The sequence below is a fragment of the Equus quagga genome, chromosome 21 (genome assembly GCF_021613505.1).
Source record: "Equus quagga isolate Etosha38 chromosome 21, UCLA_HA_Equagga_1.0, whole genome shotgun sequence".
NCBI classification, from domain to species: domain Eukaryota; kingdom Metazoa; phylum Chordata; class Mammalia; order Perissodactyla; family Equidae; genus Equus; species Equus quagga.
Genome location: NC_060287.1, coordinates 35,062,655 through 35,134,743, shown reverse-complemented (window position 1 = coordinate 35,134,743; position 72,089 = coordinate 35,062,655). Strand labels below are relative to the sequence as shown.

At 44.7% G+C, this 72,089-nt stretch overlaps 1 protein-coding gene across 4 annotated transcripts; it reads right to left on the bottom strand.

Annotated features, from left to right (window-relative positions):
* Nucleotides 1–24,505: 24,505 nt before the first annotated feature.
* On the bottom strand, nucleotides 24,506–65,662 carry LOC124231282 (immunoglobulin superfamily member 5-like). Of its 4 annotated transcripts, none has more exons than XM_046647970.1 (9): nucleotides 65,440–65,662; nucleotides 61,883–61,961; nucleotides 54,404–54,721; nucleotides 49,314–49,613; nucleotides 41,038–41,178; nucleotides 36,276–36,300; nucleotides 32,937–33,049; nucleotides 31,619–31,692; nucleotides 24,506–25,093 (listed from the first exon to the last, which is right to left on the bottom strand). In XM_046647970.1, exons 2-9 carry the CDS (start codon nucleotides 61,938–61,940, stop codon nucleotides 24,998–25,000), a joined length of 1,125 nt encoding a protein of 374 aa, XP_046503926.1. In that variant the 5' UTR covers nucleotides 61,941–61,961; nucleotides 65,440–65,662; the 3' UTR covers nucleotides 24,506–24,997. The 4 variants fall into 4 exon arrangements, with proteins under 4 accessions (XP_046503926.1, XP_046503928.1, XP_046503927.1 ...); XM_046647972.1 differs by having other exon boundaries at nucleotides 32,949–33,049; nucleotides 65,440–65,661; XM_046647971.1 differs by lacking the exon at nucleotides 65,440–65,662 and adding an exon at nucleotides 65,130–65,217.
* Nucleotides 65,663–72,089: the final 6,427 nt, after the last annotated feature.

Genomic DNA, 72,089 nt, shown 5'->3' with positions numbered 1-72,089 from the left:
TATCCTACAGATATAATCACAAACACATGAAATGACATAGATCTAAAGTTGTTTGTTGCACCATTATTTACAATAAAATATTGGGAGCCACCTAAATGGCCCTCATGAGAGGAGCAACTAAATAAATTATCTTTCCAAGCATACAATGCAAAATTCTGCAAGTGTAAGAATGAATCAAGATGCTCTTTATATACTCATATGGAAAGTTTTCCAAGATAAATAATTGGGTGAAAAAAGCAAGGTGTAAAACAAAGAGTGTAGCATGCTATGATTTGTTTAACAATGGGCAAAGCATATGTCTTTGAATTTTGCTTGTATCTACACAAAATTCTTCTGGAAGAATATACAAGAAACTGATAAAAAATGGTGCCTACGAAGAGGAGAAAGGAGGGCAGCGGAAGGAGGGAGGGTTTTCCTGCATCCCCTGTTAGATTCTCGGTTTGAGAACCGTGTGAATACACTGTCTGTTCATACAGATTGCTAGAAACTACTTTGTAAAATAAAAATAAGCTGTTTCAACAACAAAAATAAAGCAATTACGGGGAATTTTTACTTACACTGAGTTTCTGATGATGGCCAATTATTTAGAGGCCCTGTATGAGTTTCCTGGAGCTGCCGTAACAAATTACCACAAACTAGGTGGTTTATACAAACAGAGATTTATTTGCTCACAGTCCTGGAGGTCAGGCTTCTGAAGTCAAAGTAATAGCAGGGCCATGCTGTCTCTGAAGACTAGTGGAGAACCCTTGCTTGTCTCTTCCAGCTTCTCGTGGTGCCCGGCAATCCTTGGTGCTCCCCGGCTTGTAGCTGCACCACTCCAATCTCTGCCTCTGTGTTCACATGGTTCTCCCTGTGTGTCCGTGTATGTGTCTAAATTTCCCCTTTTGTAAGGACATAGTCATATGTCTTCAAGTCAGAGACTCAGATCCCTAGCCACCTTCTTCCGTTCACTCATTCATTCAGCACGGCCAAGAGCTGTTCCAGCCAGCAGCGCACAAAACAGCAACACACGAGACATACTTTTAGGGGCCCTCAGGAAGCTTATTTTCTAGTGACAGAGACAGACAATAAACTAGCAAAGGAATGAGTCCATAATACCCATTTCAAATACTTACAAATGCTATCAAGAATAATACAGCAGGTGGAGGAATAGAGGTGACAGGAGTGTGACACGGGACAATCATAAATACAGCCAACAGCGTGGTCCTGCCCATAGAGGTTCCATGTTAGCATAGACCTAAATGAAACCTGGTGAATAGCTGGGAAAAGAGCAAGAATTTGAGGGAAAAGTACTGCAAGGAAAAATCAGTGAGGTAGGGATGAGCTTGGGATATTTGAGAAATTGCAAAAAGACAAGTGTGGCTGGAGCAAAATGAGAAAGAAGGAGTGTGGGAGAATTCAAGATCATAAAGTTACACAGGTGTCAGATGTGTAGAGACCTGTGGGCCATAATAAAATATCTGGATTTTATCTAAAGATGTCAGGGAGCTGTTGGAGGAGAATGGTATGCTCTGATTTATATTTTGTGGAGTAGAAGCAATTGGGAGACTGTTGCCAGTGAGAGAGGATGGCACCTCTGATGGGGTGATGGTGTTGGAGGTTGTATTGGTTTTCTATTGCTGCATGACAAGTTACCACAAACCTGGTGCCTTAAAACAGCTCTACTCTATTACCTTATGTTTCTATAGGTCAGAAGTCCAGAACAGTCTCGTGAGGCTAAAATTGAGGTGTTGACGGGTTGCAATCCTCTCTGGGGGCTCTAGTGAAGAGCCTGTTTCCCATTCATTTGAGTTGTCAAAATTCAGCTCCTTGTGGCTACAGGACCAACATCTCTGTTTTATTGCAGGCTGTAAATTGTGGGCTGTTCCCAGCTTCTAGAGGCTACCACGTTCCTTGACTCGTAGCCTCTTTTCTTAATCTTCCAAGTCAGCAGTAGCAGTTATGCCCTTCTCATGTCATATTTCTCTGACCCACATTTCTGCCTTCCTCTTCCACTTTTAAGGATTCCTGTGATTAGACTGGGTCACCCAGATAATGTAGGAGAATCTCCCATCCAAGGTCTGTAACCTTAATGGCATCTGCACAGTTGCTGTTACCATGTAAGGTGATGTTCACAGGTCTGAGGATTACAGCACGGACATTTTGGGGGCCATTATTCTGCCAACCACAGAGTTGGTGACAATAGGTGGATTCCAGATGTATTTGGAGGATATTGCCACAAGACAATGGATGAAAGATGTGAAGACGAGAACCAGAGCCATGTGATCTGACTATGGAGTGGCATCACTTACCAATGTGGGAAGCAATGAGTTTAGGAAGAAATCTAGTACTGATATGTAGATTTGAGGTGTCTATTCAACGTCCAAGTGAGATGCCAAGTAATAAACTGGATAACAAGTCTGGAGTTTGGGAAGAGGTCAAGGATGAATACAAAAATGTGGAACTATCAGCTTATGCATGGTTTTTAAAGCCATGACACTGAGTGAAATAGGAAACCAGCTAGGGAGAGATTGTAGATAGAGAAAAGAACCAAAAACTCATTCTATAACAAACAAACATTTAGAGGTCACAAGAAGAGGAGGATCCCAAAAACTAAACAAACAAAAAACAGAAAGAGAAGTTAGTGAAGTAGGAGGGGGAGAATGGAGAGCTTCATAGAAACCAAATGAGAGATTTCAAGAAGGAGGAAGCAATCAGCTGTACCAAATGCCACCAATGGGTCAAGAAAGATGACCAGTGAGAAGCGTCCTTTGGATTTGACAAGATGGCGGTGATTGCTGACTTTGACTGATGTGATCTTAATGTGGAGGATAAAAGCTTGACTGGAATTAGGGGGGTGAGAGAGTGGGAACTGTGATTTGGGGCAACTCTTTGAGGAGATTTGCTACAGAGAATAGCAAACTGAGTTGGTGACTGGAGGGGAATGAGAAATTAATAAGGACAATGTTTTCACATGGGAGATAGTACAGCATGTTTGCTGATGGGAATGATCAAGGAGAGAAGGAAAAATTGATGATGCATGGAAGCCACCTGGGATAGCCAGAGGAAACAGGATCCAGGGCACACTGAAGGGGCTGGGCATAGACACAGCAAGTGCTTTATTACAAGAGAAAAGGCAGACGGCATGAGTAGGACAGAGTCTGCCTGGCTGGCAATTTTGTGGGGAAAATATAAGGTAGTTCTCTTTTGATCGTTCAGTGAAATAAATTAAGACTATCAATGGGGAATGATTATCACTCAGCCAATATTTACTCCCTTCCCCACCATCTCTGTCTGAGGGGTAGACCTTCCCACCACATTGATGTGGGATCGGGCCTTGTGACTTAGTTTGGCCGACAGAGTTCGAGTAAATGTGAGGTGAACAGAGAATTGAAACAACCTGGCTCAGCTGGGCCTGATCTCTTTGCTTCTGCCATTGCCATGGTGTCCCTGGCCACCAACTGGTACCAGAGTAACATGAGACACATGGAGCAAGCAATCCTGGCTGATCCATAGACCTGTAAGCATGATCACGAATTCTTATTGCTGTATGCCACTGGGAGTTGTACTTGTTTGTTACACAGCAAAGACTAACTGATACAGAAGGGTGTTCACCATTTCAAAGACAGAGGAGAAAGGATGAAATAGTTATCTCTGGGTGTGAGAGAAAGAACTGATCATAGAAAGTAACAGAATAGCTGGGCAGGGCTGAGGAACCACATGATGTTGTGTCGTGAGTTCCAAGTGGGAACAGCCAGCACTGCTGGCACTTGTTTCTGGCCATATTATGTTGCCTGGAAGCAGATGTGAAATAGTCAGAAAATTTACTTTAGTGAAGGCTGGAGTTTTGTCAAGCAAAGTCAACAGTGGCAGAGGAGCTGAGGGTGTTTGCACGGGAGCAATTATATTTAAGGACCATGAACTCTAAACTGGGTGAAAAAGGAGTAATGATCACTGAAAAAGAAGGACTAATAAATGGATGGTTCCAATGTAGACCGAGTACTGTGGAGGCAGAAGGACTGGAGTAAGTGAAGATAAGAAGTGGGGAGTCTGAGAGGAATATGTTCAGAATTAAAATTTTGGAGGTCAAAAAAATGACCAAAGGAGCGGGTGGATTAGAGAAAAACTTGCGTGTGAGCAGGGAGGAAATGAAGAAATAGAGAAGCTCAAGCATGGTGGTTTGACATGAGTGTTGACTCACCAAGAATACGAGAGCAGTGTTGAAGACGATGTCGTTTGGTATTTCTCGTATTCAGTGGAAAGTGGGCATGAATTTCCAGAGCAAAGACAGATTAATTATTAATTACGTATAATAACAGGCCCTTTCCCCCACACCTCAATTCTTGCCCCTGGAGCGATGCGATGAGAGCTACACCGGCTGTCACCCCACACATACCACGGCCTGCAAATCAAACTATGATTATACAGGGTGGTTTGCATATTAGCCCTCCTTCTCTTCTGAAAAAGGGAAATAAAACTTATCTCCTCTCAAAGAAAATCCAGAGTTGGACAGTAATGAAAGCAGTAAAAACAGACTTTATTTAGAACTATTGCGATAGGGGAAAAGAGATCTCGGTATAGAACCGGGATCCACTCAGAGTACGGCACGGACAAGTGGGAGTTCATAGCCAAGGAGCAGGGTGGGGGTCAGCGGATAAAAAGTTACTAAAAGGAAACACGAGGGTGAGGGAGATTCTTGCTAAACCAACTGAACGGGATTCTTGCTGAAGACAGAAGAGGGTGATCAGACATCACCAGGAGGATGACGGAGGATGAGGAACCTGATCAGATAACGAGGGTGATCAGATGGTGAGAGTGGGGGATTCTGGTTAAACTGACTTCGCAGGGTTCTGGCTAAAACTAGATTTTACGAGGAGGTACATAGATGGTCCCAGGAAAAGGGTCAGGAGCCTGACTAAAGTTTGGTCAAGCAAAGAATCTTTGTCTCTCCTAAGTTTACATAAATTCTCCTTAGAAAGGATCCTGGGTTCTTACCCTTTGGAATGTAAATAAATGACTCTAAGAGGAAGAGAAGATTCATGTCTCCAGCTTTGGGACCCAGGGATGTGCCCATGGCCCCAGGTCTCATTCCCACCTTGAAATGCAAATACACACTTCCAGGGCGGGAAATCTGGAAAGTTCCTCACTCTCTAATCACCCTTTAACTTCCAAGGCTTGTTCTTTTAGCCCAGGTCCCAAGTTTCAATAAAATTTGCTCAGAAAGCCCTAACTGTGCAGAAACATAAAAATATTTTCTCTACAGTTCCCCAGATAATAAAAATGAACTGAGTGTTCAAACCTTCAATAATGAGGGGAAGTGACCGGTAGATGAGCTGAGAACCGTGACAACTAAGTGTGGGATGACTAATTGTATGTGTCAACTTGACTGAGCCACAGAGCACCCAGACATTTGGTCAGACAATATTCCGAGTGCGTCTGTGAGGACGTTTGTGGGTGAGGTTAACGTTTGAATCAGCAGACTGAGCAAAGCAGATGGTCCTCCCCAGTGCGGGTGGGCCTCGTCAAATCTGTTGAAGGCCTGAATAGAATGAAAGGCTGAATAAGAAAGAATTCTCTCTCTGCCTTACTGTCTTTAAGTTGAGACATCGGTCTCCTGCCTTCAGACTCAGACTCTGGCTGGATCTCACACCGTCAGCTCTCTTGGGTCTCCAGCTTGCCGACTGCAGATCTTGGACGTCTCAGCCTCCATAATCACATGAGCCAACTCCTTCTAGTGAATATATATAATATATAAGTATTATGAATACATATAAAATATATAGGATATATATGATAATACAATAATACATCCTATCATAAGATATATACATATATCTTATTAATTTTGTTTCTCTGGAAAACCCAAACTAATACATGTGATAATGGCTGTTCCTCAAAAGGACAGAATTTTTGAGGACAGTGAGAAGAAAATGATCAGGAAAAGGCTGTGAGAAGCAGAAAGGATGCCTACCCCACCTCCCAGCCCTGTGCTCCGTGGGCAATGGGTCAGGAAACAACCACCACTCGAGAGGACTACAGCATCCTCAGGGGAGAGCAGACCACCTTCTGAGAAAGGGGGGAATTTTCTGGGAAAATATTCAAGGTATAGAGGATTTTCCTGATGACAGACTTGATTCCAGAAGATACAGGGGAAGGTTTTGAGTGGGAAGAAGGGGTGGGAAATTGAGTCTTATTAAGGGATATAAAGAACCTTATGGGGCACAGATCAGGAGAGGAAAAGCCATCTGAAAGGCGTGGCGTTCTGGTGGAGACTCACGTGAAGAGAGATGTGCACACAGAGTGATGAGATCATTCCTGACAGTCTTTTAGGAAAAAGCGAGTGAGCATCTCTGATGACGTCCTCAGGCAATGGATGGAGGTAGGTGGCTGGGGAAGGGGAGATCTTGCCAGGATGGCTGTGTCCTGTGTGCCCCTCCCTCTTAAATGTTGCAATGAGACGTGTGAGAGAGAGGCAGTGTCCCCTGCAGAAATCACTGGCTGTGCTGACGGGACTCTTACCAGGAGACCAGGCCGACTCTGCTCAAGTCACCAGCGACGGGCTTTTATGAGTAAGATTATGGGAGGTGAACTCAGCACTTTGGTTACATAATGGGAGATGATTCAGGTCAGAATTCTGTAAGGAGAATCTGGCCACCCAAAAACTCTCTCTCAGAAGATCTTCAGTAACCCATCACCTGTGAGTTACAGAAGACCCAGCCCAAGGGGAGGTCCTTTGTGATATTGCCCACCTTCTCCATTGGGGTTCAACCCTATTCCTCATTGAAATCTTTAGTGTTCCTCACTAGCCCACTGTCTGCTGCTTGAGCTTCCCTTGGGCTAAGCTCTGACCCTGGCAACGTTTCTTCCTCTTCCTGCCACCTCTCTCCCCTTAGAGCTCTTCCCTCCCTTCACAAGTGAATCAATATGAACTCCACCGCCTCACTGAATTTGGCCAGCCTTCCCTGGGCTTCTTCCCTTTCCACACCATCTCTCTTTACTCATTCATTCTACATCATTAAGAGCCCACCCTCTGACAACAACTCTTTTCAAATTGCCTAAAGTATGTGTTCTTCTCTGGAAAATGTATTCCATGTGCTATTGGTCACAGTTCCATCTCCAAATCATCTTGAGGGTCCCAGTCTACCCATCCTTGACCCCTTCTCTTATCATTTTCTCTTCCTAAATTTGAGCAATCCTTGAAATCCATTTCTTCCAAGGAACTTACTACTATATGAAAACAACAGCAAAATCTCCCAGGCCACTCTCCCCAAAGTAAACATGAATGCTCACAACCATACTCACTCACTACTACCTTGCTACTTAGTGATGAGGCTAGTAGCTCACTTTTTCTTTTTCTTTTTTTGCTGAGGAAGATTTGCCCTGAGCTAACATCTGTACCAATCTTCCTCTATTTTGTATGTGGGACACTGCCACAGCATGGCCTGATGAACGTACGTCCATGCCCAGGATCCAAACCCATGAACCCCGGGCCACCAAAGCAGAGCCCACAAACTTAACCACTATGCCCCTGGGCTGACCCGATAGTTCACTTTTCAAAATATTCATCTAAATGTTTACATGGTTGACTTTACATTATTTAGTCTCTCATCTCAGCAGTGTATTCTATACATCAAGCTTTTAAGAAAGTATAAATACACCTTTATATTTTGTAGTGTCACCTTCTGACAGATGTTATTATCTTTATCTTAATGATGAAACAAAAAGTCAAGAGTACGTTGGTGCTGTCCTAATACATGGAAAACTGGAGCCAATGCGGTCACCACTATTCACCATTGGTCTTTGAAGGTAGCAGTTGTGCATTTTCCAGAGAACAGATCTAAACTTTGCATTTTGCAGGTCGCTACTGCACCCACCCACATTTGCCCTGAACAGATATAGGAGCTTAAAGCATGTTACACTCATTGCTTTTAAGTCTAGTTACTCCAACAGGCCTTGAAGGAACCATTTGCATATCAGTGCCGTGGAAGGATGCTCATCAATACCCCCGGGCTTCTTCATTAATCTGCTTCCTTATAATTATCATAATCAAAGAGCAGCTGCAAATACTGCACAATTTCTCAGCAGTTTGCCAATAAAGCAGAAAGACTTAGAGGATTCAACTCTTGGTGCCAGAAGTTGTGTTAAGCACAGCTGGCATTTTTCATGTCCTCCTCTTCTACTCCTCCCATGGTCTCTGCTTGTTTGGTGGTGGAGTCAAATAGGAAAAGGAAAAGCAAGATGAAGCTCACTGAGGGAGAGGCCTCTGATGCCCTGAGTCCTTGCTCCTTGACCCACTGTCCACAGTGCAGAGTTCAGGGTGAGCACAGACTCATCTTGCAGTTTACAGCATCCCACCTCAGGTAGCCACCTTGAGTCTTTCCCTGTTTGTGGTCCAAGTTCTTCTCAGCAGCTGGGAGGGAGGAAGAGGTCAATGTCCGCAGTCAATGGGAATGGGGCAGGTGAGCAAAGGCTGCAGCCTCCTGTCCTTCAGATGGATCTTTCTGGGGGCATCCATATGCCTCACAGGAACACCCTGGGGCTGGAGCCCTCATTGTCACAGCAGCAAGCCCTATTGTCTCTACATACTATATTGATAACATCCATGCCCAGATATTGGCTTTTCCTCCCTCCCTTCCTCACTGCTTCCTACTTCCTGCTATCACCTTCTTTGGTGGGGAATGAGACTCGAACTAAAATGCTCCCCTTCATCGATTTTGCTACATTTGTAGTGAGGAACTAACTGAATTATGAACCAATTATAATAAGTGACAATTTTGGATCTTCCGAAAAGTTTCCTAATACCTCAAAAAGTCCTGGCCTATACTTTGGCTGCAATACAGCCAAAGAAATGTAAAGTAGGCAAACCTGAAAAGCAACGAAGATGCTTCTCTCTTTCAGGTAATATTAGCTCATGTGAGAACCCAGACGCAAATCCACTGGGATATCCTCGTAAGCAACAATCAACCTTAAAACAACACCCTGACAAAACCAGTGACTTGAAAACTCTGTGTGGACAGTTATTCTTTGTGTCCTAAGGAACCTTGAAAAATCAATAAATGTTTATTGACTGACTCTGAAGCTTCAATTGAAGATGCAAAATAAAGGTCCTGAAGCAAATTTGGCCCTCCAACCATGTGATACTTCTGCAGTCCCAGAGAAGCTGTATCCCAGAGTGAATCAAGGGTTTATCTTGGAAGTTGGGTCACTCAACAATGGTAAGTCTCTCCTCAGCTATTCATTTTCAATTTTTATATAAGTTTCACTCACAGTATTTGCTGACTCACACGACAGAAAAATGTTTTATTGAAGTTTCCCTCTTTATTTTGCAAACTAACACAAATCATGTCATAGCAACAAATATTTAAATAACACCCCTTCTGTATTAAGATACATAAAAATATACTTCAGAAAAATATTTACATTAAAATATTTATGGGGTTTAGGCATGAATTTCTAGAATTCTGGGGATTTTGGTTTGGGCGGTTGGTGTTTTTTTGTTTTTGTTTTGGTTGTTTTTATTATGTGTGTGTTTCCTGGTACATAAAAGGAATGATCTAAAAAAAAGAAAGAGAGAAAGAAAGCAATGTCAGAATTAGGGGACTGCTTTGTTATTGACAAGCTTAAATTTACAAAATCCATGATTTACAATTATGGGATATCAGTGCTAGGATCTGACACATATCTTCATAAATTATTTAAATGAGGGACTATATTTGAATATCTTAAGTTTATAGATGACAGAAAATCAATTCAGAGGGCTAGGCACAGAAAACCTTAAGTAAACAGCCAGAAGAAAAGCAGGTGACTTTTCACATAAGCAAGGACACTACAGATTAGCAATGCATGTGTACAAAATGGGTGTAATAGTCTGCTCAGGCTGCCACACAAAATATTGCAAACTGGGGGGTTTAAACTGTAGAATCTATTTTCTCACAGTTCTGGAGGCTGGAAGTCCAAGATCAAGGTGCCGGGAAATTCAATTCCTAGTGAGGTCTCGTCCTGGCTTGCAGAAGGCTGCCTTCTCACTGTATCCTCGCCGGGCCCTTCCTCTGTGGGTGCACACTCGGAGAGAGCTCTATGGCGTCCCCTCCTCCTTTTATAGGGGCACCAATCCCATCAGATTAGGGCTCCACTCTTATGGCCTCATTTAACACAATTATGAGGCAATTATTCCTCCCTAAGGCAGCACATCCAAAAATCATCACGTTTCGGATTAGGGCTTTAACGTGTGGATTTTTGGGATGACACAATTGATCCCAGGACAGAGGTCACGCCCTTTGATGCAATAATTTCTCTTTTTAGAATCTATCCTAAAAGAACATTCCAAACTACAGAAAAACGTGCATACAGAAATTTCCTTGCAGAAAAAAAAGGAATTAACCATAAAATGTGCAACCAGAAGAGAGGACATAAGTATAGAATGAAAAATCTGCTCAAAGAAATATTATGGAGCCATTCAACATGGCAGCTACAAAGACTGTGCAGCAATAGGGGAAACACTTATAGCATAATGACAGGACATTTTTTTTAAAGTAGGGGGGTTGAGTAGATCTAAGTGGGGATGAACTGGGTTTGGGCTTTGTTTTAGTTATAGTTACCATTATGAACTGAATTGTTTTCCCTCAAAATTTGTATGTTGAGCCCTAACCCAGTGTATTTGGAGATACAGCCTTTAAAGAGGTCATTAAGGTTAAACGAGGTCTTAAGGGTGGACTCTAACCAATCTGACTGCTCTTATAAGAAGAGGGAGTCACCAGGGACACGCAGAGAGGAAAGGCCATGTGAGGACATCGAGAGAAGACGGCCATCTGCCAGCCAAGGAGAATCTGCTGACACCCGGATCTTGGACTTTCTGCCTCCAGAACTGTGAAAAAATAAATTTCTGTTAAAAAAAAAACCCCAAATTTATAGAAAAAGAGATCAGACTCATGATTAACAGAGATGGAGGATGGAGGGGAGGAAGAACAGGAAGATGGTCAAAAGGTACAAACTTCCAGTTGTAAGATAAATAAATACTAGGAATGCAATATGCTAACACTGTGTATAATATATGGTAACGTTGTTAAGTAAATCCTAGGAGTTCTCATCACAGGGAGAAAATGTTTTCCTTTTTTCTTTTCTTCTTCCTTTTCTTCCTATTCTATCTGTGTGTGAAGATGGATGTTAGCTGAACCTATTGTGCTGATCACTTTACAATATAGTAAATCAAACCATCATGCTGTACCCCTTAGACTTATACAGTGATGTATGTCAATTGTTTCTCAATAAAACTGGAAAAAATTCAAAAAAAAAAAAAGAATTCTAATTGTTCCACATCTTTGTCAACACTTGGAATTGTCAATTCTTTTAAGTTTAGCCATTGGTGAGGAATTTGTGGGTTTAACTTGCATTTACCTAATAAATAATGATGCTGAGCACATTTTCACATCCTTATTGGCCATTTTCATATCCTTTTTGTGAACTACCTATTTAAGTCACTTTTAACCAATTTTTTATTGAATTATGTGTCTTATTGATTGAACAGTTCTTTTATATTCTGGATACATTCTAATATACAGGCATACCTCATTTTATTGTGCTTCACTTTATTATATTTCCCAGATATTGCATTTTTTTACCAATTGAAGGTTTGTGGCAACCCTGCATCGAGCAAGTCTGTTGGCACCATTTTTCCAACAGCATTTGCTCACTTTGTGTCTCTTTGTCACATTCTGGTAATTCTCACAATATTTCAAACTTTTTCATTGCTTTTATATTCATTAGGTTGGTCTGTGATCAATGATCTTTGATGTTACTATTGTAATTGTTTGGGGGTGCTACAAACCACTCCCAGATAAGACAGCCAACTTAATTGATAGATGTATGTGTTCTGGCTGCTCCACCAGGCAGCTGTTAGCTCATTTTTCTCCCTCTCCTCAGGCCTCCCTATTCTCTGAGACACAATATTAAAATTAGGCCAATTAATAACCCTGCAATGGCCGCTAAGTCTTCAAGTGAAAGGAAAAGTCATACATCTCTCACTTTCAATCAAGAGCTAAAAATGATTAAGCTTAGTGAAGAGGCATGTTGAAAGATAAGACAAGGCCAAAAGCTAGGCCTCTTGAGCCAAACAGTTAACTATATTGTGAATGCAAAGGAAAAGTTCTTGAAGGAAATTAAAAGTGCTACTCCGGTGAACACACGAATGACAAGAAAATGAAACAGCCCTATTGCTGATATGGAGAAAGTCTTAGTGGTCTGGATAGAAGATCAAACCAGTCACCACATTCCCTTAAGCCAGAGCCCAGTCCAAAGCAAGGCCCTAACTCTCTTCAATTCCATGAAGGCTGAGAGAGGTGAGGAAGCTGCAGAAGAAAAGCCTGAAGCAAGCAGAGGTTGGTTCATGAGGTTTAGGGAAAGGAGTCCTTTCCATAATATACAGGCACAAGACAAAGCAGCAAGTGCTGATGTAGAAGCTTCGGCAAGTTATTCAGAAGATCTGGCTAAGATCATTAACGAAGGCAGCTGCACTGAACAACAGATTTTCAATGTACACAAAACAGCCTTATATTGAAAGAAGATGCCATCTAGGACTTTCATAGCTGGAGAGGAGAAGTCAATGCCCAGCTTCAAAGCTTCAAAGGACAGGCTGACTCTCTTGTTAGGGACTAACGCCACTATTAACTTTAAATAGAAGCCAATGCTCATTTACCATTCTGAAAATCCTAGAACCCTTAAGAATTATGCTAAAGCTACTCTGCCTGTGCTCTGTAAATGGAACGACAAAGCCTGGACAACAGCACGTTTGTTTACCACATCGTTTACTGAATATTTTAAGCCCACTGTTGAGACCTACTGCTCAGAAAAAGAGATTCCTTTCAAAATATGACTGCTCATTGACAAGGCACCTGGTCACCCAGGAGCTCTGATGGAGGTGTACAAGATTAATGTTGTTTGCACACCTGGTAACACAGAGTCCATTCTGCAGCCCATGGATCCAGGAGTCATTTCAACTTTCAAGTCTTATTATTTAAGAAATACATTTCACAAGGCTATCGCTGCCATAGATAGTGACTCATCTGATGGATCTGGGCAAAGCAAATTGAAAAGCTTCTGGAAAAGATTCACCATTCTAGGTGCTGCCATTAAGAACATTTTTGATTCACGGGAAAGGTCGAAATATCAACATTAACAGGAGTTTGAAAGACGTTGATTCCAACCCTCATGGATGACTTTGAGGGGTTCTGGACTTCAGTGGAGGAAGTAACGGCAGATGTGGTGGAGACAGCAAGAGAACTAGAATTAGAAGTGGAGCCTGGAGATGTGACTCAGTTGCTGTAGTCTCATAATAAAACTTTAATGGATGAGGAGTTGCTTCTTATGGATGAGCAAAGAAACTGGTTTCTTGAGATGGAATCTACTCCTGGTGAAGATGCTGCGAAGATTGTTGAAATGACAACAAAGGATTTAGAATATGACATAAACTTGGGTGCTAAAGCAGAGGCAGGGTTTGAGAGGACTGACTCCAATTTTGAAAGAAGTTCTACTGTGGGGAAAATGCTAACGAACAGCATCGCATGCTACAGAGATATTGTTTGTGAAAGACAGAATCAATCAATGTGGCAAACTGCATTGTTGTCTTATTTTAAGAAATTGCCAGAGCCACCCCACCTTCAGCAACCACCACCCTGATCAGTCAGCAGCCGTCAACATCGAGGCAAGACCCTCCACCCGCAAAAATTATGACTCATTGAAGGCTCAGATGATGGTTACCATTTCTTAGCAATAAAGTACTTTTTAATTAAGGTGTGTACATTTTTTTAGACATAATGCAATTGCACACTTAAAAGACTACAGTATAGTGTGAACATAACTTTTATACGCACTAGGAAACCAAAAAATTCTTGTGACTTGCTTCATTGGAATATTCTTTTTATTGAGGTGGTTTGGAACTGAACCCACAATATCTCTCAGGTAAACCTGTATGTAGCTCGTGTTTTAATTCTCTAAAAAGTGTTCTTTTATCTCTAGTTCTTAATTTTAATGAAGTCAAATTTATCCAAATTTTTTTTATGGTTAATGTTTTCTGAGTTCTATTGAAGTAATCTTTACCTATTCCTCATGTTACTGAAAGTTCAGTCCAAATAAGGAGAAAGGAGTCTTGAGTGGAAAGAAAAGGCTTTATTTTCTTTGCCAGACAGAGGGAACAAAGCAATGGCTAGTGCCTTAAGAATTGCTAGGTACCTGTTAGGAAGCGGGTAGAGGTTTTTAAAGTGTGGGAATGTGGCTGTTTGTAGAGAGGGGAGCATGTAACCTCGTTGGCTGACATTTTCCCACCAGTCTGCATTTGGCCTTGTGGGGCTATTTGCAGGGGGAGATAAGACAATCCACTGATGGGTGTCCTTGGCTGTTGGTCTCCATGGTGGACTCTGGCGCCAGGAAGCTGAGTAGTTGGCCCTGAGAAGCTTCAGTGTCTTGATATTCTCTGGACATTAGGTTCCTTGTAATAGACTTCAAGGACCTGTGACTAGTATAGGGCCAGCGTGAGGCCATCTGGGCTTTTAACCATTTATAACTTCTATTTGGTTGTAAAGCTCAGGGGATAAGAGGTTGAAGATACAAATATTTACATATGAGTGCAACTAAAGAAGCAGGGAACAGGGATGTCTGCTTTTGGTTGTAACCCCATATACGCTGAGTTCAACATAAGGGAATAGATATCAGGGCCAGTATTAATTAAGAGCCTGTGACACTAAGGTCACAGAGACTTTTGCCCCTATGTTTTCTCTTAAAAGCTTTGTATCTTTCAAAGATAGGACCATGGTCTGTCTGGGATGATAAAGATGGCCCAAATTCTTTGCTGAATCTCTTATTGAGAGGCCAAGTCTATATCCCACCCCTGTGAATCTGGGCTGCCCTTAGTGGCTTACATGACCAATAGAAGGTGCCACACACGTCGTTCTGAGACTTCTGAGGCTAATTATAAAAAACCTTGCAGCTTCCATCTTGGCGTCTTGGAACACTCTCTGGGAGCTCTGAGCTGCCACATTATAGGTCTGATTATTTGAGACCATCATGCTGGAGAAGCCAAGTATATGCTCTGATTGACAGCCTCAGCTGAGACTAGATTTCCAGCCATCCCCACCAAGGGGCCAGATGTAAGAGTAAAGTCATTATGGTCCCTCCGGACCATCCCATCCACTAGCTGACCACCAACACCTTATGGAGCAGAAGAGTTACCCACATGAGTCCTATGCAGATTCCTGGCACACGAAATTGACATACAATAAAAGGACTGCTGTTTTAAAACAAAATAACCATAAATTTCTGTTGTTTTAAGCCATCCAGTTTTATGGCACTTTGTTACGGCAGCCTGAGCAGACCAAAACAGTTACCTTCCTCACACCAAAGGCTGGCATGCTCTGCCAATGTTTAGTGCTCAGGGCAGGGGTTGGAGTGTGGAAAGGTTTTCCTCCATGTTCATGCACCACCCTCAGCTTTCGCCCATCCCTGTACGCCAGCCTTTCTGAGCTTCTCTGAGCTCCAAGCTCTTGCTCCTTCCCCTGTATCAGCCTGCTGTTTGTTACTCGGTTCTTGCTGGGCCGGTGAGAGGATGTGATGGGCAACTCTGTGGACCAGCCCAGAATCAGTCTCAGATGGTCCTGTGTGCTTGGGACTTCAGGGTGCAACTTTTTGAGCATCTTCCCCATGAAGGCCAAAGGGCTCTATATCTGTAGCGAGTCTCACACAAGAGTGTTTCCTACCCTCCCCCAATCCTGACGATGTTGGTGTCGGATTCTGGACCCACGGCTTTCTCCATCCATCTCCTAGATGCAGGGTTTATTTTCTCTCCTTCCCTCAGCAACAATGGTCTGTACCTGTACCTTGGAGGCTACAAATCTCACTGCCGCCTTTCCCAGCAGCTAAGGCTGTCGCTCTGAGTGAAGGATCAGGCATTAGGGAGGGAGTTTTTGCTTTTTCCCCCTACACCCACTCCCTGCTCACTCGGCCCCTGCAGTGGTGCCTTGTCCTGTTCTGCAGATCTGCACCACCAACAAGGCTCTCCAGCCTCCCACTCCCATCTTTCGGGGAAGCCCCTAGGGGAGGTCCTTAGAAAAGAGTCTGTGCACAAGTGTGACTGCCCTTGGGTCTGGTGCACCCAGGGTCTCTGCTGCCATGCTGGTCCCCAGTAGGCCTGTAGCAATTAGTAAAGTCTAGCTGTTGTCCTTGAAACACTTTTACAGCAGCCGAGAGTTGCCCTTGCGTCCTGTGCATTGCTTGTGTCTTGCCTTTTCTTGGGGGAGAGACTCCGCCTTCTTGGATTTCAGGTTCCTCGATTGCGCCATGATCTCGGCTCTCTGACTTTCTGATGGGTTCAGGAAAAGCTATGATTTTGTAGTCTACCTGGCTTTTTCTCCTTAAAGTCTGAGTGACGTTCTTTCCACCTTTCTACACCCTGGACAGAAGTGGAACCCAAGTCCAACTTTGAGAGGCAACTTAGCCACATGGAAATGCTGCATAAAGCACCTGCAGAAATGTATTTTGTAAGCAAGACAATGTCACACACAGCACTATAATTACCCTGAAGTTCTGATGTCACTGATAATTCTCCATCGCATAAAAAATTTTCAATATGTAAATATTCAGTTAAGAGGAATGACAGCTGGAAAAAGAAGAAATCGATACTTAAATGTGTTAATTTGGGGATTCCTCTCTTTTCCCTGTGCCAACCCTCCTTTAGAAGTCAAATATGACACTTGAATGGGGGAAATACAGGGATATTCTAAAGCTAAGAAGACATTCACAGGCAGGTAGTCTAAAGGTGAAACTGAGAACAAGTGAGTTAAAACTTTCTCTGGGTTAAAGCACAAAAGAGAGAGAGAGAAATTTGACATAAGTTCTGCAAACTGCAGCTGTACGTGCACATACTCAGCTACTAAAACTAACCAGGTCTTTCTTATATGAGTGAATTGTTTTTCCCAGACAGTCAAGGAAAAAAGAGATTCAAACTCACAAGGCCAAACGCAGGCTGAAGATGACCCCAGAGACTTAAGGTAAACTTCATGAGAAGGTGTCAGGCAGCAAGGCCACTTGCTCCCCCTCCCGTACCTAAAACCCCAGATGAAAAACCCCTACCTTTTTCCCTTCAAGGAAGTGGATTTAAGTTGTTTACTCCCATCTCCTCATCTGGCTGCCTTTCGATAATAAACCTCTTTCCTTGCTATAAGACTGACATTTTGGTGACTAGCTTTGCTGTGTGTCAGAGAAATGAACCTATGTTTGTATTCAGCAACAAAGGCTCTTAACCTTTCAAATGCAACACTATTTTTAATAATAATTATTTTGCAACACCTAATTTACTATTCTGAAATTAAATTCATACATAACTTACTGATTTCTATGTAAATTTCAAGACAAAAACTCCAACTTAATCCCCTATACGTGGTATAAAGGAAATACAGAAGGGAAGTCATTTATAAGATAGCAATTGTAATGCTCAGCAGGACTCCACTGGAAGACATATGAAGGAGTCCACTGTATCTACAGCTGCAGCTACACTTAGAATCACGAGGAATGCAACAGCTATGAATCCATGTGGACCCCTGTGTGTCATATTAGCAACTCAGATACTACAAGTGGCAATGCTATCAGTGATGCAGTTTTCCAAAAGGGTAAACCACTCTTGAAGAAGCTCCGACAAAAACCTACTTTAATCTTCCCTTGCTTTGCAAGCTAGTTGCATTCATGGAAAATTCAGTGTATCTTACATACATGACGTACATATTTTATGTTTTTATTTATTGTGAAATATTTATAGTGAAAAATAGGCTCAGATAAATAGATTTATCACTTACATAAATGTCTGATGGGACATTTGAAAGTTTCTCAGGCTTTTCCCAAGCATTGGAGAACGTCTAGGAACCTGTCCTCAACTGAAGGTCACCGGCACCTGTCCATATTTAAGAAATTCAAGCGCTTACCCACACACCCACTGGAAGAAGAGCCATTACCACTGAGCGTATGGCTCAGATGTGTCAGATGACTTGCCCAAGGTCACACAGCAAGTCAGCAGCAAGCCCAGTTGCTCCTTTCCAGGCTCTTTCCTCTGCATCATGCTTCTGGGGGGCCTCTAGACTCCAAAGAGGGAAAATGAAACTCTACAATGACACCTGACCAAAGAAATCATGGTGATTATCTTAGAGGGATGTCCTTCAGCCACAGGTGGGTATTTGTGTCCCCTCAGCTTGAGAGGCTGTGGCACTGGGTGAGCCAACGAGTGGAAAGTGGCGCTAATGTGCATTAATCAATGGCCCTTGACAGCCTGGAGATTCTGAAAACAATGTGAATGAATGCCTAAAAGCAACATCAATTTTCACGTCCCCTGGCTGCTTTTGGAATAAATCATTCACCCTACGAGTATTTATTGACCACACGGGACGTGCCTGCCCTGGTCAAAGTAGAATGAGGGCCACAGGGCAAACAAGGTGAACACAGAGCCCACCCACCTTCACAGAATTTAATGAGAAAGTAGGCATTCAGTAATTAATCATACAAGCAATTGAGTCATTGGTTTTAAGCACATTGAAGGGCAAGCATAAGATAGCATATTAATATAGTCAAGGCACTAACCCAACAGGGAGGATGTCAGAGTCCCATCCAGGAAGAAGCATGTTCCAAGCAATACAGAAAAAGGGACTCATTGTAGGAATTCACCTCACACAGTCATAGGAGATGCTGGGAAGAAAAGGCCCGGAAGGGGAGCAGGAGAGGATCAGAAGAGTCACCAACCAGGGCCAGTAAAGGGAAGCTGACGAGAAGTCCACGGTGAGCTGCTGCCTCTGTATCTGGGATTGGCCTGCAGCCACTGCCGTCAGCCAGAAGGGTTAGACATGACGTGCGAGTCAGCAGAGACACAAACCTGACATGGGAGGAAAAACTGAGCACCCTGCCTTTCTCTCAGCTCACCTAACCCAATGACTCAGGCAGCCTGCAGAAGCTGGCACCCTTCCCCAAGAGCTGCTCACGCCGCCGCTCAGGAGCCACGGAAGCAGAGGGAGAAGGTCCTGGGCGAGCTGGAGGAGCTGCAGCCCCCACGGCTGCCCAGGATAGTGAGGTGAGCAGGCAGATCAGCCTCAGCATGTGCGAGCTTCAAGGGCATCTGGTCCACCACACCCATCCTTCTGAGCCTAAAGTCACCGGCCTTCACATCTACCTTCCAAATCTTGGACATATTTCTCTGTGGCCAGCTCCCACCCAGAACCACAGAAGGAAGAGAACTTAATTGACATAGTACAAAACCATCCAGATGGCTTCATCAAGGAGGATCTGAAGGATCAGCTGTAGCTGGACAAAGTGAAGAGGGAGGAGGTGAGTGTTCCAAGCAGAAAGACCAGCATGTGCAAAGGGCCTGAGGTGGACAGGACCACTGATCCCAGCAGAACTTCCTGCACTGTGGTGACTGGAGCATGATTTGTGGAGAGCAGTGAATGGCGAGGAAAGGCTAAGGGTAGACCCTGCAGGGCCTCACAGGCCACGATAGGATTTTAGATTTTATCCTAAGAGTGGTAGAGACCCAGGAGAAGATGTCACCCAGCACAGAGAGTAAACAGAGTACCAGCTTCAGAGTCAGAAAGACCTGAGGTCAGAAGACACGCATGTCACTCTGTGACTGTAGGTTTGAACCACTTTGCTCATGGTTCAATGGAGACAAAAGAGCACCACGGGATGAAGTGAGGATTAAGAGAAATAATCCAAGAAAGAGCCTGTGTGCTGGAGACCGGGGTTGGCACACTTTTTCCACAAAAGGCCAGACAGTAAAGATTTTAGGCTTTGTGGGCCATACACTCTCTGTCCCAACTGCCCGACTCTGCCATTGTGGTGCGGAAGCAGCCACAGACAATCCGTAAATGTAAATAAGTACTGGCTTGGTTCCAACCAACCTTTACCTGTGGACACTGAAATTTGAATTTCATATGATTTCACATGTCATGAAATAGCATTCCATTTTTATTTTCAGCCATTTAAAAAAGTAAAAACCTTCTTAGTTCATGGGCCACGTAAAAATAAGCAGCAGGCTGGATGTGGCTCATGGGCTGTGTTTACTGACCCCTGTGATAGACACGAAACAATTGTCTCTCCCCTTCGCTTGTTCTTTATACACACACACACACACACACACAGAAGCACACACACAAATATGCACACATATGTACATCCCATCCACGCACACACAAACACACACAAACACAAACACACACACACACATCCCACACACACAAGCACAGCACACACACACACACACACATATGTGCCACACAGTTGTGAGGGCAGAAGGCACAACTGCGTTTTTCAGTCACCTGCTTCTGCCATATGACAAGCCTTCGGGCTGACTGCAACTCACCTAATCCAGTCCAATTTGCACTTTCTGAGGAAAAAAAAAAAAGAAAACAAGATCAACTGTAATTTTTAAAATTAGTTTTTTATTTAGACAATAATTTCCTATTATTTGAACTACCTCAGACTTTATTAGCCATGATATTGAAACATAATATTACCAATTGCTTCCAAATTAAGTTATGCTATGAAATATCATCCATTCTTAAGCTTTCTGAAGAGCAATATAATCAATACATTCTGTGCTACATTTTCCCCATAGACTTTACTGGAATCTTATAAATTTTCTGCTTTGTCAACCCAATATGATCATAAGGCCAGGCGTGAATCTCTCAGTCCGAAGCCGTTGACTGGGCAATAAATCTCACAAGTCTTTTCAACAGTCCCCAGGTTCAGCATCTCATTGTATTTTTAGAAAGAACGTGGCTCACTCAGCAGAAAAGGGAAGACAACTATGGGGTCGCTTGCAGCTCAGCACCCAGCCTGCGGCCTCAGACCCAGCATTTCATCCAGATCCAGGCTGTCAGGCTGGAGCGCCAGCTTCATAAATGCTGGAGACGAGTCTCAGCAGAGGCCGTAGCCCATGGCATGATTTACAGGCTGTGCTAGGTGAGAATTAAATATTTACCATCTGCAGAGAGGCGAACGCAGCTCCCTCCCAGGGCTGCGGGGATGAGACGCCTGCACGCATTCGGATGGAGCAGCCTCGGTTCTAACAGCTGGGCCGTGTCGGATGAGGATGGGACAGGTGCGTGCGTGTGCGTGAACATCTCTACATAGCTAGGCACCAGAAGGGACTTAGGGGTCCACCATCCAATCCCTTTGTTCTACTGATGTGGCACCGAAGATGCGACCTATTCAAGTTCAATACAGCCAAATGCCTTTCTTTCCACTGGCATCCTCTTTGGGTAAATGGATTCATCCTTAAAGAAAGGAAAAGCAGAACACAACGAGGCAAAGCATCTTTCCCCATGACTTTATAAACACACTCCCATTCCTTGAGTTCTGTTTCCTAAATGTTGCCTGGTCCTCCTGGCTGGTAGATTCTGCCTGCCCCTCCACATCCATGACTTCAGTGGGCTCCCTGGACCTCTGGCTCCGGTCGGGCTTGGTCAACAGGAGACATGAGCAGGAGAGTGAGAGGATGGAGGGTTTCTCACCTGACTCTCTCCCCGTGGGGTTTCCATGGCTTGGCTGTGTCCCTCTACCTAAGGCCCAGCACTGTTGGGGGCCCTCTGCCTACAGATCTAGCCACTCTCCCTTCCCCATCATCCCTATGGATGGTAACAGCTCCTCAGGCCCACTAGTCCTGCCCCAGGCCTGCTAGGCCACCCATCTATTCCATTCTCCTTCCCCCTGAACCCTTCCTTACTGTCTTGCCTCTCGCCTACTTCTCTCCTCTCTGAAGTCCAAGTTCTCAGCTGTTCCTCAGAGAGGAACATCCGCCCTCTTTACACAGGATGGAGTGTTCTTCCCCAGTGACACCAAAAGCCCTTAAACGGCGGGTCCAGATGTTGACACAGCGCCTCCTGTATGCTCGGCAGCACTCATTCACCTCTTAGGTCATCAAACTCCTAGGAACTGGCAGCCCAAATGTAAGCCTTCTCACTGTTTTCCAAGGTCAAGACAGCACAGCGCAGAGGAAGTGCTTCTGTCGGAGCTCTCCAACTATCTTCAGTGTATTGACATTACCACTTCAGTGCTGCTCTAAGTGAACCATGGAAGATCGTTGACTTCATGGGCTTGGAACCTGACAGAGTAACCAAGGTGAAAGCCCCCTGCGACGATGGGCAGATGTGGTTTCCCTGGCTAGGATTTTATGACACAACGCTTTGAGAGAGATTTGTTTAGAGAAATCTGTGGCCTCATAGCCGTTCATTAGCAGAGAGCCGCATCTATCGTTCTGAGAAACACCCTTGGCCATGATGTTTTGCTGTGATGGACTCCTCTCCCTTCATCCCCCCGAGCCTGCTTCAGCTCTCTGCATTGCAGAAGAGAGAGGTGAATTTACCACATCAGCAAAACGCCATTTTCAGTTGAAAGCTGCCTTGGGGTTTGCAGGATTCCTAAATAGAAATTGGCGAGTGCACAGACCTAACGCTGAGAGAAAACACGGGTTGCGCGATTGTGTAAAAGAGACCTCGTGGACACGTCAAGGTCATTTCCGATTAGCTAACTCCAGGTCAGCACTGTCCAAGAGAACTTTCTGCAACAGTGAAAGCTGTCATCTGCACTGTCCAACACAGCAGCCACTAGCCACACGTGGCTGGTGAGTACTTGACAAGAGGCTAGTGGGAGTGAGGAAATGAGTCTTACATTTTATTGAATTTCCAATAGTATACATGGAAATAGCCACATGTGGCCGTGGTATTGGACAGTGCAGCTCCAGACAGTTCTCTTCAAATAACTTAACTACTTCTTGTGAAATAAAACCTGGCCACGGATCCCTTGGAGAAAAGTTACTCCTAGAATAAGCTACTGTAAGAACCTGTTCCTTAATGACACAGGGAAATTCGCCAGAGTCTGATAAATAAAAAATATTTTAAGGGTGATTCAACAAGCACATAGTAAGTTGGCGAAATTTCTATGACGATCATTTCGCATTGTTCTCCAGAGTTCAAAACTTAAAGTTCAAGTATATTCTTCATGAGACCCCCCGCCCCGGCTCCTAAAATAATCACATAAATATGATTCTTACAGCAGGCAGATGGCAAATATGATACTTCAACATACAGTCTTTCTCAATATTGACCTGTCTGGTATCAAAATTTACCAAACGCCTACAGAATGCTAGGTTCTGTAAAGTTTGCATCAATGACATGACATTTGCCTTGTTTCTAGATCTGGGGTCTGCGGTAGTTTAAGGAGAGCAAACTATTAAGTGAGGAGAATGGAGTTTACTCATTGAACAGCTCTGCCCAAAGGGTCTCACGTACCTTCTTGCTTTTCTCCTTGACTTGTACTCATGCAAGGACGGTGGCAGGAGAGAGAATCACACTGGCAGGGAGTAAAGAAGTTATTGTACTAAACAAGAGTCTCATTTTTAAATAGTCAAATTGGCAATTTTTTACATATAAAGGACTCTTTGGAAAGCAATATTCACGGGTTTTTGAAATTCTGCATTTTTAGTCCTTCTCCAAAGGAAAGAGGCAGCCAACTCCCTCATAATAGGAACACAGCCCTAGAAGACATGACTTTTTTTTTTTCAGAGTCCTCTAAGCAGTGGTGATATTCAAAGAATATGACAAGCTGTAAGGCACGAACACCACCCAATCAGAGTAGACATTGGATGGCATCGACCAATCAGAATAGAAATGCTATATGGGCGTCAGCCAATCAGAACAGAAACCTGCCCCGGCCCCATGCTCTGCCAGCAAATACCCCTTGTTAGTTGCTGATTCATAGGAGGGGGTTCAGGGTAAGAACTGAACGTGATTTAAGATCATAAAAATATTTTATAAATCATGGTAGTCTATAGACTTATCTCCCATTTATTGGATTAGCAAGCAGGAGTGCTGAGTGATGAGAAACATCGTCACAATGAATTTGCATCTTCTACCTAGCAACTTTAAGGAATTCACTAAATTCTTAACATTTTGAAAGTCAAATTCTACTTTGGCAATAGCATGGTTGGGCATGGGGAGCTCAGAGCAGTTGCTAATTACTAACCATCGTATAAGTCTATTCTAACCAGCTCAGAGCTCAGCCAAAGAATAGCCATGCCTCTAGGTTAATATGGAGCGATGGGGTGGGCAGTGAAACACACTGAGAATATCTCCATGAGAAAAAACTTTTTTTTTTTTTGCGGAAGTCTCCTGTTTTGCTTCTTGGACAATGTTTGATTTCTAAACACTGTGATTCTTTAAACTACCGTCTGAACAGTAAAGAGTTAAAAAAAAAAAGGCAATACAAGTGTCTTGGTGTTTTCTCTTTTATTTATTAAAGAACACATTACCCATCTCCAGGTTTTTCATGGCGTTTGTGGCGTGTGAGGGCGGTCCCCTCCAAAGCGTGATCCACATCTAACTCATTTGAGGACATGAGAGCAAGACGGACAAGGGAACAGAAAAAAAGGAATAACTTCATGTGAATATCCAATAATGAGATATTTTGCAAGGTATACATCAACTTTGGGATTTAATCATATTTTTAACCTATGAGTTCTGATTTTCCAGGCAATTTTAGACGTCTGATTGATCCTAATTTTTATCCTCTTTTTCCACTGACAATACGCAATAATGCCCACATATTAAACATACATAAATATCATCTTCATATGATTTAAGATAATAAAGACATTTTAAAAGTCCTGGTTGGTTACAGACTTATCTACCATTTATTGGATTAGAAGCCGGAGTGTTGAATGATGAGGAACATTATCATGACGAATGGGCAGCTTTTACTGAGCCGCTTTGGGGAATTCACTGAAATCTTGAAACATTTTAAAAGTCAAATTCTCCTCTGGAAGCTGGGAAAATAGATTCCTTCTCTCACTATAAAAAATCCGTTCTGAGGATTCCAATATCACTTCTTCCAGGTGGTGCTGGTGAAGCTGGAGCACGGCATCGGGACAGAGAAGAAGGATGACTTGGTCGTGATGGAGGTTGTCAGCCAAGGGCGACATGGAGCCCAAGGGGCATCTGTCCTATACCAAAGTCACATTCCTGACCTTCCGAGGGCTGGCCATGATAAAGGAAACCTGTGGACGACTTGTTGGGCCCTGTTGACGGTCATCAGGTCCCTGGTAACAAAGGGAAAGAGATCGATTTAGTGGGTTGAGATCCATATAAAAGACTCACTTGAGAAGGAAGCTCCACTCCTCAGATAAGATAAAGGGAGGGTGCAGAAAAGAATAAAAGTGTTAATGCAGGCCCTGCCTTTATTTCACTATTTTCACTAACACACACTCTGGAAGTTTGCAAGTTCAGGGCCTAAAGAACCATCTACTTCAAAGAATCCAATGGTTGTTTGCATGAAGGCAAATTACTGCAAGGATTCACTGGTTTGTTTTTCAATTATCTTACGGAATTCTAGCTTTTGTATGAAAGTAGAAAATATTTCTAACCTTCTTTAAATAACACACATTCCTGCTAAAAGAAAGGGGCAAAATTTAGAACTGACTCCATGTAGATCGCCTTTTGGTATCCTCGGACCATGCATGTTGCTGGCTCCCATCAGGGAGGCAAGGAGTCTTTGCCACTCTCGTTCTGAAATGTCCTCCCAAGCAAACCGCTTACTCCTCCAGACAGGCCAATGCCTGTGTCAGAGTATTGCCCTACTTAAATATATACAACATGCTTTCCTGCCAGTCCTGAGAATGCCAGCTCAGGTTCCAGGGCATGGTAGCTGCATTTAACATCTTAAATAATGCAACCAGGCACCATAAATTATTTACATTGCAATGGAATGGCAGTGAGTCTTGAGGATAGAAACTCTCTGGCTCGTGGTCTCGGCTTGTTGACTCCCCATCACACCAGGAGAACTGGAGAGCTGACGGGGCTACCTCAGCAACGTGCTTTACGAATTGTGCTTCCGCTGGGGCTATACCTGACATTTTGGGTCTTGTTTTTGCTTTTTGTTGTCATTGTTGGGTTGCACAAAGGCATTGCTATTTTCTAAATTTATCAGGAGTTTATTTCTGTTGATCTCAATAGGGGAGCAATTAGTGGGGAGGTCTTGATCCAGGTTTTGAGTTGTTCATCTGCTCACCCCCCAAAACTGACAGACTCAGGAGGAAAGAGAGAGTTGCCTAAAATAACCAGAAAAATTGACTGACAGTGAGTCCAGGCCCGGAAAGAGGAGAGGAAAAGGAGGGATCTTTGTTTTAAATATTCATCAAGATGCAAAATATTTGTAAACCCTGCGGCTTTGTGTAAAAATAAAAGACACTTGCCTGTCTCATTAACTGATTGCAATTTTTACTAAAAATCTCCAATTTTACTTATTGGTTTTGTCCTAATGTGTTTCACAGACAGTTACACCCGAGTTAACCGTACTTCATCAACAGAAACCCTTGTCTGGAAAATAACGTCAGCATGATATATCCTAACTGTTGATTCATCCAGAATAGAAATAACGAGAGAAGAAAAGTGTCATGTTTTGGTATATGTCAGACTTGAAAATCAGTCTCTATTTCCTCCTTCTGATCCTTCCTACAATTCAATACATGATCTGGGGTCTCCACAGCCTGACATACCATTTCTTTCCTTCATATCGAATGCGGTGTGCCTTAAGACCCATCTAAAACTCCAGAGGTGTAAAAAAGTCTTCCTCAACTATGGTGCCACTTGCATTGTGGCGCATCTCAGTCTCAAGACTCTTCCATTTGACATTCATCACTGCCCCCCACAAGAATCTCAAAGTCTTCTCAGTGTTGTGGGGCCACGCAATACAAGCCATTCTAAATGCACGGTTTTAAGAAAGCCCCTAAACTTTCTGTCAGAGATGATTTTCCCTTGGAAACAACACTATTCACATCTGTGATGTTTTCACACTGGGCCACAAAAACGTTTTCTTCAAAGCAGATCATCTGCGGAACATAGCAAAAATATCCATTCTTTGGCCCTATCTCCCAGAGATTATGATCCAGAAAGTCTAGAAGAGGCTCAAGAGTTTGCATTTTAACAAGCACCTGGAGAGCTTCTGGTCTACCGCTATAACGAGAAGGACTGCTAAACCAGCAGGGTCCCAAGATATTCACATTTGTAGGTGATAGATGCATCTCCACGTGCATCAGGCTTTCTTTGGGAGCCAGGATACAGGAAACACATCCCCATTTCTGCCAGCTGGTGGCGGGAACAAGGATTGCCCCATCTCTCAGCCTCTAGTGAAGAGTTCCAAGTTCAGGTAAGACCCCAGCAGAGAGTGGGCTGAGAGGTGGGGATGAGCAAGGGAGCGGGCTCCAGGCAGCCACTAGGCGCCTCTTCTCATGGTATCTAACCTAGCATCACCCAACGGACCTGACCTGCATCAGCCATCGGCCCCCTTGTAGCTTCTGCCCACGGTGGCTGGCCTTCTGTGGGGCAAACCTCCAGCACACAGCCTGTCCCTGATGACACCATCCCTGAGACGAGCCCTCACGCCTTCTGAAGTTTTCTAAGAACTGTCAGCACTGAAAGCATCAGGAGATAATTAGAGATTTGAAAAAAGAGCTTCCCCATGACATCTCATCTTGATCTTCCCCATGGCAGTGGGGGCCTCTGGCATTCTGGACCTTAACTGAAAGGATGTGGAAGGAGCAAGAGTTATGGGGGGCTGCTGCAGAGGCAAAGGCCATTTTCTATTCCTTCCTAAAAGTATCAAAATTCCAGCTTCCTGTGTTAGTAACTATTGAGTGTGGGATGTAATTAAATTCATGCTTGGTGATGCACGATGAAGACATGGCGTATAGAGCTCACTACAGCCTGGAGGTGTAGACACAGATGTGTAGAACCCTGAGTGGGACTGGAAGTCGTGGCATTGAAGGCGAGGGTGAGAGGAACCCAGAAACGCTGCCTGCTCCTCAGAGCCTGTGCTCAGCCCTGAGCTGGCTGTGGTCACATGCTCCAAGGCTCGGTGTCTGCAGCACTCTCCTCTACTTGTAGCGGAGGCCACATAATTCCAGCAAGAGCCCAGGCACCATCACCCCCTGGGAGGAGCTCCCTCTCCTCCCCAGTGTAGTTAGCACAGGTATCATGAATGGCTTTGGACTCTGAGCAAATCATAATTATTGGGTGGTGTGAAATTTCAAAGTAGGCAAGGTGATCTTTGGCAATGTCCCACTCGCCCTTCCAGCAACCCCCTTTTCTGTCTTGCTATAAGATAGCCAATAACCCTTGAACCCAGTTGTGTGTCAGAACCACCTCCAGTTGTCTAAAACACCGAGGTGCTCAGGCTGCCTCCTGAGCCAGGAGGTCAATAGGTGGAGACCAGGAATCTTGGCATCGCAAGGCCACCTCGATGATTCCCGTGTGCAGCCTCTGGCCCTTCAGACCTCCCCTGTCTTGGATCAAGGAGACCCTTGAAGGAAACCAAAGTGCCCAAGACCATAAAGGAGGGAAACGGCAACTTGACATGGAATTATTTACCTTTTTTCAAGAACCCAAAAGAAACTGTTATTTTTATGTTGCAGACTCACGTATACCAGTTTGATAATATTTCTTGTCATGATTGGATTGTGATTATCAGCAAAGGAACTGTGTCTACATGCATACAGGCTCCTTGTATCGCCTTGCTGTGACAACGTAACACTGAGCGTTTAATGAGCGCCTAGGAATGCTGTGCTAGACTGTGCATAGTCAATGGTCATCCATTGGATCTTCTGAAAATGCTGAGGGCAAATAAGGCCACCAGGTTGAGCGGATGAGAAGGCCAGCATGGGGAAAGTACAAACACAGGGACTCGACAGTTGCTGCCCTGTTGACAAAACCAAGATGGCCCTGCTCTGAGACCTATTAACACAGAGCAGAAGCTTCCATTGCTGCCATACAGGCTGTGTCTCCACAGACAGGACATGCTTCTGACCCACCCGGTCCCACAGCGATGGGGATTGGGAAGTGCTGTTGCTGGAGGCTGCCTCACAGCTTGAGCTCTCTCAGCTTAATCTACAGGCTTTTCAGGACCGAAGCCCAGTGCAGATTCTCTGCAAAATAGTGTAATCTGTAGTCAACAACCCTGAACTCTAACAAGCCAGCTTTCCGGGAGGAGTCCCACTGGGCCAGTGGTGGAAACACCTCACAGCAGCACAGGTGGCTCTGTGACAAATTGGAGTCACAGTGAGGCACGTGGCGAGGAGGCCAGGATGAAAGGACAAATGAAGGGGTTCTGAATAGCTCTCAGCTGCCTCTCCTGGGCCCTTTAGGGAGCAAGGCTCAACGCAGAATGGAGAAGGTTTATGAAAAAAGAAAGCACAGATTGCATTGCCCTTGCACCGTGGCCTAATGAGTTCTGAGGAAGGTCCTCACGGCCTGCACAGCAGGAACACGGCCACATAGGCCAGGCAAGGCTGCAGGCCTGGCCTTGGGGAGTTCTAAAAGGAAGCTGTGTGCTAAGAGTCGCCTTGACCTGATTCCACAAGCTCTGGCTCAGCCACCTGGCAGCTCTCAAGTGGCCAGTTGACCACATGCAGGACTGCATCCTCTTTGGGCCAAGGACACAGAAGGGAGCCATCATGCTCCTAGGCCTGGCCCTTTCCGCTCCAGCCCATCTTGCTCCCTCCTTCCTTTGCCTCATGGGAAGCACAGCTTGTGTCCAGGTTCTCCAAAAGGGCATCCTGGAAACAGTGCCTTGGCTGGTACCTGCAAAGGCACCCTTCGGTTAATGATCAAAGATGGACCTCTTCAGAACTGTGCTTGTTCTAAGTTCCTCCACTCTAAGTAGAAAAATCCTGCTATTGAATAAACCCTCACCAGTTTTTAGCCCAGGCAAAAGCATCTTTCCTGGCATCCTGATTTGTTTCTTAAGGACCCTGATGCACTGCTCTCCTGGGAGCCTTACAAACACTTTAGGAAACACAGGTGTGTGTGACCAGCCCCAGGACTCAGCACCGCGATGGCCAATTTCCACCAATAGATTATTTAGCTGGTTGCATGTTTAAGTAGCAGACAGTTCTTAAATTTCCCTCCCTATGTACTTTCAAAACAACACTTGAAGCTTTCAGAAGCATCCACTCCCAGCTCTGAAATGTCATTCTCCATTCCTGTGTCCAAACGCACTGAGAGTTCCCCTTTTCCCTCGTTGATTCTTCCAGGGCAATCATCTGACATGACCCTCTTCTGAATCTCGTCCCCACCTGCTCCATCACCCCACCCCAGACCTGATCATTGTGGCTTGTCTAATGGAAAGACGCGCGACAGAAAAAGGTAACCACAGAAAGGCCACAGAAATAATGGTTGGCTTGAATGTGTTCTTGGGGTGACCATGTTTGGCGCTGAGTGGGCAAGGACCCTTCATTAGCCTGTGGCCCCCACTCAGGTCTAGTCATGGGGGTTCCAGACAAGAAACATCCTTCCCAGCCCAGCAATTACTCCCTTTCACCCCCACCTCTTAGTTAAGAGGCCAGACTTTCAAAAGGGAACCTATTGCATCTCTACAGCCATCCCTCCCAGTGCCAAATTAAATGCATTAAAAGATACGCATAGCAAAAGAGCAGCGTTGATGGGTAGACGTTTACCTCTCCATTTTCCTGACATCCAGCCTGAGGAAAGCAGCTTGAACTGGTAGCAGGAGCTCACCATTTGTCACTCAGGCCCATCTTCTTTTGTGCCGCAGACCCTTATCTGTCTGCCTGCCTGGCTACCTGGGTTGCACTAACAGCATCACTTAGGTCCTCTCAATGATACACGGTTGAGCATCCATCAAAGCTCCCCATTCCCCAAAGACCTGGGAGGCACACATCACCAGGAAGAGGTATGTGTTGAGCTGAATCCCAACTGCATGGGGGAATATTACAGCCTGGAGCTGCCTGGAAACTCAAGTGAATATCTATGCCAACAAGAGTGATGGGGCTGCGAAGGCACGCTCTCCAGAGCAGCACGTCCATCATGCTAATAGCGACTCCCAGGCAGAACAAAGCCAAGACCGTCTGACCCAGCGTGGTGTCAGAAATGCAATCTGTGAGCTTGGCGTTTCCAAAGGCTACCAGTGGAGACCATCCGTACTTATCGCAGACACTATTGCAGAATCGCATCGAAGTACTTCTCCTTTGAAATTGCAATTATACAGGTCAGAAAACGGTGCCCGTTATATATTTTTTGCATAATATGACTTTGCATCTAAAGAATCGTGTTTTCTGCATGTAAACTCTAATTCATTTATGTATGAAAACCAACGCTGATTCTGTATCAGAAAATTAACATACTGTGTCCTCATGGCTCCTAATCGGCTCTTTTCTTTGAGTTAATGCCCCTTGGAAGGACAGTGCCCATCAAAATTTGGCCAAGAACTGACAACATCTACAACTCATGCCTCTCCTTGGACTCCAGACTTGTACATCCAGCTGCACACTCAACATCTCTATGTAGACGTCTAACCGATGAATCAAGATCTACAAGGCCCCAGGTAAACGTCTCATCTTTCCCCCCAAAACTAGCTACAAAGGGCAAGAGATACCACATGTCCCTGCCCCGTTCCCCCCAAGCTGAGCGGTTGACGTGGAGGTGAGCAAAGGTCACGTGCTTCCATCATGAACATTAAAAAAAAAAAGCACTGTTTTATAAGCACTGATGACAATGCAAGAGTTTCTAAATGGCAGAAAAAGTCCAAAAAGAGGAAAAATGGTCTAAATCACCTGATAAGGTTGCCTACTGCTGCGGTGTTCTGGAACACTGGGTTCAGAGGACCTCGGAGGGACAGAAGCACTCTCTGCAACAGAAGAATGATTTTAGAGCAAGAAGTGTCAAAACCCAAACTTGAACAATTCTGTTTATAAAGAAATCCATTTGCTTTTGTGTGGTACCCCTGGTATGAAATAATCCTTAACCATAAACAGACATTTTTTAAAGTTCCCTTGAAGTTGCATATCTTTAGAACTTTCTGATGAAATAAAAATATGCAAACAAACTCAAAATCAATTCCTTGCCTGACACAATAGTCTCATCCAGAGACAAGGATGAATTCCTAGCTTTCATGGCTGATCTGGGAAAACAAACACAGGGCCAGTGGGGGAAAAACAAGGCAGCAAGGTTTGGCTTGGGCCATGATTTTGGTCAAGGTATGGGATTAATTGCTCAAAATCCTAATGAATAAAATATTCACTCACAGGAAATTTTGCAAGAAGCTGTGATCAGATCATCCAAGGAAACAACCAATGCTTTGTGGAATTTTTTTAAATCTGAAGCACACAGATTGGACGTACATTGAAGACATCCATAATAAAATGGGAAGAATGGGGCAGGGGAGAATACAATCAGAATCTTAGTGAAAATCAGTTGTCCAGGCCTCTCAGGAGGAGTTGATTAATCAAAAATCTTTTGTGGGATTTATTTTGCCGGGTAGCCAGGTCTCCCTCCCCCACTGCTAAGGAGTAATTTGCACAGCCTTCCTCTCTGATCTGCCCTACAAAGGATCTCGGTTCAAATCCTGCTCCTGCCTCTTCCTAGTGTGAGTGCCTTCAGAGACGCTCGCCCGTGATGACTGCATCCTCTAAAAGCAAGACATTTAGGGGCTACAAAAGGCTGTTCAAAATTGAGCTTAGTCTTTCAACATTCTCCAACACCCTTTAAAGTGGAATAAGAACAGATTTCCTGCTGAGCGTCAGTTTTAATTGAAGTTTGGGGTAAGCTACCCTCAACATACTAAAATGCCTCTTCACACACTTTAAGGTAGAAGCTTTGAAAGAATGAGAAAGCCTGAAAAAAAAAAAAACTCAGAACTTTATTTTTTAAAACTCTTAGATGTCCACCTCACTGTATTTTAAACTTTAGACAATTATGTGGATTTTTACTGTTAATCTACTGCTAGAATATTTCTGGAGTTTCTCCTTCTTCTAAAAATTACCCGAAAAATAATGACCACTCATGGCTAAGTCATCTGCCTTGTGACGCTGCTGTTGGATTGGCCAGCCCCTCTCTGGACACTCTCCTTTCCAGGTCTTTCCACTGCCCCACCTGTCCACTCACTCGTAGTCCTTGGTTCATCAGAACTGTATCCATGGTTTTCATTTCCACTTTTTAACTTTGTCTGAAGAGTTTCTTTGTTTGTCTTTACAGTTGCAGATTTCCTAGAATTAGACAATTTTAAAAGCCAGACGTTAATTGGCCATGGATGCTGGGTTCACATGTTGAACTTACCACAAGGCCAAAGCTCAGTCGCTGGCCTGTGGGGAGTGGAGAGCATCAGGATGGACACTCACAGCTCTGAGCACAGCTGCGTAGACAGCCTGCATGCTCACACACTCCCATTATGGGGAGACAGGCAACTTCATCACGATAGGCCCATGGAACTCAACTCTCAGAAACCAGTGACCAAATAAAGCAGGGTTGGCAAACGATGACCCATAGGCCAAATCCGGCCCACCACTTGTTTTTGTAAATAAAGTTTTATTGGAGCACAGCCACATCTGTCTGCTTCCATATTGTCTATGGCTGCTTTCATGGTACAGCAGCAAAGTTGAGTAGTTGTAACAGATAGCGTTTGGTCCACAAAACCGAAAATATCTACTATCTGGGCTTTTATAGAAAAAGTATGCCCAACCTCTGAAATAAAGCAAAAATTGGTGTAGGGTAAGGAAGTTTGGCATTGAATATCAAAAGATTTAAAAATATTTATTCTTGACCACTAAGATTTTATTATAGGGAAATAATCAAGGATATGTGCAAAGATTTACTTGAAAGAATGTTCATTCATGAGGTATTTATAACAGCAAAAACTGCAAACAATCCAGGCGCCGAACCATAGAGGACTAGTAAAATAAATGATGATACATCTCACCTATAAAAATTATTATAGATGAGAACTCTCATGCACTGCTCGTGGAAGCATACACCTGCTGGTACACCTACTTTGGGAAACTGTGTGGCAGTATCATCTAAAGCTGAACACATACCTCTCCTCTGACCCAGCTTTCACAGTAGATATATACGAAATGGAATACAAGACAGGAAGGAGTGCATGGGTATATGTCACCAAAAGACACCCACAAGAATGCTTAGTGCAGTAATATTCATAATGGCCCCAACCTGAAAACTATCCAAATGCCCACTGAAAGAAAAATGGAAAAATAAATTGCATACATGCCCAGAACATAGTCTTATATAATAATAAACAATCTACATTGACATTCAGCAACGTGGATCAGTCTCACAGCGTGAAGCTCAAGAAGGCAGATGTGAGTGAGTGCACACAATATGACTCCATTTATGTCAAGTTTACATGAATCTGTTCTCTGGGGCTCTGCAGACAGACGTCAGAAAACATGACCTTTGAGGCAGGGGAAGGCAATGATTTGACGGAGGCCTGAGGAGGGTTTGGGGTGCTGGGGGTGTTCCAACTCTGCACATCGGCCGTCGAGGTCCAGATACATATGTTTTGTGAAAACTGTTCAAACTCACCTTCATATCGTGTACTTTTCTGTATTTATGTCACACTTCAATAAGATACTTTATGAAGCAAATGAAATAAAAGTGTTGTGGGCAACTATTTGTTAACAGAAACAACCTTCGGAATAGCGTCAAGAGAGAAGAACAAGCTATAGAACAATGTTTATTATGTTGCAAATTTCACAAAACGCATGTGAGTGTGTATCTATGTGCATCTATGTGAACACATGTGGGTAAGTATACACATACTCAGATGACAATGATTACTTCTGGACAATAGAATTATGGGTGATTTTAAAACCATTTGGTTTACCTATCTTTATTTTTAATCTTTTCTATAATAAACATGCACTGATTCTACAGGGAAAAGTATATATGTTCTTCCAATGCAGAATTCTGTGGGCAGCTGGAGTCAGCACGGTCGGCTCAGTGGGAGGAGAAGCAAGTGGGATACGGGAGTCCCAGTGAGTCACTCCGTCTTTCCTCCCCGGGCCTAAGTGTGAGAGCTGCATGTGGACAAGAGCACAGGCCCTGAGCAGGACTGCCTGGGTCACCTTCTGGCCTGCCCACTCTCTAGACGGACAAGCTGAGCTCCTGATCTAACATCTCTGTGCCCTGCAGTTTCCTCCTCTACAAACCCAAGACATCACGGTGAGGATGAAGTGAGAGAACAACCCTCCCAGGTGCACGACAGCCCCTGGCACACATATTAAGCACTCAGCATATGCCAGCTGTCATTGTTGCTACCATTGTCATGATTATTATTGCTGCCCTTGTTATTATTATTCTCCCCCGTTGCCCTGAGTAGCTGTTGATCACTGTGCTGTGTTTTGAAATCACCTAAGATCCCAGAGAAGGGAAATGCAAGCTGTTACACTGTCGTCAATGCTGAACAGAAGAATGCAGAATGCCATCCTGCCAGTGACAGCAATCAAGAGAGATGCTGGAGTCGTGACCAGGCTCAGCTCTCCTTCCTCTCCTCTGGCCTCCCGTCAGGCCCCCGAGGAGATGCATTTTCAGATTCCTGCTCTGTGGTGTCCTCAGGGAGAGCACGGCCACCACTCTCAAAACCAAGTTATCACCAGGGAGTGCCCGACCAGGTCGGAGGAAGAAAGGACCGTATCCGTCATGCGATGATTACACACGTCTTCATTCACCACATGTAGCCGAAAGATATTTTAAAAGCCCAGCATTTCAAAAATTAAAAGTATCAAATAAAATACTGAAAACCCCATGTGGTTTTGTTATACACCCCCAACAAAACCACTGCTGTCTAAAAACCCCTGCTCTTAGAGCACTCATGATTATGGAAACATTGCAGACGTTTAAACTGGTTATGGTATTATTGTAAGTCCCTGACAGAGTTACCTTAAAAGTGCTTGCAGCTACTTCTGGACAGCTGTGGGGATGGCAGGAATTTTTCTGTCCCCTCCCCCATCAGTGGTACAAGCAGTGAAAACTACTAATTTGTCCGCCTGGTCATTTCATGTGCCTCAAGCCATCCAGCTCTCCTCACTGTCCACCGCCACCCCAGAAATTCCAGCAGGACCTCTGCCTGGTTCTTTCACGTCCTTGAAAATGTGCTCAAGTCCCTAGCCTTGACTCAAAGCAGGAGGGCCAACAGTCATGGCGCAGAGTGTCCTCTTGTGGAAAGAGATGCAAATGCCAGACACCAAGTAGAAAATCCATTTTCTTAAGTGAGTGGTTGGCAGTAATAGCCCACCTACTCCGTTCCACAATTAATGCTGTCCTGTGAGTCTGTGACTGGCATACGTGTTTTTCACAGTGATCCACTTGCAGTACCTAATTCTGAGTAACGGAATCCTAAAGTCCCACAGGTTGGGAGCGGGGAGGGAGTTTGTTTATTTATTTTTGTTTTCAGAAAAATTGATGTGATTTCAAGCTTACCTTACTTCACTGTGATAACTAGATCCTGCAAAAAAAAAAAAAAAAACACATTAGCAAAATCAAGATAGTTATTCTGAAAGCAAAAATCTCATAGATTATTATAGACCCCCTGATTTTAATACTGACATTACTGAATATTTGTGATCCACTGAGTATTATGAAGTTCCCCAACATGCAGTTATCAAATGACTTTCAAGCATAAGGAAAGTAGGATCCACTATCAACTATCATAGATATAAATAAGCCCTAGGTACCTGAAATATGGTAGGCCCCTAATAAGCACTTACTAGCATTGCATTTGATTAGCTAAATTATAAATACTCCATTCACCACCAAGAGGTGCTCTGCATCCCCAGTCTTCGCTGACATTCACTCACTACTTACCCTGCGACAGCACCCAGCCAGCACTGTGCAGTATTATTTCATTTAATCATTACAACAACCCAAGAGGTAAGCATTACACTAGTGTTGCTATATTTTTAACAGACTAGACATTGTTACACAAGCAGAACCATATTTTTAACAGATAAAGAATTCTACTGCTGACGCACTATGGTTCTTTAATTCTAAGATACATTTTCAATCACTATGTATCAATGGTACCAATCTATACAGTTGCGTCCACCCCCAAAAGCTGTCATTAAATTGCTAACGTTTTTACTCAATGGATTCTTGGACTAGAGGAAATGTGGAATTTGAAAATAGGGACTAACAGAGCCACACACCAGTCCCCCACCATGCGTCTCAGAAGTCAGTGTTCTTTGTAACTTTGCCTTCCTGTTGGGTCGTCTATTCATAAAGCTTTATTGGAATCCAAAAAATATCCATTTTCCTTATTTTTTAGATGATGTTATCACTTATTTTCAGTTGTAATAACATCTGCTGACTCACACTCCAGAGGGAACCTTGGGCAATCTTATTTGAATTGAAGGAGAGATATTGTCTGGTCCCCTTCTGATGAGAGGGAGATGTCGCTAGTATTCCCATAAGGGCCAGGCTGCAGGAGACGGCCTCTGGGTCCCTCTGCTGCAGAAGCTGTGATCGCAACTCCTCCAGGCCCCGCTGAGTGGGGTCCTCAGACGCCCTTAGTCAATCCCCAGTTAACCAGTTGGAGCACCGAGAATTCTCCAGGCACCAGCAAAGCAGAATGCCAGAAAATGCTTTTAAAAAAACTTAACGTTTAATATTTTTAAGCATGGAAATAATTATCATGGGGAAATCAAAGATTTCACTGCATCCCTTTTTTTTTCATTGATTTTTTTTATTGTCACATTGGTTTATGACATTATACAAATTTTAGGTGTGCAGCATTATATTTCAACTTCTGTATAGAAGCATCGTGTTCACCACCAAAAGGCTAGTCACCACCCATCGCCTTACCCATGTGCCCCTTTATCCCTTTCACCCTCCCCCACACTTTCCCCTCTGGTACCCACCAATCTGTTCTCCGTCTCTATGTGTTTGTTTGCTGTTGTTGTTGTTTTTATCATACACTTATGAATGAAATCATACAGTATTTGACTTTCTCCATCTGACTTATTTCCCTTAGCATAATACCTTCAAGGTCCAACCATGTAGCTGCAAATGGCAAGATTTCATCTTTTTTTATAGCTCAGTAGTATTACATTGTGTATATATACCACATCTTCTTTATCCATTCATGCATTGATGGGCACTTAGGTTGTTTCCAAGTCTTAGCTATTGTGAATAAAGCTGCATTTATCTTTATGCATCTTTATGCATTCATATTTTCATGTTCTTTGGATAAATCACCAGAAGTAGAATAGCTGGATCATATGGTATTTCCCATCTTTAACTTTTTTGAAGACTCTCCCTGCTGTTTTCCGTAGTGGCTGCACCAGTTTGCACTCCCACCAGCAGTGGATGAGAGTTTCCTTTTCTGCGCATCCTCTCCAACATTCGTTATTTCTTGTCTCATTAGTTATAGCCATTCTGATGGGTGTGAGGTGATATCTCCTTGTAGTTTTGATTTGCATTTCCCTGATAATTAGTGATGTTGAACATCTTTTCATGTGCCTGTTGGCCATCTGTATATGTTCTTTGGAAAAATGTCTGTCCAGATCCTTTGCCCATTTTTTAATTGGGTTGCTTGTTTCTTTATTGTTGAGTTGTATAGAGTCCTTTACATCTTTTGAATATTAAGCCCTTACCTGATATGTGGTTTGCAAATACCTTCTGCCTATTGTTAGGTTGTCCTTTCATTCAGTTGGTGGTTTCCTTTGCTGTACAGACCTTTTAGTTTGATGTAGTCTCATTTGTTTATTTTTCCCTTTGTTTCCCTTGCCTGTGAGACATGATATTGAAAAAGATGCTGCTAAGACCGATGTCAAAGAGTGTACTGCCTCTGTTCTCTTGTAGAAGTTTTACGATTTCAGGTCTTACATTCAAGTCCGTAATCCATTTTGAGTTAATTTTCGCATGTGGTGTAAGACAATGGCCCACTTTCATTCTTTTGCATGTGGCTGTCCAGTATTCCCAACACCATTTTTTGAAAGAGACTTTTCATTTTCCATCGTGTGTTCTGGCTCCCTTGTCGAATATTAGCTGTCCATAGATGTGTGGGTTCATTTCTGGGCTCTCGATTCTGTTCCATTGATCTGTGTGTCTGTTTTTGTGCCAGTACCATGCTGTTTTGGTTACTATAGCTTTGTTGTATATCTTGAAATCAGGGAGTGTGATACCTCCAGCTTTGTTCTTTTTTCTCAGGAATCCTTTGGCTATTTGGAGTCTTTTGTTGTTCCATATAAATTTTAGGATTCCTTGTTCTATTTCCATGAAAAATATCATTAGGACTCGGATCCTTTACATTTATGGCAAGGTGAAGTGCCCATTGTGAATTACACCTGGTGGAGACTGGTGTCAGTGGGTTGTCACAGGCCCTGTTCAAAGCACTTACCTGGACCTGTTACAAACCAGGAGAACAAAAATAACTTGCTCTCATGTGAGATTTTCATCTCAAAGTTAAATAAAGGATAAAACCTAGAATGGATCACAGAACTATTTCATACATTAATTTATTTAATTCTCACAACCAATCTACAGGGTAGGACTTATTCCCATTTTGTAAATGAGGAAGCTAAGAATCAGAGAATCACCCTTCTGCACATCCTACATGGGCCACCAATGTCACAAACCTCACTAGGCTGTTGTGGAACAGAGAAAACCCTAAGAGAAGCAGAAATCCGAATAACCAGAATGTTCTCCAGCTATGCCACAATAGCTAACGTTGAAAATAATCATCTGAAGACACTGAACAATCCTGGTCACTTCTGAATTAAAATTTAAGTTATCCAATAATTTTCACTTAAAATTTGGTGTATTTTATTTGAGTAATCCATCTGTGCCATATAGAGTAACTCCCAGGCAAAAACAAATTCCCATCAAATCTGAGTCAATAGGCGTTTGCTACTTTTCATTTTATGTTTCCCAGGGAATAAAGTTATATCACAGAATTAATTCCCCAATCACAAAACAAATCTATGCAGGAGTTAAGGCTAGACCATTAGCCTGGTTAAGGTTAGACCATACACTTTACATGGGATATCTCGCTAAGACAGACATATTCCATGTAAAAGAGTTAGTTAACACAGCGCTTGGCACACACACAAAAAGTTCTCATCCAATGGCAGTTAGTGTAACAAAATTAAAAATGTAGGCAGGCCCCGTGGCCAAGTGGTTAAGTTCGCACACTACACTTCAGTGGCCCAGAGTTCGGATCCCGGGCTCGGACATGGCACCGCTCATTAGGCCATGTTGAGGTGGCATCCCACATGCCACAACCAGAAGGACCCACAACTAAATGAAAATATACAACTATGTACTGGGGGGATTTGGGGAGAAAAAAGCAGGAAAAAAAAAAGAAGAAGATTGGCAACAGTTGTTAGCTCAGGTGCCAATCTTTTAAAAAAATAATTAAAAATATAATTAAACTGGCATGCCTCCTAACATCAAACCTCTCATTTTAAGAAAAATGATTTAACTGTAGAAGATATTCAAATTGGAGTCGGTGAAGCTTTTATGAGAGAAGGAAAGATAATGTTGGACACACATACCCCACACTTGGAAAGCAGTGAGCTGTCCCCATGACAAAGATCCTTTTATTTCTGAAGTCACACACTGCCGAACTCTACAAGAAGCCCACCCGCATGTGGGTGAGCCCACCCCCACGTTGAGCCCGACCACAAACAAAGCCACTGCGTTCATATATCTTGGAGGACCTCAGAAGACCTCGTTCAGAAGAAATGCGTAATTATTTTTATTAATTTTATTTGTACTATTTTGATTAATAAAAGATTATATATTTCTCTCTACCACATCAACATTCACCCACCAAAGGTGATTTGGAATTATACAAAACAGCAAATGATCTTTTAATGTGCTCAGATAGGTAGGTATGATTCTAGAAAAAACACAGCATCTAAATAACAGATTACAGTAACCTTATTATCTTTGCAAATAAGCGCAAAAATCAAATAGTCAGTGTCTTTTGTAAGAGAGGTGCTGCCTCAAAACTTTCTCAAAAGTGTGAAGATCTGTCTTCCTGGAGGGGTTGCACCAGGCCCCGAACGAGTGACTTCCTTCCTTGAGAAAATCCCTCCCCTCTCTATGAACTTCACACATTTCCTTTCGAGGATGCTGAAAGTCAATGTATCTTTCCAAAGAGCTAATGAGCTAATGAATTTCAACCGCTTGTACCAAAAGTTCGAAAATACATACAAATCTATACAAACAAAAAAATTACCTTTTTTCTCTCTCCCGGGGACACGACAGCAGCAGAATATTATAATCAGAACAATTATCAGGATCAAAAGCAATGAAAATGAGACTGCGAGTAGAGCTATGGCCCAGGTAGGCAAGGATGCACCTGGTTTATCAAGACTGCCTATAAGGTTGAAAGGAGAAAAAAAAGATATTTTAGTGATGTTTGCCGCTGTCTAGGGGACGTAATCACTGATTCTCCCACACAAGAATTAGATCAGGTCTTCCAGACAACAACAAATGATCACATAGAGATAGAGATTGGATTGGTGGTTACCAGAGGGGAAGCGGGAAGGGAGGAGGGTGAGAAGGGTGATGAGGCTCATGTGTGTGGTGATGGATTATAATTAGTCTTTGGGTGGTGAACATGATGTAATCTACACAGGAACTGAAATAGAATGATGTACATCTGAAATTTATACAATGTTATAAACCAACGTGACTGCTATTTAAAAAAAAAAAAATTTAATTCTTATGTTTTCTATTATTATTATAACTATTCAGCCTGCTATAGCCAGGTGTCCTAGGCCAATTTCTCTTTGTGTTTAAATACTCAACACTCTACAGTATCATCCACAATATTTATTGCTGTCAATAAATACCTGCTTAGTAACACAATCCAAGATCTAGTTGGTTAATGTCGCTAACATTCCTGAGAGGCGGATAAGGCTGGGGTGGGCAACGACTCCCTGAGATTGGGGTATTGATCACCATGTTCCACACCCTTTATTTAGTCAAGAAATGCTTATTGAGCAGCTACTGCTGGACAAGACCGGAAGAATGCCATCTGGCTCTCACTTCCGTATCCCCATCCATTGAGAGTCCAGAGCCCAAAGGAAACGAGGACAAATTGAGGAAGAGCCACTCCCAAAGGAACTTAGCGAAAGGCCTCACTCCAGTGCCATCCATGCCCCACCCACAGAATTCCTTTCTCATCTAGTAATTGCTCTCTCCGTGGCCCTTCGGAGGCCGCCTTCACTAGTTTCTACTTTGCCCTCTTGTTTGATCCAGTAGTCACGGAGTCAGGAGACAGAAAGATTAAGGTGAGGCAGGGCCAGCAGGAAATGAAGGCGAGGTAGAAAGAGAAGGAGACAGAGAAAAAGCCATTTTGATTTTTTTTACAGCCACGCCTTAGCCAGAGCTGTCGGATAGACTTCATGTGGTTATCTAAATTCAAATTTAAATTAATTAACATTATAGACACTTAAATACTCAGCACCTCAGTCACACTGGCCACATTTCAAGGGTGTAGTTGCCGCAGACTAGAACGGTGCCTTCACCACGGAAAGTCCTGTCGGACAGCACGGCCTGGCCGTGGGTTTGTGGGAACTGCATGGATGTTCCGAAGAGCCCTTATGGGCATTTCACTCCCCGCTACTGAACCACGTCAAAGTCAAACCACGTTTAAGTTGATCTGTCTGAGTGTGAATTGCTAGTCAATAAAGTCCGTCACTCCTCCCTGAGTGCTCGGTACTATCTCAGTGTAAATGCATGCTATTTTGTTAAATTCTAGTCGTTCGAAAATAAAACAACAGACTTCCTATGAAGAAGATAAGATTTGCTTTGAAATCAATGGCCTTCCAGCACTTCAGAACCACAGGTTTGTAGCGGAAAAACAGCTCTTAGGGGTTCTTCCTTAAGAGTTTTCCTTGAAATCATAGTTTGCTATTCCTGCGTCAAAGTCAAGTGCTGGGAATAAGCTGTAGTCAGAGATGGTTAGAGATGGTCACTAATGCTCTGTGTCTACAGTCGTCAACCACCGGGGTGCTGACTCATGGAAAAGCAAGGATCTGATTGCAGAGCAATCCACAGACATCTCAAGAAGTTTGCTTTGAAGAATTACATAATATAAAAAGATATTTGTCTTCTGCCCTTTGTGCAAAGCTTCTCCGCATTACCTGTGATGGTTTTTAAAGTTTCCTTCTTTTTTTAACGTCTCACATTCATTGCCATCTTTTTCTTTTTTTTTTAAGATTGGCACCTAAGCTAACATCTGTTGTCAATCTTCTTTTTTCTTTTTCTTCTTCTTCTCCTCAAAGCTCCACAGTACATAGTTGCATATTCTAGGTGTGAGTGCCTCTGGTTGCGCTATGTGGGACGCTACCTCAGCGTGGCCTGATGAGTGGTGCCAGGTCCACACCCAGGATTGGAACCAGCAAAACCCTGGGCTGCCAAAGCGGAGTGCATGAATTTAACCACTCGGCCACGGGGCCGGCCCTCATTGCCATCTTAAATGTCCATGAAATTGACTATTGTGGCTTCCATTTCTTCTTACATATCTGCTACTATCTAAACTAGACTTTGTCCCCTCAAGGTCAAGGACTGTGTCTTATTCTACCTATGCCACAAGCACCTGGCACATACTGGGCACCTTGAATGAATGGACGGATGGATGAATAGGTCGATGGATGGATGGATGGATGGATGGATGGATGGATGGATGGATCTCCGGATTACCCACCATTTTTCTGAGATGAGCTGGGACAGATAGAGAGAAGAAAAGAGTTCCCCAAAAAATGTAGGGGGGACAGGCTTATACCCTTCCTATGCCACCTTTCCCCAGCCCCAGAATTGGGCCTTTAAAACAGTCCCTTCACATCCAGAGAGTAATACGGCTTATCCCTTTGTTCCACAGACAGCAGGATCCCAAGCGCCACCTGGAAAGCTTTCTGCACACGCAGATCCAGAGCCCACCTCCAGTGGAGCTGAGTCGGGCATCTGGAATGGCACCCAGGTAATTGTGATGCAGGTGGGTGGTGACCCACACTTTGAGAATCCCTGGTGTGCAGGCAAAATGCTAACACTGCCCAAGCAAACTGCCACCTTACAGGATGCTCCCATACTCTCCCTCTCACAGATGTGATAATAAGATTATGAAGTCCAGACTGCATTTATGATACTCACAATCTGGAGTTCAAAATCAGACCACCGTACAGAAGCTTCGTGACTGACAAAAAGCTTTGGGCTTCGCATCAATGGAACCAGTGAAATCTCACGGCCACCACTGACTTGGGCTCCCTTTGGCCTCTGGCTCGCTCATCCATAACAATTCTTGCCCCACCAGGCTGTTCAGAGACTCGAGAGATGCACGTGAACGAGCTGAGAACACCGTAAGGTACAAAGCACACATTCGAGATTGCCGCAGCCATCCTAAATTCAGTCTGACGAGGTCTTTTACAAACCGAAGTTTGCAAATGTTAGAGGTTTTCATAATAAAAGAGCCAGCTGGGGTGAAACACTAAAGTCTGGCTCAGGACTCAAGAGATAGGCCTGGAATTCTTACTGGCATAAGTCAACATACTTGTTGACTTCCCAAACACTCGCTCTCAGGGCGTTTTCCTGCCCGCTGGAGGAAATCATAAGCATGCCAAGTTCTGTCAACCGAGTCCTGACATACAACCCTTTCCTCTGACCCAGCACAGAGACACCTGCTTATCCTCAGGGCAGACCTGTTTAAAGGAAGGGAGGGGCCACCTTGCTGGGGTTGCAGCCGAATCAAGGACGACCTCACTCACTCTCATGTCCATAATTCAACCACCAAGGCAAACAAAGTGATGCCAGCACTCACCTCAAAGCCCCAAACTCTCACCGAACGGCAACTGACATCAGGAACCACACAGCTCATTCTTTCACTTCCTCTTTGCTGGGACCGCACCCCACTGGGGGTCAAATCTCCCACAGAGTTTCACATCTAGGAGAGGCTTGCTCTCCCTCTCCTCTGGTGGAGCCCAGAGAAAAGTGTGGGCTAGGTGCCATAAGGAGGTACGATTGGTACTGGAGCCACACGGAAGAAACTGTCTTATTTTCATAAAAATTTTTGATTTGTCATCTATTACATATATACATATACATATATGCAGATACATCTTGGGTATTTTGTTTAGTATGAGGCTAATTTTTTAAACGAGTCCATTTATAGTGGAGTGAAAGAAAAATAAATGATACTCATAGATTGATAAATCAAAAGTCAATAGTGGACAGAAAACACAGAACCTTGGAATTAGCTCACCCATAATCCGACCCCTTCCTCGTACAGAAAAGACACTCGAGACGAAGAGACTCAGTAAATTGGACAAGGACACTCAGAAAAGAAAAACCTCGGCACTCTGACTTGTGTCTTTCCATCCTGCCATGTTGCATCTTCCATTTGGAATAATCCTTCCAGGGAAGATACAGCCCAGGCCGTAGAGGAACGGGGAGTCTAGGCGGATGCTGGTCCCTGACTCGTGCCGTGGTGGAGGGTGTGGCATGATGGTTCGAGGCGAATGGCAGATGCTGGAGGGGACGTGTACACCATACCTGAGCAACCCACAGCCAGTGACTAAGGAAGATTACCTCCAAGCTCAAGTCTGCTTGCCCTCCTCCCTACGTTCCTGCACACAACTGCGTGCACGTTAGGGCTGCGTTACCGAATTTACTGTATAACTGTAATCTCAGCTTCGAGAATGTCCTTTTCCCATCTGTGAAGAAAACGAAAATAGTGTTCCCCAGATGCTCTCACAGAAATGCTCAGAGTTTTTAACAGGCAACTAGAATTTCTAAAAACCAACTGGATTAATACAAAATGTCACCACCGGCACGTGCAAGCAGGCCCCGGTGCTGATGAGAAGGGAAACAGGAGATCTCTGAATCAATGTGATAAATGATAACAATCACTCACTCTCCTGTCCTGTGGGCTCTGGGGCAGGGACTGTCCTAAGTGATTCTATGTTTTAACCTGCTTCTTTCTCACACCAACAACAACCCTAGAAGGTAGGTATTATTATTATCTCAGTTTTACAGATGAGAAAACTGAGGCACAGAGAGGTTAAGTAACTTGCCCACAGTCACACAGTGAGTAAGTGGGCAAGCTGAGCCCAGGCTGTCTGATACCCAATTCTGTGTGGATAGTAGCACCTGATGCGGCTGGGCCAAAAGGCACGGCCTTTGAGATTTTCCAGATCAGCAACCTCCAATCCTGGCTGCCCAGTAGAGTAATTTGGAAGTTTTTTTAAAGTGTCAGTTCCCAGGCTCCAGTTAAACCAGAACCTCTGGGGTGGGGCTCGAGCATCAGCAGATGCACTAACGTCTCCGAGAGGCAGCCAGGAAAGAAAACTTCTGTCCTGCTCTTCTCCCCTCTTTTTACAGGTGAGAAAATGGAGCCTCAAAGGGTAGTGACTTGCCCAAGTCGCACAGCTGGTGCCAGAGCTACGACCCAGGACCGTCCCTCCCGCCACTCTTGTCTGCCCTCGAAAATGCCACTTCTCACCAAACTGGATTCTAACCAGGAATCGCTCCCTTCTACAAGGTGCTCTGATTTCCTAAAAGTCCTGCTTCGTTTGAACATTCCACAGCCCGTACACTTAAGCAAGTACACGGAGAACAATCCAGATGGGCAGACGGAAGGTGGAGGGTGGTTGTCTCAAAGTGGGCATGAGAGGGGCTTTCCTGCTGGTGGTATGCATGTCTGCAATGCCTGAACTTTGTATGACTTCTGGAATCAAGAAAACTGATCTTTCAGAAAACTTTAGCATTAGCCCTTTCAATATGCTTTTCCTTCAAGAATCCATAAGTGCGTCCATACAACTTCTTGGCTTAAACCAATTAGGCTTCCTAAATGCCATTGCTCTTCCTCTTTCATTGATTTACAGGGGTTATTCCAGAAATGAAGACAGATTCCTTGCACATCTAGAAAATGGGTGTGGGGGTTGGTGTTTATTGCTTCCTGAAGACGCCCGAACAGGCACCGCCTCGTTCACCCCGGGCTCTCCGTCACCTGGCGGTGCGCCTTGAAGGCTCGCCGTCGCCAGCTGTGCCAGCCGAGGCTGGAACGAGGTCCTCAGCTACTCAAACTTGCATAGAACACACAACATGCAGCCAGCCGCCAGCTGCTCTGGATCTTGATGAATAATTTAGAAACAAATTACCCTTTTCCAAATGAGTCCAATACAGCAAGACTCATGGCAACACACCCACTGTGCTTTCCTCTGAGGCTGCTGGGACTCCAGCTGCCATAATTAAGGCCGCTCACTTCACTGGTCCTAGACTAAGAAGAACTCAGCTGAATTAAATCTGATCAAGGGCAATTAAGGGCCCCTTGCCCTTCCCCTACAAAAGAAAAACTTTGCAGACAAGCTAATCTCTAAACTCCATTTCTGTGGGGCGTCATCGATCAGACGAGAGCTCTTTGCTGCATGATTAGCTTGTTAAGATGTGTGGTTTAAACAAGCAGTCTCATTCCATTTGGTGCTAATGGAACTTTTTTTTTAATCTTCCCTTTCAAAGCCTGGACCATGTTTTATCATATTTAAACAGCTTAAAAGCAAGCGAGGCTGGCTCCTTGGCGAAACGGCTGAATCCAGCCTGGGACAGAGGAAGTGTAAAGTGAGTCTGGGACATTTTACTGGACCAAGTGCCCAAAAACTAATAGGGACACGTCAAAAGGACACCAGAGCCAGCTGGAAGGGATTCCCACTGGCCACACATCTGGAGAAATATGAGCATAAAAATGAGTAATGACAGGAGAAAATTATAATGTATTGAATAAAACGAGTCCATGCTAAAACTATTAAAAAAAGAAAGAACGAAAAGGAAGGAGAGGGAAGTCTCTTTTTTACAGAAGAATGCCAACTAATAAATACAGAAAAATCAGGGAACCAGAAAGTCACTCTTTCACAACCACTGTAGAAATGATCGATTCAGGCAATGACTAATGACAGAATACAAAAGTTATTAAGTAAAAGACTGTCAAGAAACAAGATATTCAGACAGTCTGTGTAGATTCTGTGTTAATTATAGTTATGATGAGGTCATACTGGATCTGGTGAGCCCCTGACCCAACATGACTAGTGTCCTTTTAAAAAAGGGAAATTTGGACACACACACACACAGGGAGAGCACCACATGAAGACAGAGGCAAAGATCGGGGTGAAGCATCTACAAGCTAAAGATTGCCAGCAATCACCAAAAGCCAGGAGAGGGGCCCCCAGGAGACTCTCCCTCAGGACCCTCAGAAGGAATTTCTCCTGCTGACACCTTGACCTCAGACTTCCAGCCTCCAGAACAGAGAGAGGATACCTTTCCGTGGGTTAAGTCCCTCAGTCTGGGGTGCTTTGTTACAGCAGCCCCAAGGTACTCATACACCACCCAAGTGACTGCTCACAGCGGAGGGCGGAGTTGATGGGTGAGCAGATTCCGGAGACACACTGCCAGGGCCACCTCCCACCATCTACTAGCTCTACAGACATGGGCAAATTCCAAGCCACACTGTGTCCCTGTCACCTTGCCTTTACAACAGGAACAATAGCAGCATCCACTCACAGGGCTGTAGTGCAGGGTAACTTAGTGAACAGTTGAGAAGCACTTCAAACAGTGTCTTTACATGGTAACTGCTCTCTAGCACTGTTCTCTTATTATTATTATTATTGTCATCTTGCTTTGGATGTAGCTTTGTTCCAAACTTGGAACAATCTCATGTAATGGTGTTTTCATAGTGGGAAAAGCTTTAGATGTCCCCTCTGCCCCTTCCAGCCGTATGACCTGGAATACAGCCCAGCACTTCTCCAGGCCTCTCTTTCTTTCCTCTTTTGTAGAATGAAGGACTCAAAGTCAAGCTCCAGCCCCTTTTCCCGCCACCGTTTTCTAGTTGGCCCAGGCTGACTCAAGTTCAAGCAGGCTCTCGGGCCTTGGGAAGGTGTGTGGTTAGAGTTGCTGGCATACCGATGACTCTATAGCAGACGTATCTCTTGGGGAATCTAAACTTTAAACTTATGTCATTTAGTTGAGTTAAAAATAGACATCTAGACTTGGTACTTTCACACACTGTGGGTTTGCTGGGTAAGAAATGAAACATCGTAATTCCACTGAGATTGGAAGGAACCGGAGAGGACCTACACGCCCTCCTCAAATATTAGAAGAGTTCGCCTCGTATTGGCCTAGCGGACGGGGTCAAACGAGAACAATGGGTAAAGCTAGAGAAAAATGTGGAATTCGAGTATTTATCTCTGAACTTCTTGCTGTTCCTGATAATCATCAATATTCTTAACAGTTTTCATCTGAAGTAGAAAAGAGAGAAGCTCTTGAAGATGGAATTTTAAAAGCAAGTGAAATTACAAGGTCATTAAGCCAACCCTAGGAGTAATTTGTCTCCATTACCATCCCTCCCCGAAATCAAGGTCATCGTACGATTTTCCTAGGTGTTGTTGATTAAGTAGCATGACATATAAAATAGAAGTGCGAAATAATAATTCACATTCTATAAAGCAAGAGGTCTTCACTTACCCACGGGAGGCTGAACCACGGTAAGATTTACAGTTACAGACTTGTGGACCTGCAGTGCCTCCACGGTAGCCACACAAGTCAGAGTGCCGTTGCCCTGTGGCGTGAGAGCCAGGATGCTCACTGTGCTCTGAGGCTCATCAGGCTCCCGAACAGAATAGTAGCTTGAATGGTTCACCGGAACACCAATCTCCCAGGAAATATCTGGGAGTGGGGTCCACCCCGATGCACGGCAGGTCACATTACAAGGTTCATCCTCAATGACTGTGAGAACACCACTGGAGATGAACAGTTCCCCCATAACTAGAGAAGAGAAGAGAAATGTTCGAAGGAATGACCATGCCTCTCAGTTCCAGGTTTTCATTAGTTTTTCTTTCAAATTGCTTTTCATGGGAGCTGTCTTCCCAAGCCCAAATTGGCTGTGTCTGTATCGAAAACCTTAACTCAAGGTTTATCTGTGTCTCTCCTTACACCTGCCAGGTTCACAGGAGAAGGTGAGGTCGCTCACCAGAAAACATATAACCCCAGAGAAAATGAATAAATAAAAATCAGGATCCAGGGAAAGAGAGGGCAGATGCCTTCCATAGTGGGCTATGCAATCATTGAAGAGGTGTTGCAAAGTTGTACTGGGCTGTCCTGGGAGCCAAAGCAAAAAGGGAAACACCTTTACATTTTTTTCACTGGAAGGAGAACACATCTCATAGTCTCATGGGAAGTAAGTCTATCCTGGCCTTTGGTCTTTCAGATTCATTTAATTTATTTTTGGGGTCACATATTTTTAAACATAACGTCCTATGATATTGCCTTAAAATATTTTTCTAGGTACAAATTAAATCTAATCTAATAGAATTATAGAAATAATGACCCTAAATCATGTACCAGAATATTTTACTCAGATAAAGTATTTTAAAGTTTTTATGAAGGACCCACTTGCGTATGCCACTGTTCACACTGTAAAGAGTCCATCTGAAAATAGCACTTGTGTTGCTGATATTACTAAAAAACCTGAGGGTTGGCCCTGGTAAAGACACAGCCTTAGTGAAATCTATACACCTTGAAACGTTCAAAGGAAAATATCCTAAACCCCCTGCTGCATGATATAATGGAAAGAACACTGGAATAAGAATCAAAAATCCATTCTCAATCCGGGCTTTCCCAAAACGCTAGGGTCACCTCGGGCAAGTCACTGAAATTGTCAGGATCTCTGTTTTCTGCCTGTCAAATGAGAGGATTTGACCAGGTCAGTGGTTTTCAAACATTTTGGTTTTGGTAATTTTTGTATTCTTAAAAATCATTGAGGACTCCAAAGACCCTTTGTTTTTGGGGAGTCCATCTACCAATATTTACCATCTTTGAAATTTGAATTAAATATTTGTTTATTTTTAAATAATAATTGATCATTAATTATTTAATAATAATAAAATTCATAATAATTAAATAAATAAATAGTTATTTTTAAAATAACAGTATTAACCAATTACATGTTAATATGGATTAATGTATTTTTATTAAAAATACTTTTTTTTTTTGCAAGGAAATATTGGCCCTGAACTAACATCTGTTACTAATCGTCCTCTTTGCTTTTTTTCCCCCAAAGCCCCACTGCATGGTTGTATATCCTAGCTGTAAGTCGTTCTAGTTCTTCCAACTGAGCCACTGCCACAGCATAGCAACTGACAGACAGGTGGTGCAGTTCCAAGACCTGGAAACGAACTTGGGCTGCTGAAGCTGCGAGCGCCAAACTTTAACCACTAGGCCATCTGGGCTGGCTCAAAATACCTATATTTTTAAACCAACATAAATTCATAAGAAGAACAACATAGTTTTATATTTATGCAAATCTCTTTAATGTCTAGCTGGATTCTCATATGTGCTCCTGCATTGGACCTCTTGCAATATATTGCTTTGTCTGGAGTTTATAAAGAAAATCTGACTTCGCTGAAAATATATTTGGAGCAGTGAGGAGGCTTTTCAGATAATCACGGATACTCTTTGATACCACGCTAAAACTGGACAAGCGGTGGTTTCTTAAATGTTAGTTGCACTGTGGAATCTGAAACTAGATAAGGAACTTTCATTCTCTGTTACATTAAAATCCTTTACCCTTGGTGATTTTGTATCACTATACATCAGTCAGTTGGAAAATGCTGATCCACTGAGTTATGCAGACCTTTCCAATGGATAGTGGGAAACTCCCTGTACACGTGAGAGAAGGAGAGTGGGAAAGGCAAGTGACACCTTGGTATTATTTTGAAAATCATCATGACCTCACAGACCACCCTCAAAGAGTCTGGGGAACACCTGGAAGTTCCCAAACTAGATGGAACTGGATCGGCTCTGAAAGCTCTTCCAACTCTGAAATGTTAAATTTTCAACTATTCCTTTCCCGAATAGTCTCTTAGGGTAAGTAAAGCACCTTTGCTAATTCAAAGACTTCTGTAAACGCACTAGTAACAGAGGAATGGATTTGTCCCTTAAGACAAAAGAGTTCTGTGCTTGCTCTTTTTTGTTCACTCATTGTTTCATTGATGGAGAGGTTTAAGATGACAGAAATGGGAGGATGGTATTGCCTCAGTTAACAACAGGAGATCTTGAACTCAAGTCTTAGTGGCCCTCAAAACACAAGAGATCAAGAGTTTAGTGTGTGATTGTTTGGTGGATTGGTCAATAAACAGACAAATGCAGCAATCTGAAGCATTTCCTTTTTCTGTGTGTATTTGCAATTCAACTTTTCCTGTTGGCTTTCACAAAAGTTATCTGGTAGCATGACAGACTTTATACAAGGGTGATGGCTAGGACGTTCACATGGATTTTGGAGGACTCAGTATGGAGTTATGTAAGCTCTCTTTATTTTTCTTGTTAACACATGAAAAGGAAAAGAAAAACAATCTTTGGATAATTCACTTTCAAAATAAATTGGATGCTTCTTCCTTTTTCAGGATTCTTTTCCCTTGAAAGAGACTCTGTGGCTCAGAGGACATTTGTTCCTCTAAGAACAAAGTGCCATTGAGACCGATGGAACCAGGGTAAATGTTCGGGTTCCATCCCTGCTCTGTGGGTTCCTTCCGCGTGAACTTGGAGAAGACTTTAACTTTCCTAGATGCCTCTTCTTCCATCTGCATTAAAACCAAAGCTACAGTAATTATCAACATATCAAAATGCGTCTTAGGGATATTCAGATAACTTTGTAGGTTTATAGCTTTGGGGAAAGATGCTATAAAACCAAATGGATTTATGAGTTTGATACGCCATCAGCATACCAGTAATAAGTCACGCCTTTGACAGATGCTTCCTTCATCCAGGGGTGCCATCCTCCTCTCTCGCTTCCCCATTTTCCTATCATCTACAGACCTTCGAGGCACATCTTAAATGGTGCCTTCTCCACAGAGTCTCCTTGAAGGCTCTGCTGATTCTCTCACCTCCCTTCCCACTTCGAACCTGAGTTTGTCTCCCTCCCACTGCCTTTGCCAGCATCTACATTGCTCCAGTGTTATTCACGCACTTGCATTATCCACTCTTTCTGTAAGGTTCTTGAGGGCAGGACTGTGTCCTATTCTATTTATCTTTGAGTCCCTCTTAAATGCCTAACATGACAGTGGGCTGCTATTGGGAAGGCAGTAAATGACTCTGTGGGAATTGCTATGAGCCAGGTGCTGTTCTAAAGGCTTTGCATAATCTCACAACAGCTTTATGACAAGGAAACTAGGGCACAAGGTCATTAAGTAACATGTCCAAGGTCACACAGTTAGTCAATGACAAAGCTGGAACTCGAACCTGGCAGTTGGGCTCCCAAGTCCGCACTATTAACAGTAGACCACTCTAGCCCCTCAAGTCCGTGTGCAGTAAATTGACTCAGACAGGGATTTAGAGTCTTCAAATCATCCTCAGGCACGTTTTTATCTGATCCTCACAGTAAACCTGAGCCTTAGCCCCATTTTGAAGATGAAGAAATTGAGGCATCCCGGGGCCACCAAGGCAGATAATGGATGAAATCAAAACCAGAACTCCTATCTTTGATTCATTTTCCTGTGTTCTTTCCTTTATGCCACAAATTATTATAATAAGAATATAACCATGCAAACTAGGCTTCACCAAATGTTATCAAATTTGATTTGATAGCAACATGAATACACACCAAATTTCTGGGAACTTCTCCTAGACATGCAAATAAGTAGACATAAGAAAAAATTTGAAAGACACGATGTGGTCTATCATAAAAAATGCCACCATAGAAATCAGGGGCTCGACACGCTCTGATGCATCTAAATTGGAGTAAATACATAAATAATTGGAGTAATTACATAAATAATATGTAATTACATTTTTAAGGAATGCAAAATGATTAAACTTTGATAAAGATGTTCTGAATCCTTGTAAAGCATTCTTTTATTGTTTTCACTATATAGCATAATCTGAATTCAGCACCTTAAAATTAGCTTTGAAAGTGAAAAACGTTATCCACTATTATGAATTTTTTTCACTTTTTTCTAAAAGTCTTGGTAAGTTTGGTAAACACACACCTTTGACTACTTCTTAAGAGCCAATGGGGCAGGAAAGAGTAATACAGATTGAGGGGACTCAGCTGGAAAGAGGAAAAAGTCAAAGCATGATTTGAAGCTGACAAATTATGTAAGGATGTAAGGCAAAGAAATAAGAGTCACATATATGAAAGACTAGAGAAAGGGCAATGATTGTCAACTGTCTCTAAATCAAAGACAAATCATTGCAACTGGCCCCAGAAGAATTCCAGGATGTATTTCCAGAAAAGCTATTAGGTCCTGAAATGGATTAGATGGGAAAGCGATAAAACCTGTCTTTAGGAGTCTCAATAAGGGAAAAAGGGAAAGAGAGAGGGAGAGAAAGAGGAGGAAACGAAGTAGAAAGAGAGTCAGTGAGGAAGGGAGGAGAGAAATAAACACATAATAAAACATAAATATTAGCCAGCTCAGAATAATTCTAAGCATAACACGAAGTGAAAGTAGACCCCATATGTCACCTTATGTGACATGAGCTTCAGAAGGTTCCTTCCATTCCTGTGACATTTAACCCAATGGACTCCAAATGCTCCTTTTTGGAGCCACCTGCATACACACCTATGACTGAAAGGAAAGCGGACGCATCCCGGTCACTGTTCTGGAGACTGCATCTGACATGCCCCGCATCACTGAGTTGCACATCATGGATGATCATCTCAGAGATGAAGTTACCGCCCTCTTCATAACTTGCAGTGGTAAAGCGGTCACTGGTGATGATGGGCTCTGTGGGCGTGATGCTCAGAACCACGGTGCCATTCAGAGACCACATGATGAGCCTCCAGCCAGGCGAGATGGTGCAGTTGAAGCGAGCCTCTGAGCCCTCCAGCACCGTAGCATTCTTGGGACCTTCTATGATCTCATAGCTGGATCCAGAAGCTGGAAGACAACCAATGTTTCAAGACTGTGGATGAATCTACATAAGTCATCTGTACAATTTAACCCTTCTGTACACCAGTTGTGACCCCTGGGTGACCATCCAATGGCTGTATTAGATCAGGAGCTTCCAGTGGACAGGAAGCCACCCCATCCCTCCTTTCCACCCACCTCTGCTCACTCCACAGTCCACGGCGCTCCCAGCAGGATTGGGAGTGAAGGAAGCAATGCTCTGGAGGGATGTTACCTCAAATATCTTCCCCCAGCCTGGTCCAGAGAGCCACCACCAGCCCAACTCTCTCACTTTAGGCAAGTTTTTCAGCCTCACTGTGAAATGAGAATTTTCCTCCCAGTGAAACGGGAAGGACCTTTGCTTTCCACCTCCAAGAAGATCCCAAGGCTCAGAGGGGAAAGAAGGAAGTAGCTACTCTTCACAAGGAGGGTGGGGACCCCAGCATGCTGTGATCACGGCCCACCGCATGCCCTTGCATCCTTAGAGCCCCCAAATGGGTGCTTAGGACAGTGTCTGGGGCTGGAGGATGAACAAGGCTGAGAGAGAAGGAATACAGCTGAAGAGACACAACAGTTGGGTCCTGAGTTTACTGTCATGGAATGAAAGGAAAGTCAGTGGCCAAGGCTCAAGAGGATGGTGCTGTCATTGAGGCCACGCCCCTCCTCCTAAGCACTAGAAGAGACACAGGTAAGGGAGACAGAGAGAACGAAACAGGTAGAAGGACACAGGAGAATGAGATCCCCTGCTGAGAACATTCAAGGGATGCATTTGGCAGCCTGGATGTGACCACATCCTAGTGTCGAATCTAAAACTTCAACAGGTGAGCAAGTGGTTCTACAGTGTAAGACCACAGACTCCAGAGTGAGGGTTTCAGCTCATTGGGCAAGTTTTCTCAATTTCTCCATATTCCACTCCCCTCAGCTGCAAAACAGAGACACTAGTACCACAGCAAATTGTTTTAGGAACCAATGAGACGATTCACGTAAAGCCCTTAAGATGACCCTCAAGCACTCAGTAAACAGTCACTATGACATGCCCTGCAAGAGGGGATCGTGTTGACCTGCAAGAAGTGATTGTGTTGACCTGCAAGAAGCAATTGTGTTGACCTGCAAGAGTGGATTGAGTTGACCTGAAAGAGTGGATTGAGTTGACCTGCAAGAACGGATTGAGCTGACCTGCAAGAATGGATTGAGTTGACCTGCAAGAACGGATTGTGCTGACCTGCAGGAAGGAATTGTGCTGACCTGCAGGAAGGAATTGTGCTGACCTGCAAGGACGGATTATGTTGACCTGCAAGAAGGGATTGTGTTGACTGACAAGATGAGCCAAGAAAACCATAGATTAAAATAAAATTGTTTCTTTCACACCTTTATCAATCTTCAGCCTTTGCTCACCAGATGCACTCTGACACTGGTTTTAACTGGAATGACAACTTCTGCCTGGTCTTCCACATCGAGTGCATCAAGGGCTTTCCAGCCCACATGAACTCAGTCACAATTACTTGAGATGGAGGGTGTTCTGCGACTGAAGAACTCAAGAAATCTTTTGACCATTTAGGACTGATATTCTTACCACCCTAGAAGAGCAAATTGGCAGCCAGAGTTTTCCGAGACTTTCCCACGTTTATAATAACAATCAAAGCAGAACTTGCAGAGCACTGGGTAGTCTTCAAGATCTCTTATTCTCATCTTTTTCCCACCTATGTTTTAACAATGAGGAAATGAAGACCAGCAATATCTCAGGACTTACAATCACAGTGGTGAGCAGGGACCCAAACTCACAACTTCCCACTCTGAATTTTCCCTCTTTCCCACTCTTTTCCCTCTAATCTCACTCAGAGTTTATAACAAAAAGACCCCCTGGCAGACCACACACCTTGGTTTCTTCTCAGCCATGCCTGCCACATCAGCAAGACTGTGATGGGTTCCTATTACCTTCTGGAGCTGCATGATCCCTGTGGGTCGACCAGGCGGCCTGTCATACACATTGGGAGCTCCCCATAGACTGCAGGCCCCCTTTCCTCCCAACCTTAAAAGGTCAAGTTGTGCGGGCTGGCCCAGTGGCACAGTGGTTAAGTTTGCACATTCTGCTTTGGTGGCCCAGGGTTCACCAGTTCAGATCCCGAGTGTGGACCTATGCACCACTTGCCAAACCATTCTGTGGCAGGCGTCCCACATATAAAGTAGAGGAAGATGGGCACAAATGTTAGCTCAGGGCCAGTCTTCCTCAGCAAAAAGAGGAGGAGTGGCGGCAGATGTTAGCTCAGGGCAAATCTTCCTCAAAAAAAAAAGTCAAGTTGTAAGGCAGGTTCTAAAAGAATCTCGTTACACCCTTAAAGGTTTCTGGGGAGGAACCACACCACTGTACACATATTAACACATTAACACTGCACCTGAGTACCCACAATGCACTGCCCACTGCAGGAACAGGTCAACAGGGGAAATGAACCGCTGCACAGACAGGACCCAGGAAGCCAGCAGGACCAGGCCGTGAGGCAGCCGGGGAAGGAGAGAGGACACAGGCTCCAAAGAGGCAGGACTGAGGGGAAGTCAGAATTAACTATGACTAATCCCAAGTTTGGGTAAACATGCTCACTATCCTTTGATTTGTCCCTGGACGAGATAGAAAGAGAGAGAAAATGTGACTCTAAATAACAACACAAATTGGGTCTTCTCCCTTACCCCCGGGCACGTCTCTCCCATCCAACCATCCCTCTGATCTGGGATTTTAAGCAATGAAAAAAGCCTAAGGAAAGGAAGCCAGAAGTGATTCCCCAGGAAAGCCATGGCTGCCATGCCACCTTGGCTCTTTCTGAGCCCTGAATGGCATCTTAAGAAGAAGGACAAAAGACAAGAAATAGCCCAATCTACACCCCAAGGAAAGAAAGACGGGACGAGGGGTGTGCTCATACTCCGTGCTGTGATAGGGACCGTCCTCCTTGCCCCTGACTCAGGTGGATGGGAGTTCACGGGACAGAGGCCGGCAGGACAGGATGCGGGAGTGCGCGGACAGGTGAGACCCAGACTCGCCATGCGAGGAGCTCCGTCTATGCAACTCCAACAGAATAAGCAAACCCATCTGAAATCATGGTTCCTTCACTGCCTTGTGAGATTATTTCACTCCTGCACGCTGTTCACTCCAAGCCAGTCTTTAAATATCCTGTGGAATGCACGCGTGACCCAGAAAACATTCAGGCTCCACACCTTACCTTGTGGCTGGGGAGGTGAGAGGGAAGGAGGGACTTGTGCTAAATGGAAACCCTTCCAGTTTGAACTTGACCTTTAAATTAAACAGGAGGGCCCAAATCCTCAGCACCAAATCCCCTGATGACATTCCCTGCGATCTTTGTTACCATGATAAGTAAACTCCCGTCCAGCTCCACCTCGTGACTCAGAAGCTGTGCTTCTGGTAAGGTGACGTCCCGGAGTCCATTGCTCTCTCACTTGTCCTGTCAGCTGGTGGTGGGTGTAACCCTGCCCCACACCCAACAAATACTAGAAAATTGTAAATAAGACCTTTAAGCAGACAGGCAGCTCCTCAGCACAAAACCGCCCTCCCGCTTTGTTCTCCCTTTCACTTTGTAGAGCAAAGAGGCAAAGCCGGGCAGAGCCACGGGAGACATCAGCATCCTACCCCCCAGGAACCTCCCTGGGCCACCAGCTACAGTGGTCCCCCAACACCAGGTCCTCCCTTGTAGGAGTTTATCCACTTGCAAGATGCTCATTCACGCCGACACTCTCCATCCAATTCCCAAATCTACATCTCCAGCCCCGTCCGCTGGCTTTCTCTCCTGCCCCACGGGCGCTGCTCCACCAGGCTTCTCCGCGGAGATGACTGGCCGCCACCCAGGACTGAAGAGCTTGTCTTCTTCTACTCGCCGCCTCCTAACATCTGCAAAACTGAAATCCTTCGTACAGCAGAACGTCAGCCAGCTTCGCGGCTCCCACCTGTCCTCCTTCAACCGATCCTAAGCAGAAGTACCCTTCTTCTGCCACGGCTTTTTCTCAGCTTCCTGGAGTAGCAGTTGGTTGTCTCCCTGGTGTGGGGGGCATGACGGGTCCATGTCAACCAACCATTCTGTTCTTGCGCTCTGCTCTTCCCCAGCTTTCCTCACTGCACCGTAGACCTGGCACCTTCTCCCATCTCTTACTTAGCGTTGGAAATGAGTAGAAAAGTAGAAAATTGAAAGTCAGAAGGGACAAAGGAAAATAAAGTGGAGAGCAGTGGGTGAGAACAGCTCTGGTGAGGCAGCTCCAATGGAGAAAATGGAACTCAAAACCTATCAGGGAAACAACCCAGATGCCCATCAAGGGACAAAGGGATAAAGATGTAGTATATATACATAATGGAATACTACTCAGCTACAAAAAAAGGTGAAATCTGGCCATTTGTGACATCATGGATGGACCTTGAGGGTATTATGCTGAGTGAAATAAGTCAGAGGGAGAAAGTCAAATACCACATGATCTCACTCATAAATAGAAGATAAAAACAACTACAAACAAACACATAGAGACAGAGATTGGATTGGTGGTTACCAGAGGGGAATGGGGTGGGGGGAGGGCGAAAGGGGTGATTAGAAACAAGTTCGTGGTGGTGGATGGCAATTAGTCTTTGGGTGGTGAACATGTTGTAATCTACACAGAAATCAAAATAGAATGATGTATGTTAAAATTTATATAATGTTATAAAAGTAAATAGATTTTAAAAACCATATCAGGGGTTGGAAGTATCGGAAGGAAACTGGGAGGGGAAGGAGGAGGTCCCCAGGCAGGTGGGAGCCGGCTGCTGAGTCCTCTGACCGTGGCAGGGCTGCCAGCGTCTCTTCCAGGCTACCACCACCACCCAGAGCTGCTCCCCACGTGGCAGCCAGAGGCATCTTCCCAACACATCAAAAAAAGTGGGATCAGGCACCCTCCCCTACTGCCCACCTCCACACCCCAGACTTTGTTTAAAACATTTCCATCATTTGGGATAAAGACCAGATAATCCTTAACAGCGTCTCAAGATCCTGCTTACTGTCACATCGACTTCCTCTCCAGATTCATTTGCCCCAAACTCCACCCTCTGACCACCGGACTTTAATTTATCAAACTCTTCTTTAATTTATCAAACTCACCAACTCTTTCTGGCACCAGGGCCTTTGCATAGGCAGTAGACCAACGTGGTGGGCAGTGTCGCTTACTCCTTAGCTCCTGGCCAAGACATCTCCTCCTCAGGGAGCCTTCCCAGATCACCCTATTTAGGTTAAATCATCCTGCAACAGGCTTTTGAATCGGTGAAGCAGTTGTCACAGCAGTGTTTTTATATTGATTTTTTTCTGTCAGTTAACGCTTGTTTCCTCTGCTAGGCTCTAAGCTCTGTTAGCAAGGACGATGCCTGTTTTTGCTCATCACTGCACCCCAGCGCCTGCAACTAAATGGCACACAACAGGCCCTCAGTGACTGTTCACCGAGTGAGTAAATAAGATGGTCCAGTTCTACATAATCCGTTACACTGGGGGCAAGGCAGAGAGGAGAGGGCCAGCCGGAGCCCTCTGGGTGCACGTGGAGGTTGCCCTCAGCTTTTCAAAGTCAAGTGTTTACATGAAGGTGTCTGCACCCCAAGACTTTCCAAGAGGATGCAGCCGCGGGGCTCAGTCTTCTGCAATGGACCCCATTCCCCGGGGGCTCTAGAATTAGCCCACAATACTCCCCGCTGCCGGAACAGCCATCTCCAGGCCTCAACCAAAGCATCCTTGCCTTCAAAACGGTACTTTAGGAAAAACGTCTCAGAAAAACTATAGACCCAGAGTTCGTCAGTTTCCCACCAAGCCCCTGAAGAGATTTTTGCAACCGTCACTGAAACAGGCCTGTCTGGAGCCATCTCCTTAAAACATTTGCTGAGCGTGGTCTGCTTGCCCCACAATGAGTCCCCGAGCTCCACCTGAGAAGGGACCTGTGCTCCCGTCCACTCTGCAAACTAATGTCTATTAAGCACCTACTAATGGCTTAGCCCCGCCTACCATAAGGAGGGGCTTCCAAACGTCCCTGCCCCCAAATATATTTTATCACCACAGCCCAGGGCCCACAGCCCGAACGAGCAAATACACCCCAAACCAATGGAAGTTTATGAAAGGGTCCTTACTGCCTGTAAGCCCTCTCATACTCCCTATTCTATTCTATTCCGTTTTAATTTTTCCATGCTGCCATGGCCAGACTTTTTTTCACAAAAACATTACCCGGCCGTCTGAAATAGAGTTCGTACATATATGAAGGGCAAATTAAGCAAAATTTGTCTACACAGTTAGAAGTCAGAACCACGGCCGCACTGGGGGAAGGAGAGAGGGAGTGGTGAGAGGGCGCATTCTGGAATGTTCTGATCTCACAGTCGACATGCAGAGCGTTCAGCTTGTGATGGTTCGTTAATCACTGTGTGTCTCTATTCTTCTTCAATCCAATGCCTTAACACCTCTGCAATGAGGAATACGGTGGGGGACACCCTGAGGAGGCTAAAATCCAGCTGGGAAAACAAGACAAACGCACCCGAAGCGATGACTCTAGACGAGACATAGTGAAAGCAAAGCTGGGGGTACAGACTCCAGTGACCCAAGGATGCTGCGCATGCCTGCTCTGCCTCCTGATCTGGAAAGCCTGGCTGGGACACTCTGGGGTCCACTCTGACTGACACCCTGGGAGGGTCCCAGGACGAGAAGGAGCCAGGGTGGGGGCCGGATCACACGCAATGCGCCCCTCACCCTGGCAATAACAGGACCTGGGATTATCACCCCGAAAACTGCAAGGCAAGGAAGGGTTCAAGGAGGAGGTGAGGCCTGAGTCGAGCCTTCCTTGAAGACCAGATGGAAATGGAAGAGGAGAAAAACCAGACAGGGGAGGGGCATTTTGACAAGAGCGAGGACTTGTGGGGAGGTACTGAAGGCGGGCTCCCAGGACGGCGAGGACCCAATGAAGAGGACTGGTGGGGTCAGATGTACCTGGAGGACCACTCCTGGAGTCGAGAGGATGCAGCAGAAAACGGACCTTGCTGGAGAGGGCGCTCAGGGAAGGTGAGGAGTGCCCAAGGAAGAACCTTCTGGCGGCCATGTGCCCCGGTGGCCTCCTCTAAGTTCCCATCTGCCCAGGACCGTCACCCGGAGCCCCCGGGATCCCTACCTGCCAGCCCAGCCAGGACGACCAGCGTGGCCAGGATGCCTGTCCGGCTGCTCCCCATCTCTGTGTGTTCTTCCTCACCCTGGAAGACAAAGCAGCAGGGAACGGTCTGTCACAGATGGGCATTCACCGTCAGAGCGCGGGAGCCCCTCGCAGCTCTCCGAGTCCGTGCATACATCAGTCAGGGCTTCTCAGCGGCACCTGCCTCCCCTGGGAACTTGTTAAAAAAGTAGATTCTAGGACCCGCTCCAGACCTGCTGGATCAGACACGCCATGGGGAGCCCAGCAATCTGTCTAAACAATTAAACAGTGTTCCACTTCTGGTCCACGCTCAAGGTTGAGGATCACTGTGTTACATGATCTTACCCCCCAGCCCACGGATATGTAAAGGGATGCAGACGGTATGCCATTCCCACTGAATCACGGACCTGGAGGTAGGAGCGAGGGCTTCCTGCTCTTCGTTTTGGTCACGATACTTTAATCATTGAGGAAAAAATCCTGCCCACAATGAGTTTACATTCTAAAGGGAAAACAGGCCACAAAATGAAGGAATTGATCATGAGCCTATGAGAAGGTAGCCAGAGGTATGGCGAAAAATAGAACAGGGAGGAGCATGTGCGAGGAGGTGGGTGCATGAGATGGGCTGGCTAATGTTTCAAATAGGGGGGTCAGAGAAAGGATCCCCAAGAAGGTGCTCCATGAACAGTGAAGGAGGGAGGGCAACAGTCCACGTCAATATCTGCAGAGGAGCTTTCTGGGCAGAGTCACAACAGGTGCAAAGGCCCTGGGGTGGGACTGTGCCTGGTATGTTTGAGGACCTGCAGGGAGGACTCCGGGGCCAGGGCAGAGTAGGGGGAGTGGAAGAGGGAGAGGGCAGAGGTCAGGGTAGGTGAGGAAGGCCTTACTGGCCCCTTGGCAGCACACCGGGATCCCATCATGCATGCCTCCTGGCCCTCCTTCCAATCCCCTTGTTCTTTGACAACCCTCCTGTTCATCCTCCATCCTTGCATTTCCTCTTTTTACTTTTTCTTTCTCCCCTAGGACAGGCTTATCCAAGGCGGTCCCAGCACTGCCAGTCCTGCTAGAGGACTTGGAGTTCAGTCACCCACTGAATGTATCAGGAACTGCCTGCAAAAACAGCAGCTCCTGAGCCCCGGAGAAGGGTCTCTTTATTTCAAACATTTCTCAGCCCCAGCGACCTGTGGAGCACAGTGTGTGGGGGAGGACAGTCACTTTGGCCTTGGCATCCACACAGATTTCACAGCCCTGCTGGGGGATTCCAACCCCTCCCTCCAAAATACAGGGTGCCAGTTTCCATCAGGGACCCCGGGCAGGACTTTGTAATGAGTGGATGCCCCGTCCAGGATCACAAAGGCGCTCAGGCCTGTGACCCACATTGGACATGTCGGCCAGTTACTGGGTGCTCACAGCTCAAGAGAAGGAATGTGGGGTTTCCATCGTTTGTTTCTCGCTGTCTTTGGAAAGTAGGATCCAGCCTGTGTGCTAAACGGTAACGACTTGTGTGTAAGGTACGAAGCGTCTCTGCTACCGTCCATTCTGCGTGAACCCAGCCCCGTGCAATGATCTAAAACAGACCCAGCAAACCCCTAGAACGACGCCTCCATAGCGAGCTGTGCAGCAGCCGTACACAGACCGAAGTGAAATCACGGCCTTCCCAGATTGATTCAAGATCCCGAATTTTGATGCCCCAAAGAAATCATTTACTAATCTTCAAGGTTCAGCGAACACAACTCGACAAGTCAGTTGCTCTACTAGTCGTCGAGAATGCTAGAGCCGAGCAGAGGATGACTGAGAAATGGAGCTGTTGAGTTACAAAAGGTTACGCCTTTTACCAAAAGCAGTAAGTGCAAAGCATGGGGGCCAGCACGGTGGCGCAGCAGTTAAGTGCACACGTTCCGATTCGGCGGCCCAGGGTTTGCTGGTTCGGATCCAGGGTGCGGACATGGCACCGCTTGGCAAGCCATGCTGTTCCAGGCATCCCACATATAAAGTAGAGGAAGATGGGCATGGATGTTAGCTCAGGGCCAGCTTTCCTCAGCAAAAAAGAGGAGGATTGGCAGCAGATGTTAGCTCAGGGCTAATCTTCCTCAAAAAAAAAAATGTTTTTAATATAAATAAATAAATGCAAAGCGTGGACTTGGCACTTTTGAAATGGCGGCAATAGCTTAAGGTCCACTAGGAGATGCTTCCAGTTGCTGAGAGCCAAGGCAGCAGGCTGCAGATGAAGAACAGCTCAGCTAACTCTCAAATGCTCCATCCTGCCAATGTCCTGACACGCCATCCTCCCTTATTTTCTCCGTATGAGAGAATGAATGACTCCACTTCCAGTGAGCCCAGCAGAACTCAGCAGGTGGGCTGTGTCGGACCCCACTCGGAGCCACAGGAACCCAGCTGTAAGGTTGCCGCAGACGTGGGTTTGTGCAGAGATGGTCCGGCGTGTGCAGGAAGGACTGTGGGAAAGCTGATTTCAAGTGTCCACTGAAATCAGCCAAGTCGCTTTAATTAAGTGGGGACTATGCCGAGTAATTGGCAAGTCACCTTTCTGTGGAGTGGTTTGACGGCCCCGAGATTTGACTTCTCATGCATTTCATTATGGAAGACTCGAATTACCTACTTTTAGTTGCAAAACTGCGAAGTCTTCTTAAAATCTTAAAATCTTATTTAAAAAGACAGGATTTTAACCCCCAACCAATTCCTTACTGCCCCAACAAGATGAAAACACCCAGAAGATCGTTTGGACCCAGCAAGCTATTCATCACAGGACGAAAACTGCTGAACTTGGTCATCTCACTTAATTAGCCACACACACAAACCCTTCTTGGGGGCTTCCAGGAAATAGCTGGATGTCATAACATCCAAAAGTGCCTGCCAGCGTCCTGTTTTAGGCAATAGCATGAAGCCCAAACCCTAAAAGAAAGGAGGCAAGTTCTTCTCAGGGGTGGCGAGAATTACAGGAACAACATCCATGCCAGGGGCCCGCTGCAGACTGCCGCGCCTCACAGGACGGCCCAGCGCTCTCCTCCGCTCCCCCGACCCCAGCTCCCTGCACCCCTCCATCAGGAGGGGCCTCAGCGCAGCCTGCCAGACCCAGGGCCGTCCCAGCACTTCCAGAGACGTGGGAGCAAGGCTCCTGTCCACAAGGCTTCTCCTGAGCTGGGAGAATAATGGCATTTCAAAGTCTGTGCGCTGAGCGTGAGTCACAGCAATTTCCCCGCATTTGAACCCTGACCTCCTAAACTCCAGCGAGCCTTGGCTTTCAGCGCATCCCTGAGAACAGCTCACCGCGACAGGGCCTTCGCTTGATGGGAACCCCGCTCGAACTCCTACACCCTCGGAGCAGCCAGCTCTTTTAATCTTTAACTTTGTGGAAGTTGGGAAACAAAGAATGTGTGTTGGATCGTCCAACACTTTCCCCCGGAGACGGCTCCCCGCGGTGGCCTCCCGAGGGCTCGGCGCCCTGCTCCTGGGGAAGAGACGGGTCCCCTGGAGAAACCCACCAGACACCCCCACCGGGGAGCCACACCCAGGGGCTGTCTCACCTGAGGCAGGTAAACCTCTGCAGGACATCAGAGAAGGTTCTAGTTCCCAAAAGTCTTCCCGGCCTCTCTCCATGCAAATACAGGAACAAATCTGTCTGGCGACCAGAGAATCTCGGCCCACCCCACCCGGCTAACAGGAAGTTCCTCACGAAACGTTCTGTCACGTCACAGGCCAGGTCCTAAACCCAGAGGTGGCCTCCGCCTGCCACAGGCCCCTCGCTTCCGGAAGGTGCGGGTGCCCCAGAGCGGCATATCTCCTGTTAATCATTAGCCAGCCCCAACCAGCGGCCCAGGAAGTCCAGGCTGGGCTGAGAATGCCAAGGCCACAGGGCCAAGGCTGTGCTCCCAGCCAGCCTCGGTTCAGTGTTCCTCCTCTGAGCCTTGCTCAAGCCCTGCAGAGCCAAGACGCAGCTGGGCCCCACGCCGGCCTGGTGGTCCTCGTCCACAGCTGAGCTCCTTCCTGCTTGTGGATGGCAGACTGGCCAACCCTGCTCCCTTCTGGCCTCTGACACAGGCCCAGGGGCTGGTGAAGCCGGTTCCTTCTCCCAGCCAGGCGCCTCCATGTCCACAAGAATAGGTTCTTTTATGAAAGAAAAAAAGGCCGAAGGGTGAGTCTCGGCTCCCAGTGCATCACGTGCCCCCGTGAGGAGGAAAGCGCAGTTCCCTGTGGCATATTTGCACCGGGACTGTTAGGAGGTTTAAGGCACGCCTCCCAAACCCCTGCCCCAGCTCCTCAGAGCAAAGGAGCTTGGTTTTTCAGAGCCCTGGGACAATTTCTGGAAAACACCGTCTCCCAAAACCCTGATGCACAGCACCGTTACTAAACTGTCTACCCCCATAAGGTTCATTTTGAATATCTGGCTTGTCCCCCTCGTTACATTCTAATCTTGTCAGGAGACTCAGGGTCAAGGGCGTCTGCACAACCCAGACACGATGTGGATCACATGTGTAGAATAAGACCCTGAAATAAATAAATAGGGGGAAGTACTGTCCCTTCCAGCTGAAGGGGGTCAGAATAGGCCACCCCAAAATGTGTCACTTTGGCATAAAGATTATTTTAAACTGAAGACATTTGAAATTCAACAGATGCAAGAAAAAGCCTTTTCAGTGCTTCCTTTTTCTGACTAAAAGCAGCAACTTCAGGGAAAGAAGGCCACCATAGATTCCCCTTTAGAGTGGAGCCACCCCCAGAAGGGAGAACGTAAGTAAAATGTACTCAAGATCCCTTCTTCAGGAGTGTTTATGGCCCGGAATAAGATGGAAAGACCACTCATACCTATATAGACAAACATTATCACAAACTTTCTTATCTTTTGTTTGTTCTTCCAAAAATCTATTTGTCTTTCCTAAATAAACCTATTTGTTCTCCTCCCTTCCCTTTCTCCTACTAAATTATGTATGTAAGCTTTTAACTCTTACCATTTAATGAGGCTGCTACTTCCTTTGTTGGTTCCCATATGCATGCAGAGTAAACTTTTTCTCCTGTTAAACTGTCTTGTCAGTTTAATACACAGGCCCCAGGCACTAAACCTAAGAGGGTAGAGGAAAACATTTTTTCCTCCTCTCCTACAAGACTCCGTGCTGGGAGCTGGTCAGAAAAACGGTCAGTAAAACGTAGACTCAGGGAGTCAATGTATTAGTGAAATAATCTAACAAATATACACAGGGTTGTAGCATCTTATTCATAAGCTGTGTCCCTGAAGACCTAGCACAATTCAAAACGCAAATAATTGCAGAACAATGAGCCACAGAAATAAAAGTCTAAGACCGGTGTAGCTCATTTCTGCCCTGATGTGCTTTTTTATTTTCTCAGCTTCAGTCCTAATATTGAGACTATCAATCAGTGCAGGGAGTCGTGAGAAGGGGCCTTCAGGGCACAGTATAGCATCTGACTTTCCAGACCAAGCTCTCCAGCCCCAGCCTTAGCCTCAGCACTACTACTGGAGAATATTGTTAGAGAGTCTAGAAAATTCTAAGTTATAAGAACAATGAGTGAGTTGGGAAGGAAGAAAATTTTTTCCTCTACCCTCTTCAGTTCTGTGCCTGAGCCCTTGGAAATTAAAGTGACAAAAGATAGGTTAACAAGAGAAAAACAAGAGATTAACGAGTTTATGAACACATGCAGTGCACATACACCCAGGAGAAACGCTGTGATGAGCAACTCCAAGATGTGGTTAGAATTCAGCCTTCGATGGAATCTTAACAAGACAATAAGTTCGTAGAGAAGGGACAAGATAAAGGAAAAGGAGTTTAGGCTTTTAGGGGTGGCAAACTGTGGCCAGGTGAATATATAGGGGAAACTAATGGAAGATAAGGATTGTTTTTGGTAAAGTTTTTTATGTAGATTCTGGCAAGAGTCTGCAGTGACCAAGACCATTTTGCCCCTCCTGGTACAAGAGACGGGAGGGCAGAGAGTTTGCTTGGTGTCTGTTGTTTCTCAATTATCTTCAGTTTAAAATAATCCTTATGATGGGACCAGCCCACCGGTGTAGTGGTTAAATTCGTATGCTCTGCTTTGGCAGCCCAGCTTTCACAGGTTTGGATCCCAGGTGCAGACCTACACACCACTCATCAAGCCATGCTGTGGAAGCGTCCCACATACGAAGTGGAGGAAGATTGGCACAGATGTTAGCTCAGGGACAATCCTCCTCAAGCAAAAAGAGGAAAATTGGCAACAGGTGTTAGCTCAGGGCCAATCTTCTTCACCAAAAAAATTTTAAAAATAGTCCTTATGCCAAAGAGGCGCATTCTGGGGTGGCAGATTGTGACCTCCTACAAGGGCCATAACAAAGTGCATATATATAACAACAATAACCACTCTTAGAAGTTCTGTAGCAAGTGGAGGGTCCCCCACTGCCAACCCTGGGCCCTGGGTACTCCTGTCCACCAGCTCCTGAGCAGCCGCCCCAAGACCAGAGTGAAAACACGATTTGCAAAACATTGGAAAGGCAGCTCTGAAAGTGTGTAGTACTGAGGGACTTTTTTTTTTGGAATTTGGGAGGCTTGCATTATTTCAAAGTTTGAGCATAAAGAGAGATTTTACTAATGTTTTTAGCCTGTGCTATTTTAAAATCACAAAGTTCAGGTTTACATAAAACATATTCACACTGTAATTCAAACTGTGGTAAAGGCTCTGAAGTAAGTTTTGATGGGGGGGGTGGGGGGGAGTGGGAGTTCTCCAAGGAGATTGGGTTTGAGCTCAGATGGGGGTGGGGGGCAGGTTAGGAGTTAATCGGGTACAAGGTGGAGTCCCCAGAGGACCACCTCCTACGGCAGAGGGAACCGTGTGCGTCCAGGCAGCGGGGTGGGTGGCAGGAAGCCTGGCTCAGCTGAGAAGTTAAAGAGGCTCCTGGAAACTGATGCAAAGAGCTGGGAGGCAGCAGGGCCTTAGAGGAGCCCAGAGAGGGGCAGGGGCCAGAATAAATGTAAAAAGGAATATCAGGAAAGTAGTGAAAAATTTTCAAATAAACTAAGAAGATTACTGGATTATCTGATAATAGGGCCTGAGCTGTCTTTGAACTAGTTGAAACTCTAAGTTCATGATGGTTAATTTTATGTGTCAACTTGGCTGGGACACGGGATGTCCAGATATCCGGTTAAAGATTATCTCCGGGCGTGTCTGTGAGGATGTCTCTAGAAGATGTTAGAGGATACGAGAAGACGTTAGGTTTGAATCAGTCAGTAGACTGAGTAAAGCAACTGGCTCTCCCTAATGTAGGTGGGCCTCATGTAATCTGTCGAGGGCTTGAATAGAACAGAAAAGTGGAGGAAAGGTGAATTCATCCTCTCTGCCTGACTGTTTATCTGAAACATTGGTCTTCAGCCCTCAGACGTTGGCAGTCCTGGTTCTCAGGCCTTCGGACTCAAACTGGAATGACACTGCCAGCTCTCCTGGGTGTCCACCTTGCAGACAGCAGACCGTGGGACTTCTCAGCCTCCGTAATCGCATGAGCCAATTTCTCGTGATAAACACATCCATATAGATAGGTTCTCTTTCTCTGGAGAACCTTGACTAATACAAAATTGTAAGAAACTGAGAGTAACACAAATGATTCCAGTACATAGAGATGCAAATGACCTTAGGTGAAGATGCAGTTGATTTCTGCCCTGCAGATATTGAGCAGTTTTGCCCCTATGTGTACAGCCACACATCTTTTAACGATGAGGATATGTTCTCAGAAATGCGTCCTTGGGCAATTCGGTCATTGTGCGAACATCCTAGAGTGCACTTACACAAACCCAGATGGTATGGCCCACTGCCCACCTAGGCTACATGGTACAAATCTCGTGGGACCACCATCATATATGGGGTGGTCTCTCATTGACCAAAACATCGTTCCACAGCACACGACTGTGAATGTTTCAGCACTCAATTATGGGATAAATATGTGTGTTCTTTGAATTCTCCCCCGAATCAGTTGTTATATCTTGCTGGCTGCCTCAACCAATTAATGAGTTAAATAAAATCTTGGACGTGTGTTCCTTTCAGATTTGCATGAGAGCCACGATTTTAAATCCTTTCACAGGAGCCCTTTGAGGAATTTAAGTGTACACGTGGCACGATCTCTGTAGAACATTTAGCAAATATTAAAATATAAAGTAGGTCAAGTCACATAAAAATGCCCACATTTAACTGTTTTTCACCTACAGAAATGGCAATTTCATATTAGGCTCAACCTAATACAAAGAAGAAAATAAAAATCATCTATATTCTCTGTATCACCCAGAGATAAGCATTATGAATTTTTAATGAATACCTTCTATTATTTTCCTTATTACAAAAGTGATCCATAGTCACTACATAAAAATTAGAAAATGCAGGTAAGCAAAAAGGAGGAAAACTTTAAAACGGATTGCTCTTAAGACTGCCACACAGAGACAAGTACTGCTAGCACCATGGCAAGTGTCTGCTAAAGTGTTCGTACGGTACCTACTGCTTAGTAACCAGGTTTCATCTGCTTAATACATTGCAAACCTCTGCCCCCTGTTAGGAAATACATTCTTTTCAATGACTAGGCATAGTTCCACCGACTGAAGATCGCATCACTTACCTTTGCAGGTTCCTCCTGTTGGGGTTCACATCGCTCAAGGCGGTGAACACCATCACAGCTAGATCAGAGAGTGTATGCATAATGATTTCCTTAGGATCACTTCTGAACAATGCGGTCTCATCAACTAAGGACCTCGGGGCATGATGGTTTAGTGGAGACAGTAAACAGATCCGCGATCGCTGGAAGGGAGGGATAAATGAGAGGAGAGGATTCTTAGGGATAAATGTATGATACTGTAACAGTGGATCCATGTCATTATACATATGTTCAAACCCATAGAATGTACACCAGGAGGGAACCCTAGGGTCAACTATGGAGGTTGGGTGATTATGATGTATCAGCGTAGGTTCATCAATTGTAACAAATGTACCAGTCTGCTGGGGATGTTGACAAAGGGGGAGTCTATGCATTTGGGGGACAGGGCACATATGGGAAATCTCTGTACCTTCTGCTCAATTTTGCTGTGAACCCAAAACTGCTCCAAGAAATAAAGCCTATTTTTTTTTAAAAAAAAAATGCAATTGCTGGGTCAGAAGACATGCACATTGTAAGAAGCCTGAAATATCCTGGATTAGCAAAAAGCTCTCCAAGATAGATACATTGCCCCTAGCACCTAATGTCCAAGGTGATCAACACACTCAGCTATTTTAATTTTTGATAATTTGAATGACAAAAAATTGTTTTAAATCATTATTGTTTCAATTATAAAAAGAATGTGTTGTCAATGTGGAAAATTCAGAAAAATTCCAGAGGTCGTCAAGCAGAACCCAGAACCTTACCACCCAGGGAGACCCACTATGATGTGTTTGTTATAAAGCCTCCCAATGCTTTAAGTGTGTGAATGTGCATCTATGCATCTAGGAGTGTGTATGTGTGTGTGTCATGTATAATTATTAACTTTTTATTGAAGTATTATATATAATTTTAAATACAAGATCTGCATTTTTCACGTAACCCACTATACTTGGTTGAACAGTGTCCCCAAAAATTCTTGTCTACCAAAACCTGAGAATGTGACCTTCTTTGGAAGTAGGGTCATTGCAGATGTAATTAGTTAAATAAAGGTGAAGTCACACTGGATTACGGATGGCCCTAACCCAATAATGTCCTTCTAGGAAGAGAGAATTTGGACACAGAGAGAAGATTCTGTGAAGACACACAGGGAGAAGGCCATGTGACCACAGAGGCGGAGACTGGAAGGAAGCTGCTGTGAGCCAAGAAACATCACGAACTGCTGGCAACCCCCAGATGCTGAAGAGGCGAGGAAGGACCCTGCCCTAGAAGCTTCAGAGGGAGCGCGCCCCTGCCCAGACCTCCAGTTCAGACTCCTACCCTCCAGAACCGAGAGAGTAAACGGGTATTGTCTTAAGGCATCAAATTTGTAGTACTTTGTAACAACAGCCCTGGGAAACGAATGCACCCACTTAAGCAAACGGCCTAGATGTCTTTCCATCAATTTCTAATATAGAAATTTCTAATATGAAATGCTTTTAAATGGCTAAAAAGCATTATGTCTCATGAATGTACCATCAGTTATTTAAAGAATTCTTTATGATTAAACATGAAGTTGCGTCTATGCTTCAGCTACTAGAAATCTTT

Bases quoted from the DNA above. Each gene is read 5' to 3' on its own strand.
- LOC124231282 (XM_046647970.1), bottom strand. From the start codon at position 61,940: ATGGGGAGCAGCCGGACAGGCATCCTGGCCACGCTGGTCGTCCTGGCT. The intron at 36,301-41,037 runs GTAATTTTTTTG...TTTTTTTTGCAG, and splicing joins CCCCGGGAGAGAGAAAAAAG to GATCTAGTTATCACAGTGAA. The intron at 31,693-32,936 runs GTGGGGCAGTGG...CTTCTGTTGCAG, and splicing joins GACTACGAGTGAGTGGACAG to AGAGTGCTTCTGTCCCTCCG.